Consider the following 57,191-nt stretch of genomic DNA (forward strand, 5'->3'; position numbering starts at 1 on the left):
ATGAAATGGAATAAAATGAAATGATGGAAACAAAATAGAATTTGAAGAATTTACAAAAAAGTAAAAAATATAGTAGAAAAAAATTGAAGAAAAATATTTTTAATAAAAATTGAAAATAAAGATAAATTTTTCCCCTTTCTGTATTCAAGAAAAAGGAAAGAAAAAAAAAAGAAAATTGAATAGATGGACCAGCAAACAGACTTGAAATACGATTGAAATTACATTGTTTTCTTCTAGAAGTCAAACTATGAAGCACTTTATAGTCCATAAACTAAGCCGGAGGAGAGATTTGCGGTGTTCCTGAAGAGCCGGGTTGGACCAGTCGGTTGGGCTTAGTGTACTGGTTCCATTCTCCACTAGATGGCGCTGCTTAGCTTACTAGGGTGGATTGTTGTAGCGCTTGTAGGTGTGTGTGCGTGCGTGCGCGGGAGCGGTGAAAAATGGCGTCATCCAGCTCCCAGTCTCTAGTATTGGAACTCCGTTCTCTGCGATCAGCAATTGTGCACCCGTCCTCCGTCTCTGGCTTCCATCCACTTCCCGCTTTTACGCTGTCGGTGACCAAGCCGTCAGGTTGCCAGGCAGCACCTCCCTCCTGAGTTTTATCTCAGACGCGGCTGTTTTCCCGACCCGTGCTTCTGAGGGACTGCGGCTATGACCCGTTCTGCCCCTCTACGGGAGGGTCTCATCGAGCAATGGGCAGGTGCCAGCCACACCCAGGAACGTTTGAGACTGCGCTGCTGCCAATACCCAGAAACTGCGGCGGGCTGCCAGCCCGCCCCAGAAAAAGTTCACACGATCGTCTGGCAGCAGTCTTTCAGGGATTATGGAAAATCACAACACACATCTGGCACCAGGATTCTCTCATAAAAACCTTGTTCCACCACCAACGGCTGTGGTTGTTCTCCAGGATCTGCTGGGACCTTTGCCTGTGGGGAGTACTCCCAGAAGAGGAACCGCTTCTCCCCATGTGGCCCAAAGACCCTGGACTTCACTCTGCTCCTGGGGATTCGCCCTTCTCACCAGAGCACCACCAGGTATTGAGCTGCAGAGTTTCAGACTCTGTGCTCCCCTGTTTATTTCCCATATTCTCCCCCACCCCCTGCCCCCCTCTTCTCTCTGGATGCAAAAACAGCTCCTTGCCCTCAGAGGCTTCTGTCTCCCCCAGTTCACCTCTCTGCGCCACATACCTGCTGAGTTCTGTGGTTCAGGTTGTGCAGATTGTGGTGTTAATCCTCAAACCAGTTTTCTAGGTGTGCAGGGTGGTTTAGTGTTGATCTGGCTGTATTTCATGGATGCGAGACACAAAACTTCCATGCTGTCCCGCCATCTGGCTCCTCCCCTGATCTTTTTCTTTATAGGACCCTGACCACGCCATCTGCCACTTCATGAGTCCATGTATATTATCATCTTGGGCCACTTCTTCTTCCACACAAAGCTCAAAACACTCTCCATTAGGAGGATTACCCTTTGAGACTGATATTCAAGACCACCCCTGTCAGATCTATATGGCAGTCTGAAGGCTTTCTCTGCCCAATTCTGATTCTTTTTTCTTTCATCTTGTAGGGGATTACCACCTCCCCTTCTCAGCAAACCTCTTCCACTCCTAATTCTGTCTCAATTTCTGCTTTACAGAAAACCCAGCTGATATATTCTCCCTTTGGATGAGCAGTGTTCAGGGTAATGGAGAGGGAAAAGCTGTGTGCATGTGCAGGATGTGAGGCTATACATTGACTGTGAACAGTAAGTGCTTAATGTCAGGGGCAGGTAATGAGAACAAGATAGAAGGAAGAGTTCAGAATGAGAAGGGGTGAAAGAATGTAAGTCTTCTCTACCCTTCAGAAGTTTTGGAAACATTGGTGAGGTGGTTAGATTTCTCAGGTACACAGGAACAGAGTCGTTTTATTTGGATGCTAAAAGAAAAGGTAACCTTAGAAGGCTGGAGAATTCCTGCTACAGTAGATGTTAAAGGTAGCAGGAGATTTGAATGACATCCAGAGGAAGACTGTGAGGAATAAGAGAAAATGTAACATTGATTGCAAGTGCAAAATCTGGGTTTGAATCCCATCTCTGCTGTTCTAACTAGTCGCGTAAATTTGTCCAATTTACTTCACCCTTCTGAGCCTCGGTGCCCTTATCTGGGAATAACAGAAGGAACTGCCTCAGAGGGTTAGTGTGAAGTTGGAATAAAACAGTGCTTGCTAAGTACCTAGCACGGTGCTGGGCCCAGGCTACCTATTCTGTAAGTGGTTTGTTTTTGTATTAAATCCAAGGAAGCTCAAAATCACATGTGTCACTCCTCAAGGAATTAATGATAGTGTGCATCTTTCTCCAGAAGAATTGCAAAAATGAGGTTAAAACTGTGCTGCCCAAAGTGTACCAACTTTGCCTTTGCAAACAAATCTGCCGTGCATAAAATAATTTCAATCCCCCATTTGTTCCCCAGGAAAGACAAAGGATGCAAAGGATGTTAAAGAAGCAAGACCAGGGTTTTTCATTATTCTCTCATACAAAGATATATTAGTGCTGTAGCTCAAGCACAACCCGTAGTTAGAGGGACTTTCAAAAAGAGGGACACACTTACTCAGTGCATTAGAAGGTATGTACTCCTTCAACCTTACAGGTGCCACATGGCAAATTAAACACCTCATATACCCTTGTATGGCATTATGCTGAACATGTATCATAGCGTTTCATCAGTGCTTTAAAAATTTTTTTTTAATGTTTATTCATTTTTGAGAGACAGAGAGAGACAGAGCACGAGTGGGGAGTAGCAGAGAGAGAGGGAGACACAGAATCTGAAGCAGGCTCCAGGCTCTGAGCTGTCAGCACAGAGCCTCATGGGGGCTTGAACTCACTGACTGTGAGATCACGACCTGAGCCGAAGTCAGTCATCCAACCGACTGAGCCACCCAGGTGCCCCCATCAGTGCTTATTTAAATATGTAGGCAAGCTACCATGAGAAAGTGGGAGATCTCCAAATTGTTTAACACACCCCACCCCCAGCCTCGTCAGGGGAATACATTTATGTATGGGCATACATTTATTTCCTGGTTTTTATAGTTTTGATTTGCAGCTATTAACTGCAAAAGCAATTTACATTGCATCTGGGGACTAATGGGAAACGGAAAAGGAAAGCCCCAAAGTGGAGGAAGCCCCAGGAGAAACCTGTGTTCCATCCCAGGACCTGAAATTTTGCTCTGTTGCTTCTAATTTCCCACACCAAAGTCTTCATGACTTGTTCCCCTTTGCACAGACCTTGGCTTCCATTCCCTGACCATGTGCCTCACATTAGGCATGTATACTGTCTCGTCAGTCCTCCAGGGTTCTTCTCCTGAACTGTCATGCTGATAAGGATCTTCAAATTAGTAGTTTGTACAGGAAGTGGCCCAAAGACCACCAAGCAGGGGAACTTTTATATTACATGCATTAAAAGTTTGTTTTGCCTGGTGATTTCTCACCCTAGTACATGTAATAATAACTTTTGGGGCTTTTATTAAAGTATTTGCATAAATATTTAATGTAATATTTACATTAACCCTATGTAGTATTACTTACATACCCATTTTGCTGATAAAGAAATAGGGGCTAAGTTAAGAACTGGCTGAAGGTCATCTTATGAAGAAACAAATGCTCTGCTGCTAAACTGCCTCCTGGTGATAACTCCCTGGGAGAGACTAAACTTGCAGGAAGCCTCACAGTCATTACTCAGCTCCTTCTATTATTGAAACAGGCCCTAGGAGGGGCACCTAGGTGGCTCAGTTGGTTAAGTGTCCGACTTCGGCTCAGGTCATGATCTCACGGTTTGTGGGTTCGAGTCCCACATCTGGCTCTGTTTAGGCACGCTCGGTGTCTGGAGCCTGCTTCTGATTCTGTGTCTTTCTCTCTCTCTGCCCTCCCCTGCTTACGCTCTGTCTCTCTCGAAAATAAAATAAAATAAAACATTAAAAAAAAAAAAAAAAAAGAAACAGGCCCTAGGAATGTGGCTGGACATTAGTGCCTTCGTACCTGCCCATATTTCCACTTCTGAAACAGGTGTACATTCTTTTTTAAAATCAGGAAAACATAAAGATCTATAAAAAGGAAAATGTATTAATCAATAAGAAAGATCCTCTGACCTTCTGCAGGAACACACCATTCTTATTTTTTAAAATGTTTAACCCTTGAAATCCTCATTCCCTACTGCAGCTCATTACAAATTTTAATACACATAGGACATCACCCAGGGATCTAATTAAATTGCATGGCCTGACTCAGAGATCTGGGCTGGAGCCCTGGCTTTCTGGAACAGACTGCCAAGGGATGCTGAAACTGTGGTCTGTGGACCCAGCTTTTAGTTGCACTTCCACATTTTTATGCTGCTGCAAACACCTAGCCTTTTGCCTACACCAGGAACCTAACTCCCCAGCCCCACTCAGTGCTCTAGGGTCTTTCTGTATCCCACACATGCCCTCACTGGGTTATTCCATTCAGGTTCCTTGTTCTTGCCTTATGGTCATTAAGGACTCTGAGGTCAAGGGCTTTTCTCACTCCATGCTCTCTACTCTCAAATGATTCTCCAAAATGTTATTCCAAACCTCCTCTGTCCTCAGTCTCCAACAGTTCCTCTCACTCAAATCCCCCTGACCAGGGGACTTCATCTCTCACTTCAGAGAGACATCAGAGGGCATTCAGCCTAAGCCTTGTCTCCTTTCTTCCTCCCACCTCTAAAGGACTCTGTTGCTACATGTGCCTTTATTTCCTTTTCTGCATCAGTGGTGTCCCTCCTGCTTTCCATGGAAACCCTCTCTGGGCCAGTGATCGAATCCTTCTTCACCCCCTCCCAAACCCACCTTCCTCATTTTCCTCCTCTCTTCTTCTTTCCAGCATATTCCTGCCCTCAATCTATGCCTTACAAATATACAGCCCTTCACTAGGACAGCACTTGACTCCAGCCACTCCTATGAACTCCACCTCCACTTGGATGGCTCAAAACAAGTCCCGTATAAGCACAATGAAACCCCTGATCCCTACCACCATACCACACCCCATATCTGCACCTCCTCCAGTCTTCCCATATCAGGAAATGTTTTCACTGTTTATGTAGTCACTCAGGCCAAAAACCTAAGAGTCACCCGTCATTTTTCTTTTCCCCTATCCTCAGCATCATTTAGCGTACCCTATTGGAGATTCTACCACCAAAACATATCCCAAATCTGACCCCTTCTCCCCATTTTCTGGGCTACCTGTCTGGTCTAAGCCATGCTTACCCCTTTGCTGAATTATTCAGCAGCTTCTCATTAATGTGTCCAAGCTTGAACCCATGCTTTCTTCTACAATCCATTCTTCACAGAGCAGCCAAAGAGAATTTGATAGTTGTAAATCTGATCATGTCACTCCCCTATTTAAAATCCACCAATGGTGTCTGTTCTCGTAAACATGGAATAACATTCAAAGTCCTTCCCTGTGTCTCTCTGATGTCTCCTATCACTCTCCCCCTAGTGTATCAAGCACTAGACACACGGTCCTTTGGGTTCCTTGAACATATGGTGCTCATTCCTGCCTCAAGATCTACACACCTTCTCTTTCCATAAACAGCTATGTGCTTATTTCATGCCTCATTTTATTTTCATCAATACCCCTTTCAATATCTGAAGTTGTCTTCATTGTTTACAGACTATCCCTCCACACTAGAATGCAAGTTCCGTAATACTAGGGATCAGGCCCACCTTATTCACCTAGCAGTGAACAAGCACATAGTAGGCTCTGATAAATATGGCCCTAGTAAACAAATAAATGAATGAGTTACCTATTATTCCTGGAAGCTACAAACCAGTTCTCTACTCTATAATTCACTGTAACAAACTTCTAGAATGAATAGTCTGCAACCACTCCTTCCCCTTTTCACTAGCCCCACCCCATTTTCTCTTTGTGACTTTTCCCTTGGCCTCCTTCTGAAACTGCCCCTTGAAGGTCACCATGGTGCATTAATCACCAAGCCCAACTGCCTTTTTGAAGCCTCAGCCTCCTTAGGCTCTATGCATTTGATACTTTTGACCACTTCCTTTTTCTTATAGAATCACCCTTCTCCCTAGGCTTCTAACAGTCTTCTTCTATAAACCACACCTTTAACAATCCCTTTACTGGCTCGCCTTCCTGCTCCCTATCTCCACCATGGTTCTTCCCAGTTGTTTGACATAAAGCTGTGTCAATTTCCTTTTTTTTTTTTATTTACATCCAACTTAGTTAGCATATATTGCAATAGTGATTTCAGAGGTAGATTCCAGTGAATTATCCCCTGTGTATAACACCCAGTTCTCATCCCAACAAGTGTCTTCCTTAATGTCCCTTACCCATTTAGCTCACCCCCCCACCACAGCCCCTCCGGCAACCCTCAGTTTGTTCTCTGTAATTAAGAGTCTCTTATGTTTTGTCCCCTCCCTGTTTTTATATTATCTTTGCTTCCCTTCCCTTATGTTCATCTGTTTTGTATCTTAAATTCCACATGAGTGAAGTCATGATATTTGTCTTTCTCTGGCTGACTTATTTCGCTTAGCATAATACCCTATAGCTCCCTCCACATTGTTGTAAATGGCAATATTTCATTTGTTTTGATTGCCGAGTAATACTCCATTGTATATACATACCACATCTTCTTTTTTTTTAATTTACATAAAAATTAGTTAGCATATAGTGCAACAATGATTTCAGGAGTAGATTCCTTAGTGCCCCTTACCCATTTAGCCCATTCCCCTCCCACAACCCCTCCAGTAATCCGCAGTTTATTCTCCATATTTATGAGGCTCTTCTGTTTTGTCCCCCTCCCTGTTTTTTATTATTTTTGTTTCCCTTCCCTTATGTTCATCTGTTTTGTCTCTTAAAGTCCTCATATAAGTGAAGTCATGATTTTTGTCTTTCTCTGACTAATTTCACTTAGCATAATACCTTCCAGTTCCATCCATGTAGTTGCAAATGGCAAGATTTCATTCTTTTTGATTGCCAAGTAATACTCCATGGTATATACATACAATTTTTCTTTATCCATTCATCCATTGATGGACATTTGGGCTCTTTCCATACTTTGGCTATTGTTGATAGTGCTGCTACAAACATGGTGTGCGTGTGTCCCTTCGAAACAGCACACCTGTATCCCGTGGATAAATGCCTAGTAGTGCAGTTGCTGGGTCGTAGGGTAGTTCTATTTTTAGTTTTTTGAGGAACCTCCATACTGTTTTCCAGAGTGGCTGCACCAGCTTGCATTCCCACAAACAATGCAAAAGAGATCCTCTTTCTCCGTATCCTCGCCAACATCTGTTGTTGCTTGAGTTGTTAATGTTAGCCATTCTGACAGGTGTCAGGTGGTATCTCATTGTGGTTTTGATTTGTATTTCCCTGATGATGAGGGATGTTGAGCATTTTTTCATGTGTCGGTTGGTCATCTGGATGTCTTCTTTGGAGAAGTGTCTATTCATGTCTTTTGCCCATTTCTTCACTGGATTATTTGTTTTTTGGGTGTTGAGTTTGATAAGTTCTTTATAGATTTTGGATACTAACCCTTTATCTGATATGTCATTTGCAAATATCTTCTCCCATTTTGTCGGTTGCCTTTTAGTTTTGCTGATTGCTTTTCATTTTGATGAGGTCCAAGTAGTTCATTTTTGCTTTTGTTTCCCTTGCCTCTGGAGACATGTCAAGTAAAAAGTTGCTGCAGCCAAGATCAAAAAGGTTTTTGCCTGCTGTCTCCTTGAGGATTTTGATGGCTTCCTGTCTTACATTGAGGTCTTTCATCCATTTTGAGTTTATTTTTGTGTATGGTGTAAGAAAGTGGTCCAGATTCATTCTTCTGCATGTCGCTGCCCAGTTTTCCTAGCACCACTTGCTGAAGAGACTGTCTTTATTCCATTGGATATTCTTTCCTGCTTTGTCAAAGGTTAGTTAGCCATACGTTTGTGGGTCCATTTCTGGGTTCTCTGTTCTGTTCCATTGATCTGAGTGTCTGTTCTTGATGATGACACACTGTCTTGATGATGACAGCTTTGTAGTATAGCTTGAAGTCTGGGATTGTGATGCCTCCTGCTCTGGTTTTCTTTTTCAAGATCGCTTTGGCTATTCAGGGTCTTTTCTGGTTCCATACAAATTTTAGGAGTATTTGTTCTAGCTCAGTAAAGAATGCTGGTGTTACTTTGATAGGGATTGCATTGAATATGTAGATTGCTTTGGGTAGTATCGATATTTTAACAAGATTTGTTCTTCCTATCCAGGAGCATGGAATCTTTTTCTTTTCTTTTTTTTTTTTTTTTTTTTTTTTTTTTGCATCTTCTTCAATTTCTTTCACAAGCTTTCTATAATTTTCAGTGTATAGATTTTTCACCTCTTTGGTTAGATTTATTCCTAGGTATTTTATGGTTTTTTGTGCAACTGTAAATGGGAGCGATTCCTTGATTTCTCTTTCTGTTGCTTAATTGTTGGTGTTTACGAATGCAACCGATTTCTATGCATTGATTTTATATCCTGCAACTTTGCTGAATTCATGAATCAATTCTAGCAGTTTTTTGGTGGCATCTTTTGGGTTTTCCATGTAGAGTCTCATGTCATCTGCAAAGAGTGAAAGTTTGACCTCCTCCTGGCCAATTTGGATGCCTTTTATTTCTTTGTGTTGCCTGATTGCAGAGGCTAAGACTTCCAATACTATGTTGAATAACAGTGGCGAGAGTGGACATCCCTGTCTTGTTCCTGACCTTAGGGGGAAAGCTGTCAGTTTTTCCCCATTGAGGAAGATATTAGTGTTGGGTCGTTCATACATGGCTTTTATGATCTCGAGATATGATCCTTCTATACTTACTTTCTTGAGGGTTTTTATCAAGAAAGGATGCTGTATTTTGTCAAATGCTTTCTCTGCATCTATTGAGAGGATCATATGGTTCTTGTCCTTTCTTTTATTGATGTGATGAATCACGTTAGTTGTTTTGCAGATACTGAACCAGCCCTGCATCCCAGGTATAAATCCCACTTAGTCGTGGTGAATAATTATTTTAATGTATTGTTGGATCCAGTTGGCTAATATCTTGTTGAGGATTTTTGCATCCATGTTCATCAGGGAAATTGGTCTGTAGTTCTCCTTTTTAGTGGGGTCATGGTCTGATTTTGGAATCAAAGTAATGCTGGCTTCATAGAAAGAGTTTGGAAGGGGCGCCTGGGTGGCGCAGTCGGTTGAGCCTCCGACTTCAGCCAGGTCACGATCTCGCGGTCCGTGAGTTCAAGCCCCGCGTCGGGCTCTGGGCTGATGGCTCAGAGCCTGGAGCCTGTTTCCGATTCTGTGTCTCCCTCTCTCTCTGCCCCTCCCCCGTTCATGCTTTGTCTCTCTCTGTCCCAAAAATAAATAAACGTTGAAAAAAAAATTAAAAAAAAAAAAAAAAAGAAAGAGTTTGGAAGTTTTCCTTCCATTTCTATTTTTTGGAACATCTTCAAGAGAATAGGTGTTAACTCTTCCTTAAATGTTTGGTAGAATTCCCCTGGAAAGCCATCTGGCCCTGGACTCTTGTTTTTTGCCAGATTTTTGATTACTAATTGGATTTCCTTACTGGTTATGGGTCTGTTCAAATATTCTATTTCTTCCTGTTTCAGTTTTGGTAGTGTATATGTTTCTAGGAATTTGTCCATTTCTTTCAGATTACTCATTTTATTGGCATATAATTGCTCATAATATTCTCTTATTATTGTTTTTATTTCTGCTGTGTTGGTTGTGATCTCTCCTCTTTCATTCTTGATTTTATTTATTTGGGTCCTTTCCTTTTTCTTTTTGATCCAACTTGCTAGTGGTTTATCAATTTTGTTAATTCTTTCAAAGAACCAGCTTCTGGTTTCATTGATCTGTTCTACTGGGTTTTTTGGTTTCAATAGCATTAATTTCTGCTCTAATCTTTATTATTTCCTGTCTTCTGCTGGTTTTGGGTTTTATTTGTTGTTCTTTTTCCAGCTCCTTAAGGCGTAAGGTTAGGTTGTGTATCTGAGATCTTTCTTCCTTCTTTAGGAAGGCCCGGATTGCTATATACTTTCCTCTTATGACCGACCGCCTTTGCTGCGTCCCAGAGGTTTTGGGTTGTGGTGTTATCATTTACATTGACTTCCATATACTTTTTAATTTCTTCTTTAACTGCTTGGTTAACCCATTCATTCTTTAGTAGGCTGTTCTTCAGTCTCCAAGTATTTGTTACCTTTCCAAATTTTTTCTTGTGGTTGATTTCAAGTTGCATAGCGTTGTGGTCTGAAAATATGCATGGTATGATCTCGGTCTTTTTGTACTTACTTAGGGCTGATTTGTGTCCCAGTATATGGTCTATTCTGGGGAACGTTCCATGTGCACTGGAGAAGAATGTATATTCCACTGCCTTAGGATGAAATGTTCTGAATATATCTGTTAAGTCCATCTGGTCCAGTGTGTCATTCAAAGCCATTGTTTCTTTGTTGATTTTTTGATTAGATGATCTGTCCATTGCTGTGAGTGGGGTGTTGAAGTCTACTACTATTATGGTATTACTATCAATGAGTTTCTTTATGTTTGTAATTAATTGATTTATATATTTGGGTACTTCCACATTTGGCGCATAAATGTTTACAATTGTTAGGTCTTCTTGGTGGATAGACCCCCTGATTATGATATCATGTCCTTTTGTATCTCTTGATACAGTCTTTATTTTAAAGTCTAGATTGTCTGATATAAGTATGGCTACTCCAGCTTTCTTTTGTCGACCATTAGCATGATAGATGGTTCTCCATCCCCTTACTTTCAATCTGAAGGTGTCTTTAGGTCTAAAGTGGGTCTCTTGTAAACAGCATAGAGATGGATCTTGTTTTCTTATACATTCTATTACCCTGTGTCTTTTGATTGGAGCATTGAGTCCATTGACGTTTAGAGTGATTACTGAAAGATATGAATTTATTGCCATTATGATGCTTGTAGTGTTGGAGTTTCTGGTGGTGTTCTCTGGTCCTTTCTAATCTTTGTTGCTTTTGGTATTTATTTATATATATATATATGTATATATATATGTGTGTGTGTGTGTGTGTGTGTTTGTGTGTGTGTGTATATATATATATATATATATATATATACATATATATATATATATTTTTTTTTCATCTTTTCTCCCCTCAGAGAGTACCCCTTAAAATTTCTTGCAGGGCTGGTTTAGTGTTTACAAACTCCTTTAATTTTTGTTTGTCTGGGAAACTTTTACTCGCTCCTTCTATTTTGAATGACAGCCTTGCTGGATAAAGAATTCTTGGCTGCATATTTTTCTGATTCAGCACACTGAATATATCCTGCCACTCTTTTCTGGCCTGCCAAGTTTCTGTGGATAGGTCTGCTGCAAAGCTGATCTGTCTTCCTTTGTAGGTTAAGGACTTTTTTTCCCTTACTGCTTTCATGATTCTCTCCTTGCCTGAGTATTTTGTGAATTTGACTATGATATGCCTTGTTGATGGTCGGTTTTTGTTGAATCTAATGGGAGTCCTCTGTGCTTCCTGGATTTTGATGTCTGTGTCTTTCCCCAGGTTAGAAAAGTTTTCCACCATGATTTCCTCACATAACCCTTCTACCCCCATTTCTCTCTCTTCCTCTTCTGGGACCCCTATGATTCTGATGTTGTTCCTTTTTAATGAGTCACTGATTTCTCTAATTCTTAAATCATGTTCTTTTGCCTTAGTCTCCCTCTTTTTTTCTGCTTCATTATTCTCTATAAGTTTGTCCTCTATATCGCTGATTCTCTGTTCTGCCTCATCCATCCTTACTGCCGCTGCATCCATCCGTGATTGCAGCTCAGTTATAACATTTTTAATTTCATTCTGGCTATTTTTTATTTCTTTTATCTCTGCAGAAAGGGATTCTAATCTATTTTCAACTCCAGCTAGTATTCTTATTATCATGATTCTAAATTCTGGTTCTGACATCTTGCTTGTATCTGTGTTGGTTAAGTCCCTGGCTGTCGTTTGTTCCTGTTCTTTCTTTTGGGGTGAATTCCTTCATTTCATCATTTTGAAGGGAGAAAAGGAATTAATGAGGTAGAAAAATTAAAATTAAAATAAATTAAAATAAAAAAATTAAAATTAATAGATCAAATACACACACACAAAAGTGAATAAATGATGCCAGATCCTAGGTGTGTTTTGTTCTGGGTGTTGAAAGAGGCTTGATAGATTAGAGAAAAAAAGGAAAAGAAGGGAAAAAAAAGGAAATCGTTGGAAAATTTGAAAAAATGTATATACTGAAGTAGACTAAAATGAAATGATGGAAGTAAATTAGAATTTTTAAAATTTATGCAAAAGTAAAAAATACAGTAGAAAAAATTAAAGAAAAATATTTTTAATAAAAATTGAAAATAAAAATGAATTTTTTCTCCTGTATTCAAGAAAAAGAAAAAAAGTGTAAAAGAGAAAAAGAAAAAAAGAAAGAAAGAAAATTGAATAGATGAACCTGCTAACAGATTGAAGTAGGACTGAAATTACTTTGTTTTCCTCTAGAAGTCAGTCTGTTTAGTGCTTTATAGTCCACAAACTAAGCCGGTGGTGAGACTTGTGTTCTTACAGAACGAAGTTGGCCCAATTGGGCAGGGCTCAATGCAACAGCTCCACTCTCCAGTAGATGGCGCTGCTAGCCTACTGGGGTGGATTGTTGCAGTGCTCATAGGTGCACTACGTATGCGCATGCGCAGGAGCGGTGAAAATGGCACCACCCAGCTACCCAGTCTGTTCTCCCAGGTCAGCAATTGTGTCTTCAGCTTTCGTCCACTCCCCGCTTTTTCACTCTCCGTGACCAAGCCCCAGGCAGTACCTCTCTCCCGAGTTTTGTGTCAGAGGCGGCTGTTTTCCCCGGCCCCTTACTTCTGAAGGACTGCGGCTTTGACCCGTTCCACCCCTCTGTGGGAGGGTCTCACGAGCAATGGCCAAATGTCGGCTGCACCCAGGAACACTTGCTGGACCCTGCTGCTCCCGGTGCCCCGAGACTGCGGTCAGGTGCCAGCCCACCCCAGAAAAAGTTCTTGAGATAGTGTAGTAGCAGTGCTTCAGGGATTATGGCAAATCACAACACACATCTGGCAACAGGCTTCACCCTTAACAACCTTGTTCCAGCACCAGCAAATGTGGCTATTTTCTGGGCTCTGCTGGGACCAGGTGGCTTTAACAGCCTCTACCAAATGTCCTTCCAGCAGTGGAACCGCTTTTCCCTGTGTGGCCCGAGAACCTCCCGGACCCCACTCTGTTCCTGAGGATTCGCCCTTCCCACCAGAGCACTGCCAGGTATCAAGCTGCAGAGTTGCAGACTCTGTGCTTCCCTTATTTACAGGCTTAATGGAATTTAAACCCTCTCCTTTCTCCTTTCTCCCTTTTTAGTTTAGTCCCTGCGGCTGTTTCCAATTTTCCACTTTCTCTCCAGCTGCTTTTGGGGAAGGGTGCTTTTCCCGTATTCTCCCCCCTTCCCCAGTCTCCATCCTCTCTCCACCCACAAAAGCGGTTCCCTACCCTCCGTGGCTTCTCACTCCCCAAAATTCACCCCTCTGTGGCACGTACCTGCTGAATTCTCTGGTTCAGGTTGTGCAGATTGTTGTGTTAATCCTCCAATCAGTTTTCTAGGTGTGTAGAATGGTTTAGTGTTGGTCTGGCTGTATTTCACGGAAGCGAGACACACAAAAAACTTCCATGCTGTTCTGCCATCTTGGCTCCTCCTATATATACCACATCTTCTTTATCCATTCATCCATCAATGGACATTGGGCTCTTTCCGTACTTTGGCTATTATTGATAGCACTGCTATAAAACCTGGGCTGTATGTGCCCCTTCAAAACAACAAAACTGTGTCGATTTCTCAATTCTACATATTCTCCTTGGAGAAGGTCTAGGAATATCTCCTTAGCTCTTACTTCTTTGCTCATGAGTCTAAGCAGATCTTTGCCTCTCCCCTCTCTCCTTATCTTCAAACTCATATCCCAAACCCACCTCACTCTATGACTTTCTTTTTTCTGTTAAGGAACTACTCTCCTCAGAGGATCAAGACACTAAAGTCCTTCCTAAGTACCTCTTAATGCTCACCATCTTATTCAGTTGGTACGATCTGTGGATTCTTCCTTTGAAATAGTTGTGTTCATCCTTAACTCTACTACCTACATACTATTACCTCCCATAAAGGCAAACTACAATAGTCCCCAACTGATTCCCCTGTCCTTTGAGTCACTGTCCTACAAGATCCCTCTGTGCAGGCCCCCTTTAATAAATGGATCCCATTGCCTACAAGGAAAAAGAGAGAGCTCAAATTCTTCAGTTGTTCATTTGACACAAACAGAGCCTTAATTCAATTTTCTAGACTTTCCTCAATGTTTCCACTTTCTTATTTTTTAAGAGATTTTCTACAAATGGAAGTACAATCTCATCACAGTGATCATCTATGCAGTCCACAGGCATTAATCTTTATAAACAGTAAGTCCCAGAGGGCATGATCAGGTCTTGACTTTTCTGTGCCTGCATAACACCTCAGGAGATGGTCAATTAAAATTTGTTTAATCAATTTCTTTTGAAACATAAGTCTTCTAGATTCATTATTTGCAGTGCAGAACAATCAGATAATGAGAGAAGTGAACGGTTACATTAATATGATTAAACCTCTGCAAACTTTAATAATATTAATAGATATGTGTAGAATAAACTTTTAGCTCATTAACAAAAAGCTTTTTTCCAAATGTAGGTAAAATTCAACTACATTTTCAATTCCAGAAAGTCTTTCTCATCCTTTAAAAGTGTTCTCTTGGTTTCCTATCCTATCTAGTTATCAGCTATTGATCACTTTCCCTGAACAATAAAAAGTTTCTTGAAAGAAGAGTCTACACTCCTGCATTTTTTTAAAGTACATATCTATCCAAGTTGATCTCCCATTTCTTCACTTACCACATAGTGGACTCTCAGTAAATACTGAATGTATGAGTTAATGAATACATAGACTCTTGTTCTCCCTGGGCATTTTCACCCATTATTAGAATTTCAAATACCCATAGACAAGCTCTTGACTCTGAAATATAAAAGTTTTGACCTTTCTTCTTTGCTCCAGTCCTATAGATCTCTAACCACTAATGGGCAGTCATTCCTAGATTCCTAACTAGAACTCTAAACTCATTATTTTTTTTTAATCTAAATGCGTCCCTTTTTCCCATTACTAGGCTGTTCTTCTTTTATTCCTTACACTCATCAATGAAGTGACCATCTTCCATGTGCTAAGTCATAAATGGGAAATCGTCTGAGATTCTTTCTTCTTCTTGATTCTTCCCCCTAAGTATCTTTCAAATCTTTCTCCTACCCTTTTGCCCTGGCAAATCCTATTCATCCTTCAAGACTTCATTCAGTTATCACCATTTCTAGGAAGGCTTCACAAAATAGCCCATTTCCCTTTCTTTATCTGCACATCATAGCATTCAGCACTCACTGGATGTTGAAATCATCATCTTAAGAGCTCTTTGAGGGCAGAGAGTAAAGCTTAGCTACCTCTTATCCAGGCACAGTTTCTGATATATGATGCACCTTCTGTAAATATTTGTTCGACTGATGATTGAAATGAACTCTTACCAGCTTCACTCTCACTGGTGTGATTCTGTCATCTCTTCCCTGGATTATGACAGCAGGTTTGACTGCCACTGTTCTCCTAGCGATGTCCAATTCTATATGCCTTTCACACCGTCATCAGAATATGCTTGTAAAACCCTAATGTGAATACTTTATAGAGAGGCCCAGGGAGCAAGAGAAACAGGAAGGGAGGCTTAACTGAAAGAGTGGGCTGTTTATCCAAGGATCACTGTGACAGGAAGGAAATGACCAAACTGGGGCATGAGTCTTCTGGTCTTATGTTGACCTCATTTACAAAGGCAAGACAATCAGAAAGCTATCTTCCTTGTGTGTCAAGACACGAAAAAAAAAAAAAAAAAATCCAGGGCACCTGAGTGGCTCAGGCGATTAAGTGTCTGACTCTTGATTTTGGCTCAGGTCATGATCTCACGGTTCATGAATTTGAGCTCCCCATCGGGCTCTGTGCTGACAGTGTGGATCCTCCTTAAAATCCCCTCTCCCCCACTTTCTCTGTCCCTACCCCACTCTTGCATACTCTTTCTCTCTCAGAATAAATATTTTTTTTTAAAAAATACTCTAAAAAAAAAAAAGAAAGAAAAGAAAAAAAATCTACACAGTGATATCGGATTTGCCTTTCTCCTTCTGAATTACTCCTAGACCAGAGTCCATCTAAAAGGATAAGGAAATTTTAAAAGATTCTGATATTTCTGGTTGTTGGTTGTGGAGATGAGGAGTCTGAAGAAGGAAAATAGACATTCGTGGAGGTTTCAGAGAATAGAATATTCAGGAGGTTCACTTCTGCTGCCTTTCCTTTTCCATGTAGACCCAATCAGAATAGTGAGGACATTAATACTACAAACAATCCCAAACCCCAGTGGCTTAAAACAGCAAACATTTATTTCTTGCTCATATTATAGATCCATTATGAATTGACTGTAGGATCTGCTCCGTGTTTTTGACATCTTCACTTTAGGAAGCATCCAGACTGATAGAAGGACTACTATCTGGAACCACATTATCCATAAATACATAATGCAAGCCACACATGTGTGCCATGTGTACAATTTTAAATTTTCTAATAGCCATATTTTAAACAGTAAAAAGAAACACCATGATTGCTTGATCATGGGTCAGTGAGAACTTGAAGCTCCTGTGCCAGAGACTAGGGAGCTGAGTGAAGCCATTTCCACCTCTCCCCGCCCACATGCGCCACACTGATCCATGCCAGTAGCTAAGCAGTGCCACCTAGTGGTCAGTGGAACTGCACCAAGCCCCACCCAGCTGCACCCTCCAAGCACATCCCCTAAAAAATCAGCACAAGTCTTTTCCCCTGCTGAGTGGATGGACTATAGAAGACTTCATAGTTTGAGTTCTAGGGGAAACTAGATGTAACTCCATTCAGGTTTCATTCTGTTTGCTCGTTCATTCATTATTTCAGTTTTTTTGCTTCTGTTTTTGTTTCAATTGTTTTTGTTGTTTTTTTTTCTTTCTTTTTCTTGGATACAGAAAGAGAAAAATGAATTTTTATTTTCATTTAATTAAAAATTTTAAGGGGCGCCTGGGTGGCTTGGTTGGTTAAGCATCCGCCTTCGGCTCAGGTCATGGTCTCGCGGTCTGTGAGTTCAAGCCCCGTGTCGGGCTGTGTGCTGACAGCTCAGAGCCTGGAGCCTGTTTCAGATTCTATGTCTCCCTCCCTCTCTGCCCCTCCCCTGTTCATGCTCTGTCTCTCTCTGTCTCAAAAATAAATAAACAGTAAAAAAAAAATTAAAAAAATTATTTTTACTTTATTTTTTAATTTTTTTAAATTTTCGATTCTATTTTATTACATAAATTTTTCTAATTTTTAAATTTTTTCTTACCTTTTTCCTTTCTTTTCTTTCCCTTTTTTCTCTATTCTATCAAGCTTCTTTCAACAAGCAGATGAAAACACATCTAGGATCTAGCTTCCTTTATTTGATTTTTGTCTTGTTTTTAATTATTTAATTTTAATTTTTTATTTTATTAATTTTTTCTTCCTCCAAAATGACAAAATGAAGGAATTCACTCCAAAAGAAAGAACAGGAAGAAATGACAGTCAGGATCTTAATCAACACAGATATAAGCAAGATCTCTGAAGTAGAATTGAGAACCATGATAATAAGAATAGTAGCTGGGTTGAAAAAAAGCATAGAATCACTTTTTGTGGAGACAAAAGAAGTAAAATCTAGTCAGGATGAAATTAAAAATGCTATCACTGAGATTCAATCTTGAATGGATGGCACAATGGCAAGGATGGACAAAGCAGAGCAGTGAATCAGTTTCCAGGCATAATCTACCACCAGCCTCCGGGCTACACAGATTCCATCAGATACAAGTCAAGGTCAGAATCTTCTTGAAGCCCTTTACAGTCTGATTGGGATAAAGGGTACTTCCCACATCACCCCCATGGAGCAGAAAGGAAAATTCCATTGCACTGCAACTGCTTTCCCCAAAGAAACAATCTCCCTGATATCCAACAGATCTCTTCAACTCTTTTAGATCTTCCAGATGGGAGAAGAGTAAACAGCAAAAGAACTGGCTGTTGGCCACACGCCTTTGCAACTTTTTTTCTATGCGTGCACCCAATGCTGTCAGTAGAGTTAGGTTTTAAAAGTTTTAAGTACATATACAAGTACACAAGTGTATAAAAATCACATACACCCATGGGGTGCCTGGGTGGCTCAGTTGGTTACACACCCAACTTTGGCTCAGGTCATGATCTCAGGGTTCATGAGTTTGGGCCCTGCATCAGGCTCTCTACTGTCAACATAGAGCCTGCTTCAGATCTTCTGTCCCCCTGTCTCTCTGCCCCTTCCCCTACTACCTCTCTCTCTCTCTTTCAAAAATAAATATTTAAAAAAGTCATATATGCACAGGCATATATATACATATACGTGTTAGAGAATAAAATCTTTATGAACCTCAAAACCAATATATCAGCAGGGCAGAGATATTTCCATTGTTGTATCTGACCATGGAGGTTTTCCTTTATACAAAGAAAAGCCTAGAGCCCAGTTTTGTGGTTGGCTGTGGCATGACAGGAAATGTTACTGCAGCTGACAGAGCATGGGTGGTGGGTGCAGTAAGCAGGGTGTTCCTGTGAAAATTAGATAGATAACCAAAAAGTGGTAAGAAACAAATATATCCTCAGTAACAGCAGAATGCTTAAGCAGACAGATTCAAATTCAGACCTGGATTTGAATCTTATTAGGCTACTAGCCCAGGGGTCTTGGGTAACTTAATCAAACTTTTTTCCTTTATTTGCAAAATGGGGATGAAACTGCCTTCCATCACTGCTGTATAAACGGTGTACAAAAGTGTACAAACACATTTTTTTATTTTTATTTTTTTTTAATTTTTTTTTTCAACGTTTATTTATTTTTGGGACAGAGAGAGACAGAGCATGAACGGGGGAGGAGCAGAGAGAGAGGGAGACACAGAATCGGAAACAGGCTCCAGGCTCTGAGCCATCAGCCCAGAGCCTGATGCGGGGCTCGAACTCACAGACCGCGAGATCGTGACCTGGCTGAAGTCGGACGCTTAACCGACTGCGCCACCCAGGTGCCCCACAAACACATTTTTTTAAAGAGGAAAAAAAATGTGTGGTATGTAGCAAAGTTCCTGACACTCATAGTCAGCACTAATTAAATTCCATCTCTTATTACGAAGAGGAAGTTTTAAGTGGGGGTTGAGCTTAAAACTCTGGGGCCAGCCAAACTGGGCTAGAACCCCCGCTCTGACAATTCTTAGCTATGTGACCTTGGACAAGTTACTTTACCTGTCTGTGCCACAATTTCTTCTTCCATTAAATGGGAATAATATAGGGGCACCTGGGTGGCTCAGTTGGTTAAGTGGCAACTCTTGATTTCAGCTCAGGTCATGATCTCATACTTCATGAGATCAAGCTCCACGTCGGGCCCTGCACTGACAGCTCAGAGCCTGTTTGGGATTTTCTCTCCCCCTCTTTCTCTGCCCCTCCCCCACTCATAGTCTCTATCTCTTTCTCAAAATAAATAAATAAGCTTTAAAGGAGAATAATATGATATAAATTTCCTAGGGTTGTTATGAACATTAACCAACTTCCTATTTGCAAAGTACTTAGAATGGTGGATGATAGCAGACAAGAAGTATTTGCTGTCATAGCTGCAGTGATCTTCCTAAGCTCAAGTCAGTGTATAAAGAGGCTCCTGACTGTGACTAACAATTATTACATTCACTAGCCAGCTGTTTATAGAGTACCTTTAAATACAGGCACTGAACTAGGTGTTAGGAGGACCTGAAAAAATTGTAAAACACAAACACTTTTCTGACCCCAAAGACCACAAACCCTAAAACAGGAAGGATGGTTAATGACTTCAACCAACATGGTCCATGACCATTGCTAAATGCCTGGTACAAATAGATGGGAGAGAAATTCAGAGGCATAAGTTCTACTAGGAAGTGGAAGGAAGTACGAAGAGAGAGGGAATAGCTAAAACATTATGTTGGATCTTTAAGGAAGAATAAGAATTATAGAACCAAAGAGATAGGGAACAGAACACACTAGGTCTTGGAAGTGTGTGAACAAGAGGAGGTTAGCCATGCAATGGTCTTCCCAAGGACCAGTGACAGGGAAGTATGTCTGGAATGAAAGGCAGACAAAGGAAAACTCTGTTAGGGAATAGGTGAGGGCGAATTTGTGAAGGACCTTCATGCTAAGTTAGTGCTTCAATGTCTAAATAGGCAGTGGGGGATTCAGATAGTTTATTGGTAGTTTTTAAATTTAATGTTGACAAAAATTACCCATATATTTTATTAAAAAAAAAAAGTAGAAGTTCAAACATATAGCCCCCTCTGCACATGAATCAGAATATGCTCTGCATATGAAATCAGAATCCCTGAAGCTGAGGCTCAGGCACATGTTCAGCAAGAGAATTCCATAGGCCATTGTGACAGAGACCAAAATTTGAAACCCACTACTAAAGAGCCCTTAAAACCTGGATGACGAGGACGCCTGGATGGTTCAGTCGGTTAAGTTCCGACTCTTGATTTTGACTCAGGTCATGATCTCACAGTTCATGGTTCAAGACCCGTGTCAGGCTCCATACTGACAGTGCAGAGCCTGCTTGGGATTCTCTCTATCTCCCTCTCTCTCTCTGCCCCTCTCTCACTCATGCTCCCTTTCTCTCTCTCTCTCTCTCTCTCAAAATTTTATTTTTTATTTATTTATTATTTTATTTATTTATTATTACTTAATTTTATTAAGTAAATAAAACCTGGATCACCATGAATAGCTTCAAGGGCAGAGGGCTCAGAAGAAAGGAAATTAGGATTTGTTGAGTGCTCACACATGCCAGGTGTCTTACAGCTATTTTTCATTTAGTCCCAAGAACAATCCTGAAAGAAGGACATCATTATTCTCATCTTCAGTCTTAAAAGGCCAATATTTATGTTGCAAATGCAGTAAGACATAGACTGGACATTCAAACACAAGCCCCAGGCTCCAGGACCACTGTGTTTCCCACAGTATCACATAAACCTCCCAATAAACACTCGTGCATTTTCCCCTTGATACTTAACACAGCTCAAATTAAGTCAAGTCAAGTAGCAAATGTGGTATCATAAACACTGCTCCCATCCTCATTGCTCTCCTCCAGTGGTGTCTAAATTTTATCTTCCCTGTGTCCTGAAACTGAGCCCAAACCACTGGGGCTATCATTTCAAGCAGAGTTTATTTTTTACAAAACAAGCTTCTCCTAACTTTCTTTCTCTTTCTCCCACCCTTTTCTCTCCAATGTCCCCTAATCCACGCTACAGAGTTTTGAAACTCTTCATTCAGAGTAGAACACAAAAATGGAACCTGAAATCTTAAATAATTCCATTTGTGGTTTTCTTTTACCCTAACGCTGATGTAAAATGGCAACAGGGGGGTATTGTGCACAGTAAACTTCACACAAAATCCAAAGGAAATGAGGTCTGTATTCTGTTTAGCTTTTTCTTTTGCTTTTCTTTTCTTTTCTTTTTTTTTTTCTGTTTAGCTTTTTCTAATGTCTACCACCAACACTGGGAAACTATTCATTATTTTAATCTAAACAAGTTCCTCATTCTGCTTTTGAAAGCTAGCCTCTGCTGGTAGAATTTTAGTCACTGTACATGTTTATGTGTCCATATGCATCTACAAAAGACACTTAACATCTTAAATTGGTACTGTATTGTCTACCTTCATGTAAAACTCTCACCTTACAATGCTTCTATTTTTTTCCCAAAAGGGCGTTTGATTTTTCAGATTGAATGCTTTATTTTACTGACCTGCTGTCAGTCACATGATGCAAGAAGATATTTCCTCTCTTTATATGCTTTCTTAATTCTAACACAATTGATTATTTTACAGTTTATTTTTCTCCCACTCTAAATTGGAATCCTGGGTAAATGCTGAGGAGCCTTTCTTTCCAACTTTAAATGTTCTCTAAATGGAATTGACAGTTGGTACATTCCTTCATCTACATCACTAAAGGAAATGTCTGTCAGTCTGGGGCTCAGACGCATGCAGATATTCCTATTACTATGCCTACAAGGACCTTAGCATGATTTCTTAACCAAACAGGTTCAGATGTAAATCTATGTCTATCCTCTAAATATCACTTTGGCAAGTGGCTCTTTCATTTCACCAGGAAGAATCACGCATGTTAGGAAGCCATAATGACACTTTGAATTCTCTACATACCACTGGATACAAATCTGCAGATTGTGTAATGGAAATCCAAGGAGTGACAGTCACCTAAACTGCAATGTGAATAGTGTCTTCTGGAGTTGAGTAGTGCACATCCCACTCAGCCATACAGAGCAGCCCTTCAATGGGAAACGTCTTTTCCCCTAATGAAAATAGACGTCCTTAATAGTTAATGGCCACTTAGAGACTCTTTTGCTTGCCTGACTATTATAATCAGGTCTTATAAATTAAAAATTAGTGATACTTACTCTTCATTTTCCCCATATTTGAATTATTTCCTGGAATAGACTTACTTTGGTTTTTTTTTTTTTAATTTTTTTACATTTTATTTATTTTTGAGAGACAGAGCACGAATGGGGGAGGGGCAGAGAGAGAAGGGTACACAGAATCTGAAGCAGGTTCCAGGCCCTGAGCAAGCTGTCAGCACAGAGAAAAAGGCAGCGCTCAAACCCACAGATGGTGAGATAAAGACCTGAGCTGAAGTCGGACGTTCGACTGAGCCACCCAGGTGCCCCAGATTTAATTTGTTTTTCAAAAAATGTTCTGGGTGCACCTGGGTGGCCCAGTCAGTTGAGCGTTTGACTTCGGCTCAGGTCATGATCTCACAGTTCGTGGGCTGGAGCCCCGCATCAAGCTCTGCACTGACAGCTCAGAGCTTAGAGCCTGCTTCAGGTTTTGTGTCTCCCTCTCTCACTGCCCCTCCTCACCTGTGCTCTCTCTCTCTCTCTCAAAAATAAATAACTAGGGGCGCCTGAGTGGCTCAGTCGGTTAAGCATCTGACTTCGGCTCAGGTCATGATCTCGCGGTCCGTGAGTTCAAGCCCTGCGTCAGGCTCTGTGCTGACAGCTCAGAGCCTGGAGCCTGCTTCAGATTCTGTGTGTCCCTCTCTCTCTGGCCCTCCCCCATTCATGCTCTGTCTCTGTCTTAAAAATAAATAAACGTTAAAAAAAATTTTTAAAAATAAATAAATAAATAAAATAAGATAAGATAAAATAAAATATGTTCTAAAGTCATTGAGATAACTTGAGAGATGAGAGATGGTATTATCCTCAGGAAGTGAAAGTGTGTTGTGTAAAAGAAGAGTCATCATGGGAAGCAAAACATCAGAACCATCACACCAAAGAGATGTTAAACATGGTCATGTTTGTTTCAAAACATAAAGTTGACTCCATATCAATAAATACTTTTAATACTGAATATAGAAAAACTGTGCATGTTCTAAAAAGACAGCTTACTAAAGAATTGGAGAAAAGATAGCCTTTTACCTCTAGGCCGTTGATAAAACCATTCAGGAGTAGAAATAACCTCAAGAATATTATGTGGAATTGGGGGAGGGAAAGAGAGGAGTTGATAAAATCAAAAAGAATTTTCTGCTCTTCTTTTCTCACTATAGCCTTAAAGTTAGAAATCTGAAGTTGGAAAATGCACCTTCACATATACACCTGTTTGGGGGTTTTTTGTTTTTGTTTTTGTTTCTGTTTTTGTTTTTCTCACTTTAGGGTTAGAATCCCTAATTGGTGGACAGGGTCAAAAGTTGAAACAGGTACTCAATTTGAATCTAGATCAGATCACTCGGGTTGGTAATGGGTTCATAAGGCCCCATGGAGGCCAAGCAGGAGCAGCTACAGCTTGTGTCTAAAGCTCAGGTATTACCACAATATCATTAACTGGAGAATTAAAGGTGCTCCACAATGTTGATGGCCACCTCAGTGAGCTGTGTCTAGAGTTAAGTCCTTTCAATGTTATCTTTGTATAAGCCCATCATCCAATCTTCCAGCCTTTGGTCCAGTCCCTGCAGCCTCTAGAACTGGAGGCTATACATTAGCTAGCCAGCCTCCAGACCCCTCACCCATGGAGAGAACCCATGGAGGGAACCCATCTGGCTACTATTTTCTGCAAATATTCAAACGAAAGAGAATCTCAAAGATTTGGAGCCCCCCCCCCCCACCCCCAACCTCAGTTACAGCCAATGGTAGAGAAATGCTCTGGGAAGGGACAAAAATACACCCATCTCAGGTCAGCATCGGGTGGGAGTAGAATATACCTGCTCTGGGTGGCTTCTGGGCATGGAAAAGACCCTCAGCTACTCCTGGCTTCCTTGGGTCATTTTCTCAGAAGGTATAACTCTCCAGGCTATGTGATAAGTAAGTGATAGAAGGCTTCAACCTAAAAGACAGCACTGTGGCACTGGTTTTCAGGAAGTTTCTGGTTAGAGTGAGGAAGGAAGAAGAAAGTCCTCCTTCATTCTGATACACAATCTAATGGCCAAGAGCAAGAGAAGGTGGTGAACAAGAACAAAGGAGGTTTATGCCTAGTCTTTTAAGTATAGATTGGGAACAGTTTTAAAGAGCAGAATATCTCAGGTTCTGAAGGCCAGGGCTGAGCCTAGCAGGGACACTAGCCGGACAACTAGACACACTTCACTTCCATGGGTATTAGAATCACAGGGCTTTTGGTTTTTAAGCTCAGGCCTGGAGAGATTAAGCAGGGAAGCCATGCCACACAGCTTATTATATCTGCGTGGTGGGACACAGAGAGGTTTCAGAAAGCAATGCGATTGGTGCAAGTGAACAGGACGTGGCATGTGGTTAGTTCTATTCAGAACCACTGCAGACAAAAATTTCCCAGCCCTGAGTCCTTTATCATCAGTCTGTTGCCAGAAGTGGACACGTCCTAGGCCAAGCTTATCCACGGGGTTCCCTTGGGAGAGTGATGATGGGCTGCAGAAACATCCTCACTTCCCAGTCCGAGAGGCCACCTGGATGGCTTTGATCCACTCGGTGCGCTCCTTGGCAGTGGCCGCTTGCAAGAAATAATGAACTTCATCAGCTGTGATGATCTCAAAGAGGTTTTCTTCTTCGCTTTTCCTGCCTGGTGAAAAAGAAAGTGAGCGACAAAGCACATGCAGAGACGCTGCCCAGTCACCCTCCTTTTGCAAGGAATGAAATTTTTATTTTTTTAGTATTCTAAGAAAATTAAATCTGTGGCTTTCAAACTTATCATCATTGTATGATCATATATCTTTATTGTATAATCATACATACATAGAGTATGTATATATACTATACTACAGTATACTAATACTATATATAGATAGCTAGATAGATATGGTATGTATATAGATAGGTACATAGTATGACTGTGTGTGGTATGAGTGTGTGTTTACGAAATAAGTAAAATACTCGACAGTTTACAGTTTCTTTTACAGTTTATGAGCAAACTAAATTTCCTACTTTTGCATACCAATGAATGAGTACCTCTACGAGAGCCCAATGAGTACTTTTCCTGTGCTCATAATATAAGCCGAGGACTGACCCTAATATATTAAAATTAAAAATAAAAACAAAAATCCAGACCCACTTCCGGTAAAAAATACAAGCTTGAACTTGTTTTTATCAGGGGCTAAGTTAGAGTCTGTTGAAAGATCGAAAGGCAGTTAACTGGCCAATAGCGCGACAAGACTTAAAACATCCACCTCAAATCAAAAATCGTAATTCCATAAGAAGAAGACAATGAGCAGATACAGGAGTAGTCAAAAGTCTAAGCTTTTGCAGCTGTAGTGTTTTCCCATCAGCCTTTATAACATCATAAACCCAAAATGACATGGCAAAACCAGGGTTGGGATGTCTAAACCACATCTCCCCAGTGATACCCCTCATTTCTGCATCTGTGAAGTCGGTCAACACCAGCATGGCTATTCCATTCACCACATCATAGACTTGTGATCTAGGACCCAGAGGTCACTGGTGCAACCCCTCACTCCAGAGGAGGAGCTAAGGCCCAGATTCATTAGGTGGTTCACCCTAGACCATGCCACTAACCGACTAGCACAGACATAACTGCAAGTCAAGTGAACTTTCCACTCACTGCACTGTCTCACTGCACAAATGTTCCTTTTGCTGTGGGAGATTTCCTGGTCTGGATATGTAAAAGGTCCCCCTTTAAGGAGTGCCACAGCTCAATTACAAGCATCAGGAGGTAACAAGTCTCTCCATCCAAGCCAGTTCCAAGGGGAAGATTTTTCTCAGCATTGCTCAAGGATTTGCTCAAGTCATCCACAAAGCCACTCCTCCTCTCCAAGGCCCAGAGAGACAGGGCAGCATCTGGGAGAAAATAACTCTTGTTTTCTCCCAGGTTTCCAGACAGAAATCCATTCATGCTTAGCCTGATTGATTAAGTCAGTTATTGATTGTTGTTGGCTCAGGATGCCCAGGTGTGGAAAGGAAGCCTGAATAACCTCTCTCAAACAAAAATTCATTCTTACCATCTGGGTTGCTCTCCACTGAAGTCACTACACAGCCTCTCAAGTGAATTGCTCCCAGGGGATCTTCCCCCTAGAGAAGAGAGGAGCCCTCATGTTATGTTTCCAATGTACAATGCATGAACATACCTTATCCTGTTGGTACAAAAGCCGTACAGACTCACTCTGGTGTAGATTAGGGCACCCCAAATGGGTAAGAGTAGAAGGAGACTAAAGAAAACCCCTTCCTGCACTGTAAGCAGGGTCGGTAAGCCCTGCACTGTAAGCAGGGTCTGAGGATCCAACCCAGATGGGTTTGTCTTTACGGTTTAGAGTTGACTCCTTTTATTAAGGAAAAGGCCCTCTTCTGAATAAACAACAGCCCAAATGGCTGGACTGAAACAGTGCTCTCATCCAAATTGGCCCAGAGGAGGAATTATCACTGTTTTTCATATTAAACCAAGAGCAATGAATTGGACCGGTTGAGTCCCTCTGAAAGTATCAGATCAGGGCAAACAAAAACAAATGAATAACAATATAGCGATATTTTCTTTCATCCCTGAGCTTGTGCTGGCCTCAAAGCCTAAGACTGCAGATCTTTGCAGTTAAGAGGGGAGAGGAAAAGGTAGAGGAGAGCAGGAGAAAAAGAAGTGGGAGGGTAAAGAGGAAATGGGGATATAAACAGAGCAGAAAGGAGAATGGAAAGCCCAGATAGCAGATGCAGTGGAGGTCTGAGTGCAATAGATGTGTTGACCACAGGATCTCACCCCAGCAGGGTCATAGTAGTGCAGGTAGGCAGGGTCTTCTCTCAGAATGAACTTCCTCACTTTCCAGTTTTTCCTCCTGTGCCCCTTTATCCAAGATCAACATAAAAAGAGGCATGGTGAGTTCTTAGCATCACTCTGTACATATAGTATCTACATAGTAAGCTTTGTTGAACTGAAAAAAGAAAAAGATGAAATACCAACTTCAGGAAAACGAGGTCCCAACCCAGGTCTTTGTCAGGGAGATAGCACTACGGCCAGTGAATAGTTTGGATGTTATGAAATTATGGATTAATTATTTCTAAGACTGCCTTCCAGGTTTAGTATTACATAAGACAATATTTTATACAATGTACCTACATGGTTGTTAGGTAACATGGAGGATATAAAGAGGTTAAGACATAGCTCTACTCTTTAGAGCTAGAGTTTACAGTCTATGTGGAAATATAAAACAGCAAATGTCCAAATCAAGTAATTGGTATAGATAACAGATTTCAAGGGAATTAAATGTGGGATATGTTACTGTAGGTTTGGGATGTCAAAGAGAGCCTCTGCACTTAACCACAGAGGGCACACAGGAGACAGATGGATGGGAAAGAGGTGGGTGGAAAGACTTGACAACAAAAAAGCAGCAATGGGAATACACAAGGCATATGCAGACATTAATGAATAAGACCAGTCTGGCTAGAATGCAGGGTTCATGAGACATGTTTGGGAAAGTGGAAAGAGACTTAAAAGGTGGGGGTTGTTGCTGATGGCTTCTGAGTCAGAGGTGAAAAGATTACAATCACATTTTAGGAAGATTAATATGGCGACCACATGTAGGATGGACCAGCTGGCTAGGTTAAAGATAAGCCAGGGAGAAGATACTAAGGTAAAAAGAAGCTCATTAGGAAATTATTGCAACAATCTAAGCACAGAATTATTAGGAACTAACATCAGGTAGCAGCAATGGAAGCGGGAAGGAATAGTCACTGTGACAGACATGATCAAAACACATAGGAACTGGGCTTTCCCAAAGAATGACACCATCCAGACTGTGGGTTTGTAGGGCAGGATTTATGTTTTGTTGACCTTTGTTCCTCCAAAGCCCAGCCCTATGCCTGATACATAAAATCTCACCCTGGAAGCTGCCATATATCTGCTTGTAATTTCCTTGAATTATACAGTTTCTTCAATCAGCTTATAATAATTTTTTTTAATGTCGTGGTAAACCTAATTTCATTATTTCCTCCAGAAAATTCAAATGACTTAAATATCTCCAGAAGAAAAAAAAAGTGTATATTAGACGATATACAGTTTCTGTCGTGCCAATGTGAAGCATATCATTTAATTCTAAAGCACCATATATTGACAAGCACATATATAAATTTTCCAATACTTTTTACTGTGCTCCTATAGAAAAAAATGAAACATTTATGATTTTAGCAAACAGTGTCTCCTTCATGATGCCAAGTCTAAGGAGTTTAAAGGGAGCTTTCAAGAATGAGTCTAAGTTATATTGGCCAAGGAGCTCATCTCCAAAGAGGCTTTTACTTGCTTGAAGGATGGAGCCAGGAATCCTATAGAGTCATATGGGAGAACAGACAATATTTCTATCTGTTATGTCATATCTAGAATGGCTTCTGTATCAATTTCTAAAATTCTTTTTACGAATTCTTGTTCTTTGCCTTAGGTAATAAGATGCTAAAGCTTTTGCCTTACACCATTTCTTTCTGACCTGTGAACACACATTTCATGATCTCTCATGCAATTACTGGGTGAATAACAAGTTCTTGTGAATCAGTGGAAGGGGAAGATAATAGGAAGAGGTGAAATCAGCCAACCCTGGTCAACTACCTATTGCCTTTAAGCTCTCATTGACATCACAATGTGACTCACTGAAAAGCTTAATGTTAGTAAGTGGGTCTCTGGCCATCCTTCATGTAATGAGTATTTCCTGGGGGATTTTAAGGAATGTGTGCATGCCCGGGGTTTCTAAGAATTGTTGCTGATCTGCCAGCCACTTATATTCAATTTAATTCTCTCTACAAATGTTTATTATCTATTATAGACCAAGAAGAATGCTGAGCTCTGCAGAAGATATGAGAAAAACATATGATATATTGTCCCTCCTTATCAAAAAATCTATACATAGTTTTGAAACCAGATATTTTGTTCATTGTCATAACAGAAGGAACTATTTAAAAAGGGATTATATTAAATATAATTCACTATCATTTATCCTCAAATTTACTACATCCCCCAAGTAGAATTATTTTCTCTGGGATGGGAGAAGTGGGAAGAATTGGGTGGGGGGGGAAGGACTGGCCTCCAGTTGAACACAGCTACTTCCCGCCTGTGAGGTGTGGGACCCAGGTGCCCTTTTTCATGATAAGCCTTCTACACACATTAACCCTGCTAACTCCCAGCAGCAGACACAGAGTGGTTTAGCTTTGTGACACTTGGAGAAATTTTTTTAATTCCTTCAGGTGATTGTGATATGAACCAGGGTTATAAACCACTGAGCTGAGAGATTGGAAACATTAAAGGGGGCCATCAATCAAAATAGAAGAGGTTTCTTTTCCCTCTCACTCCTGCCAAAAATTAGAGGAAAGAATATTGTAAAAAAAACAAAATCTCTAAATGCACATAGATTGTTGTTTTCTTCATAGTAAAAGGAGGCTAAGAGGGGTTACTATATTATAGTGGTATTTTGGTAGTAGGATAAGTTAGCTTTGAAGAAAAAGGCTGGCTCTGTGGTTCTCAGCCTTGGCCACACACCAAAATCACTTGCAGAGCTTTAAAATCCGGAGACCCGGGTTTAATTGGCCTGGGGTGCAATTTTAACAGATCCCTGGAGGACTAAAATGTACACCAGTTGGGCCAGCTAAAACTAAATTGCACTTATCAAAAGCCAATTAAAGGAAGGTGAGGAAAAATACAGAAGTAAGCCTACTTCAAGTCCCCATTATCTTCAACACACATTCAGATAACCATTACCCTCAGCCAAATTTTTGACCAGGAATATGAGGATGTTTGGCAGAACTAGAGGAAGCTTGCAATAGGCAAATTCTCGCCACAGACAACTGCCAGAGCCTTCTCTATAGAAGGCTGGCCCTGCTCCTATACTTCCCCTTTGATCTAGTCAGTGGTCACCCTGTCATAAAGTTATTAGAATAGTCTGTGAATTCTTTTTAAATCCTTGCAGAATTATCTTTTGGGACCCTGTTCTCTCAAAACCTAATGTTAAAGTAAGTGTTTCACACTAATGCTCCCCTTCCCTAGTACTAGGTATATATCTATACCTAATCTCAACTAGTTCAAATTTCTTCTTTTTAAATGTGAGTATATGGTCAACTTTGGTTCTTCCCTCTTCACCTCGGAAGTTCAAGGTCCTCTCATGACGTAAATCAAATCTCAGTCCCACAGTTATATACTAAGCAGTGCCTTTAAGACAGATCACAGCACAGCAAGGAAGTTAAAACCTCGGCCTTATGAAGCAGCTTTGGTTTCTATGATACCATATGCTAGTATCAATTTTTTTCACCCCCAATATTCTCATGTCTTCCTGTTGCTTTTTCCTCTACCAGGTGTTGTCCCAGGCTTCCTCACTTAGCCCCAGCCCTTATATTCCCTTACCTCTTGGCATTCTGTGCCTTAGCACCTGGTAACTAACTAGAGCTCTCCGGTTCACCCCTGCCATTGCTTCCCAGACTGACAGTAGCCTGTGACTGTGGAGACCTGGTGACTGCATATGACCCCCCCCCCCCCCCCCCCGCCCAGGACTGAGTGCATGCCATCTGACTGGATCTGACATTTGTCTGCTGCAGCTCCTGCAGAGTTGGCTTCAGGCATGTCCTGGATTTGGTCTCCCCATGACCTACCCACGGTCTAGAATAGGACTTCCTTGCTTTCAATGGTATGTAATGTTCCTCTTCTGAGTGTGGCCTATTCCTGTTTCCTGGTCACTTTGCAAGAAGGAGGGATAGGCGAGTGGAAGTACTTTTACTGTGAAACATCTCTGTCTTTTGGATGGCACCTTTTAGACAATTGATTTCTTCCAACTAATGAAAAGGTCATTATTATTTTTTTTTGAAACATCTCTTTTCCCCATGATATTCATAAAAGAAGAGTTTCCCCAGGTGCCTGGCTCAGTCGGTTAAGTGTCTGACTCTTGATTTCGGCTCTGGTCATGATCTCACAGTTCGTGGGCTCTGCACTGACAGTGAGGAGCCTACTTGGGATTCTCTCTCTCTGTCTCTCTCTCTCTCTCTCTCTCCCTCCCTCCCCTATTTACACCCTCTCTCTCTCTTAAAATACACAAATAAACTTAAAAAAAAAAAAAAGAAGAGTTTCCCCATTTCAAGGTGCATCTTCTACTCTACCTGCCTCAGTCCTCCTGTCCTAAAGTCACTTTGATCATCTACTTAGCTTTTTGTCTTTCACTCTGCAGGGCTCATTTTCTAGTTGAGTATTGGCCAAACAAACCAAATACTATTTGGTTAATTTAGAAATTAAAAGAAACTGGTAAAGGGGAAAAGACTGAAGAGAATAGTGGTGACCACTCACCTGTTTCAGTAAACATCCTTGCTTGATAACGACCCCTCTGAATTCTTCTTTCAGAATCACATCGTCATCACTGGAATTCTCTTCACAGAAGAACCCGCTGTCTGGCTGTTGGGAAACCAAGCAGTAAGTTTGTTTTACCAGTCTTAGGCATATGGCTACTTGTACCTTCTCCCCTCCCTTTCCCCTCCAGCCACTGGGGTGGTTTCCTTTTCTCCTTCCTACTGTGGCTCATATCCTGACCTAAACTTTAAAAGTTGTCCTTGGTTATCTCATTTCCCCTCTTCCTGTTTCTTGTCTCTAGATGCTTGTTTCTTGTTTCTAGATGCTCCACTCAAGAGTGATTTTGTCAATATCCTTTCATCCTCTTGGGTTCTGCAAACTGTATTCTAAGTCTAGCTCAGCACATTTCTTCCTTCAAAGCCTTCCTTCTCTTGGCACCTCATGGCCATATCCTTGAAAGTAGAGTTAGCTAATTTATAAGACACTGCATAACACAATCTCCATTATGACCTTTACCACTCAGCCCCTTCCACTTTGAGAAGACTGAGAACATGATGTGTCCAGCTTCATGTTCTAAGGTCAAGAGCAAACTGGGCCTTGCTCAGCTATAAGCAAGTAATGAACCATACAAAGGAAGAAGAGCCACTCTGGTGGGTATTTTTAGAATCTCACATTTAAATGGCTATAAACAACCAGATCAAAGGTCTAGAAAGAAGAAAATACTGACAGTGGAACTTCCCCCAAAGTGAAATGAAACTCTCTTGGGGATATTCACTTCATTTTTGTAAGAAGATAGTTCCCTTAAATAGCTTCCTACCTTTTATGCCCTGACCCCAAATTGAAACAAAACTGCCAAAATCCCCCTAGAAATCCACTGTCGCTGGTTTTCTTATTTGGCCCAAGTTTAGGTCCATATTGTGCAATATAGTATTTCCCAATCTGTGGTAAGCATACATGGAGGTAAACAAGATGGTTGGGGGAGGGGACGTGGATGAACACATTTTGTGTTAAGAGTAGCATATTGTAGGGGTGCCTGGGTGACTCAGTCAGTTAAGCATCCGACTTCGGCTCAGGTCATGATCTCATGGTTGAGCTCCACGTCGGGCTCTGTGCTGATAGCTCAAAGCCTGGAGCCTGCTTCGGATTCTGTGTCTCCCTCTCTTTCTGCCCTCCCCCTGCTTGCACTCTGTTTCTCTCTCTCTCAAAAACAAATAAACATTTAAAAAAATAAAAAATATATATATTTAGAAAAATACAACCAGCACATTGTGATTTTACAGATCTCCCTCTAAAAAGGAAGCTCCCTGAGGGCCGCAGTTTTTGCCCATTATTTTTTTTTTTTCACCACTGTATCTCTTCTGTCTAGGAGAGTGCCTGGAATGTACTAGGACCTAATAGATTTTTATAAATTAATTATTGCTTAGAATAAGAATAAAGTTTTGGGTGCCTGGGTGTCTCAGTCAGTTGAGCATCCAACTCTTGATTTCAGCTCAGGTCATGATTTCACAGTTCGTGAGACTGAGCCCCATGTCGGACTCTGTGCTGAGCATGGAGCCTGCTTAAGATTCTCTCTGTCTTTCTGTCTCTCTCTGTCTCTCTCTCCCTCTGCCCCTCTCCCCTTCAGTGTTCTCTCTCTTTCTCTCTCTTTCTCTCAAATTAAAAAAAAAGAATAAAGTTTTAAAAGTCACTTTAAAGGAAACTATTCAAGTAAACAATATTTTTCTTTAAAGTGGATATAGCAGGCATTGCAGAGGTGAACAAGTCTCTACAGGGCTGGGCCCTTTCTTTTGCACACGTGGGTATGAACTAAAACCAACCTAGAATCTGCGCAGGGCAGCCCTCATCACAGGAAGAGTAAAGGGGTAGCATTTCTCACTTACAAAGTAGTAGAAGGCATCAGGGTTGTCCAGGAAAGGATTTTCAGCAGTTCCATCCACTGCATTCTTGGACAGTTCTCCAGCAGGCTGCAGGTACCCTTCATTGAGCAGTGAGGAGGCAATCATGAGGCCTTCCTGGCGATTCCGAACAGACTTATTGGAAACCAGCCAGTCGATGACACAGTTGCCTGGATGGGACCATCAGAGGGAAGGTTAACACTCCCTACCAAGTTACCAAAGAACAAGCCACTGATAGTCACCCCTGAAGAGCTCCAGAGCACCCAAGTGTCTCACTTGTCTCATCTTCCCTGTTATTCCAAGAAGGAAAAATGAAATCAGCAGGATAAATACTTCTACATGCTCCTTAAGGAGCAATCCATACATCAGAGAAATAGGTTTTACAAACTCACTCATTTACTCCACTAATGAATTGACACTTATTGAGCGTCTACTAGGTGCTAAGTGCCTTGATGGGTATTAGGGATTCCCCCTCAGGGAATCTAAAAGGGAGAGATGGGATGTACTTAAGGATTGTAACAAGCATTCTGCTATGGATCAATGCAGTTCAGTGGAGCTACTAGGTCAAATCTGCAAGAAGGTGTGGAAGTGGGTGGGTAGGGCAGGGGGCTGGTCTACGCTGTTGGGAAAAGATTCATAAGGGAAGTGGCATGGGGCTCAGGCTTAAAACATGAGTAAAATGTTTGCCAAGCACATAAAACAGGGCTAAGAGGAACCTGCACAGGCTGATAAAGCAGCAGCATGGGAACAGAGGCCCACAGGCACGAAGCAGCCCCTTTTGGGGGCAGAGGGCAAAGTTGGTGGAAAGAAGGTGAAAGAACACAAGAGAGAGTGAGGAAGACACAGGGTGAGTGGGAAAGCTTAGATGGCATACTAAGAAGTCTGGCAATGAAGGGGCACCTGGGTGGCTCAGTCAATTGAGCATCTGACTTTGGCTCAGGTCATGCTCTCACAGTTGGTGAGCTCAAGTCCAGCATCAGGCTCTGTGCTGACAGCTCAGAGCCTGGAATCTGTTTCATATTCGGTGTCTGCCTCTCCCCCACTTGCACTATGTCCTTCTCTCTCTCTCAAAAAAAAATAAACATTAAAAAAATTGTTTTAAAGAAGATAAAAGGGAATTGACCCATCATCTGGATTATTAGCAGGCTACAACTTTGAAGCTTTACATGAAAAATGACATATTCTGTATAAATGTAGACAACCAGGGAGCCAACGTAACAGGCAATAGGTTCCCGGTCATCAAAGCAAGAGCAATAGGATATACTACCTTTGAAACATTGGTTAGTGAGCCTTCCATGAATATCATATATGAGACACTTTTGCCCACTTTTATTTTGTAGAAGGATAAACTAATTAATACTGCATTTCTGCTTTTAAACCTCATAGTGACCCTATGAAAGTGCTAGGGGAGTAATTACAGACCTCATTTAACAATAAGAACATTGAGACTTGGAGAATTTAAGTGACCTTAGGCCCGAGTTACACCAGCAATGACCCTTCACTCAAGTGTTCTAACCCTGGAGTCCATATGTACTTAGCCGGGCATGCTGAAGCTTGAAAGACAAGTTCAGTCTTCCTTTTGTCCAACATTCAAGGTCCTCCATCACTTTTCAGCAGTGCCTGAGTCCCAGTCTCTGCCATAGTCTTGTTTCTCCACTGAGACCACCTGACTCCCACAGAAAAACTTGATCTACCTGAATTTCTAGAACTAATACTGACCTTCAGTGGGGAGGACTTACGAAGTTCTAGCCCTGTACTCTGGGACTCAGTAACACATACACAGGAAACAGGTATGGCCTGGACCTTGCCCCCAGACCTATTTCAGAACCTCTTCCTTGTCTCCTTTGCTAGAGGCTCTGTCTTAGTGGCATCAATCCTGCTAGAGTTAAGGCCCTGCTTTCCTCTTGTCAGCTTCCCTTACTACCGCCCATGGCCTGGTATCTTGATTCCAAATTTCAGCCCTGACTTTTCTAATGTTAACAGGCTACAACCTTAACTCTCTGAGGCTGATTCCTACGGGACACTACCTTGCTACTGCAGATCACACTTCCTGACTTTGTCCTGAATGGTTTTTGTGAAGTATCTATTGATTGGATATCCCCTCAGATTCTACATCGGTTGTATCTTCTCAGAGATTTTCTCTCTTGATCTTTTCTGTCACCATAAATAAAGCATGCTCAGCTTCTGACAACCTATTCCCAACTGCGTGTCCCATTTAGCCCCTTAATGAACCATCAGCCCTGCTAGGCTGGTCATTTTCTTCTTCTGGATGCATATTCCGTATATCTCTGCCTCATAACTTTGTCCTCGCCATACTTAATGAAATGCCACCCAACTCTTTGAGTAAAATTTAAGCCTCACTTCTATGAGTCTCAACAGCCCCCTGAGTTCTTTCTCTTTTCTGGACTCAGAATTGTCTGTTCAGACATGTGACTTCTTAATTATAAAAACCACCCTGAGAGCTCACACCACATAATATTTACTGTATACCAGGCACTCTTCTAAACATATTACAGAGAGCCTATAAAGTATGTGCACTGTGATTATCGCCATTTTATAGACAAGGAATGTGAAGCACAGAGAGGCTAAGTTATTGGCCTAAGGTTTTATAGCAAGTAAGTGGCCGAGCTAGGATGTTAACTAAGGCAGTCTGGCTCCAAAGAATATGTTTTTAACCTCTATGTCATCCACCTAAATTTGTGACACTTAATGCTGGATCCTGTGCAGCCTCACACATCTCTAGTATTGTCACTTAAATCTTACATTGTATACCTTGATTCCTGTTTATCAACTTATTCAACTCTGTGTCTGTTTCAACATAATGCCATTTATTTTGGGTTAGGGGTGGAGAGACCCTTTGACTGATTAGCTGGAACTTCCAAAACTTTAACTTGAACAGCATAGTTCTTTTCTGCCTTTCCTTCTGCTTCCACCCTGGGGACATTCAATTCTCATGTTCGCCAGCCTGAGTTCTATGACCCCATTCACCCACCATGCTTCATACACCCTCCCACACATAAGGCTGAGCGAGAACTACATGTTGCCTTCCCCAGCTGCCCTATTTCAGACCTGCCATGCCTTTTACCTGTGAAGCAGTGATTAAAAATCTTCTTGTCCTTCTCTAGATTCAGCTCTTTTATTCCTTTTTCAGTGTCTTTCATGGACAGATACAAGGCACTGTGCAGACATGAAAACAGATGGATGAGTGGAGAGTCTTTCAGAATGGCAAGTCCTCTCTGGAAGTCACCACCTTGGAAAGGCCTGCCATGATCACAAGTTTCCCCCCTCCTCAGGTGGCCCCTGAGCCTGGTCTCTCCACTGGATCAAAAGTAGTTAAAGGGCTGGGTTCATATTTGTTTAACTCTGTGGCCTATACAGCATTCAGCAAAATGTGCTGGGAAGGTATTTAATGTCTCTTACATTAAGAGACATTAAGCTCTTTGAGCTCTTTGGTGATATAACTCTTAGCGCCTGAAATAGAGTTGCCCCAGTTAGGTGCCAAGAGGAGAGGTTCTTGGGGCCAATTGTTCATACACATTCTAGATCTTTAATTGCCCTCAATCCTCATGTCTTACTTCTTTAAGTGTCCTTCAAGAGACCATCTGTTGTAGATATTTGCCTCCAAGAAAGAAAATTTGTGCTAAGCTTATCTCTTATTCTAAAAATTATGAGAGATGGCAAATTCTCATTTTTGGCCTTGAAGTAATAAACCAAAGATGGCCTTATCAGAGAAATTGCAGACAACAAACAGAAGACCGTTTTTGTGTATCCTGTGGTTCCATGGAGCACAAACATCATCCCCACATAGCACTGACAGCTGTGGCTGGAAACATGGTCACTTGACAACCCCTCCCAGCAACTACAGCTGGACTAGGCACTGCCTCTTGGGTCTTTACCAAAAGCTTTATTGGTGAGAGAAGGTGCTCATTCTCACCAAGCTCAAAGCGCAAATTTTATTAGATCCCTGTGATATGCCAAGTCCTGTGGTGGGTTTGCATAAGGGGTTTCTTCAGTCCCCTCCCAGAAACCCTCGCCATCTTGTAAACAGAATCCTTGTTGGACATGTTAAGCAACCAACATGGAATTCTTCCTGGCAGGGCTCCCATTTCAGCGTATGTCCAACACAAAAGCAAAACTAGCAAGAAGTGAAGAGACTCCTAGGGAAAGAGGCTCTTGTGGTAGGAGATGTGAAACATTCAGGAAGGAAGAAACCCTGTTCCCAACCCCTGTCAGAGGCAGAGTTTACCTGTGAGCCTCTAAAAACCTTTAGGTAACAACTCTCGCCTGCAAGTCCAAACCAGCCAACAGATAAGTCCATTTAAACCAAGTCAGGGCACCAATGACTTCTGCCCAGGATGGTTGTTCACCCTGGCTGGCTCTTGCTGGCTTTGTAAATGCATGAACTTGAACTTGAAATCTTACTTGCCTTTTCCTGCCTATCTAGAGATCCTGAACCTTTGTTTCAAGACTAACTTATTATAGCTACTTCAAAAATGCAATTATGCATTCTCTCTCTGTCTCTATCTCTCTATCTCTCTGTCTCTCTTTCTACCAAGGTTGCACAAAATGAGGGAATTTATACTGCATTAGGCTCCTCTCCTCAGCTGCTAGGCCTTGGAGAATCTATGATCACTCCTTCAGACTCATGTAAACATCTCAGTACACCAAGTGCCAGCATCAACTTGGAGGAGTGGATACAGCCTCCAAAGCAAGCCTTGGAGCAGGATCTGTTGTGAGATTTCCATAGCAAGGGGGCACGAGGGTAGAGTGAAGCAAAGAAAATCACCCTAAGTCAACGGTTTCTGGCAGTCGAATGGACCTCCTGGTAGATTTCCTTGCAAACTTCTGACCTCCTTCAATGCATTTAATGGCCTTCTTGATGTCTCGAACCCAAGCATCTCTCTCCTCCAGGAAGGCTGCCTGGAAGAAGTGGTCCTGCTGTTTGGTCGTAGTGATCTTAAACACAAACTAAAAATCAAAACACATCCCATTAGGAGTGATTCCTTTCAAAGGTCTGAGTTCCCTTAGAAGCACAGTAGTTGAGTCAACCCCATTCTGGAAGTGCTTGGCCAACAGAAACCCAAATGCCTAGGGCTGAGTATGGGGGTTGGTAAGAAGAACAGACCCAGGGAGCACCATTCACATTGTAGGCTACACACAGGCTCAAATGTCAGAGCAAGGTGTTACAAGGTGTTCATCGTGGCTAGGAATGTTGACTCACCATCCTTTTGCCAAAGTCTTGACAAGGACTAGTCAGTGTGCTTCCTTTCAGGGGGATCATTCCTTTGGGGCTGTTGTCACTTTTCTTCTTATAGAATTCAATTCCATCTTCTAACAATACAACCCACATGGGTTTCCAGGTGTTGAACACACTTCCCTGTAATGAAACAAAAAGAGCTGTGCCACAATGTCTTCTAAAATGATTCTATAGATGGTGCACAGCTTGGTAAATAGCCTAGTTTTGGCCAGTGTGGATTCAGGTGATGCACGTTGGTCACACGACCAGGCTGGTAGCAAAGCAGCCTTCAGGGGAGAAGGGGACTGCCATTCCGCTGAAAACTTTAAAAAAAATTTTTTGAAGATAAAATGTATATACCTCCATAGGCAGGCCTTAAGCTTCACATGGCCCATTACCAAGAGAATATGGTATGGCTCTCTAACCCCCTTCTTGTGCATTTCAGCCACAGAAAGCCTTATTTTCTGCTCCCAACTCTGCCCACTGTGTTCATTCCACTTAGGGACTGCAAATAGATTCTATCTCAAGTATCAATTCAGACTGAATAGTAACTGATGCCTGAGGCCAGACTCACTGGAAAGGTACCATAATCCAATAGCTGTTTTGACTATGGGCATGGAGGCCATAAATGGTATTGGCTAGCTGCGGTTACTGCCATCCTTTGGTCTAATCAGATTTTATCTGAATATGAACATCAAGAAGAAACTCAGAGAGCAGCCTTGTGTATGAGCATAGATAAGTTGTATGAAAATCACTTGCAAAATCATCTATAATACAGTGAGACTACCCACGTCAATTTGGCCTTAGGAAAATCCTTATTTAAAATATTAGGGTTAATGCCAACCACCCTTGTAGCAATAAATTAACCATTCTGACTACATCAAGAAAGTCTCTGTTTCTTGTCCATATTTTGGGAGGACTTTGGAAAAGGAAGAGGTTCTTTGCCTCTCATCTTTGAACCCATGGTGTCACCTTGTCATGACCACCACAAAATAGAATTATCATCCAGTTCCCAGCAGATCCTGCTGCTTATCTTAAAATACTAACAGCTTCTATATAAAGGTCCAGTTGCCCAAAAGGAAGACTATTTATACAATGAAGATAAATACTTGTGGGACTATCATTTTGCTTGTTCATGTGTTTCCTTTGTTTTAGTTACTGAAAAAAAAAATTTTTTTTATTAGAACACACTATCTCTCTTCTGCACAGGCAGAATAACTGTCCATACTGACACTAGATTATTTCTCTTTTTAAAAAATGGGCAATGCCAGACACTGTGCCGATACATGAAATAATGTCAATCAAATGCCTGTCCGTTTTACATCTATTTAAGAGAAACTCATATTCACATTATAAAAAGCCCCTCCTATAAATCAGTAAAAAAATACAAATGACCTGTTTTTTTTTTTTTAATTGGCAAAGGACTAAAAGAGGCATTTTATTAAAGAGGATATCCAAAAAGCCTCTGAAAAGGTGCTCAAAATCATTTTTTACTAGGGAAATGCAGGTGAAAAGCAAATGAGATACCTCTGCACACCCATGAGTGTATCTAAAATTAAAAAGATTGAGAAGGGCAAGATTTGGAAAGGATGGTAACTGGAACTCCCATACATGACTGGCAGGAGTGCAAAATGGTGCATCTAATAATGGAAAACTATGGAGAATGTCCTAATTCTTAGAAGATAAATGTTGAAGTATTTAGGTGTGAAGTAGCATGATGTCTGCAACTTATTCACAAGTATCTCAGTATAAAAATATGTGTCTGTATTTATACAGAGATACAGAAGCAGGGAAGAGAGAGCAAAAGCACCCTTGTGTTAACAGTTGATAAATCTAGGTAAAGAACATGGGTAATCCTACTATTTTTCCTATTTCTCTGTGGGTTCAAAATTTTGCAAAAATTGAGAAAACTTAATAAATAAATGAACAACCCATGACACTAATATATATTAAAATTTGGGGGGCGCCTGGGTGGCTTAGCCGGTTAAGTGTCCAACTTGGGCTCAGGTCATGATCTCACAGTTCTTGAGTTCGAGCCCGTGTGTCAGGCTCTGTGCTGACAGCTCAGAGCCTGGAGCCCCCTTCAGATTCTGTCTCCCTGTCTCTCTGCCCCTCCCCTGCTCATGCTCTGTATCTCTCAAAAAAAAAAAAATAAAATAAAATAAAATGTTTTTAATTTGGGATATACTTTTAGAGAAATATGGGAAGTCTATTTAATAAAAAAGTAAAATAACTAAAAGTAATCAAAGATATATTCACAGAGCTAGGAGTAAGAAGCTGGGCTAGATTAAGGAGAAAATGCCTTTCAAGTACAAAACTTTATATCCTACCTCAGGTCTCTCAAAGACTAATAATGGCCAGTCTTTCAGGGCTTTTGGCCTTGGAATTGGGATGAACTGGGAGAGGTCAGCCAGCATTGCATTCCTTCTGTAGAGAATTAAAATAAAGGTACTCCAGAGCCAACTGTTCAAAATGAATTTGGGCTTTCCTAATTCAAATGTAGCCTTAGGGACTCTGTCAACTTCCTCAGAAGAGAATGTGTCATCTGGGATTCGGGCTCGTTATGCACAGTGAGGAGGCCAATATTCTGTGACACAAAAGAAATCTGAACATTGTAAAAGTGGAAACTCTCTTCCAGGCTTGGCAGCAATTAATTAGGTGAGGGTGATGAAATTGTGTGTGATCTGTCTCCTCTCAGCTATTACTGCAGCTTCTCACTGGACTACACTGACAGCATCTCTCTTCAGCCACGCCTGCATTTACTCCTTCTGTCCCCAGGCACCTTGGTGCTCATTCAATAGCACACCTGGAAGTGTGATCATAGGAACATCCAGGCCAGAGAGGCAGTCAGAGTCATCTACCAACGCGCTCATCATACAGGTAAGAATGTTGAGGCCCAGTTAAATGACTGGGCCTACTACACCTGACCAGTTAATGCAGAATTGGGACTAAATCCAGGTCTCCTAATTCTCAATTTTATGCTCTTTCCATTTTCCCTCAGATGCCATCTTCCTTTGGGTTCTTGCATAACTGTAGTTCTAGACTCTAAATCAAAATGCTTAGGCTACTTAGCTAGCCATATATATAAGCTCAAATATATATATATATAAATATATATCATAAATATATAATATAATGTATATTACACAATCATAGTTATATATGAATAATCATAAAACATCTAAACCATATTACATCATGATTTTATAGATGTATAATAGATACATTTTATGATTTCATACATATATATGGCATATGTCTGTTTTCTCCCATTATAGGCCAAAACCTAAACTTTCATATCACAATGGGCTGGTTTCAGATGCTGAGTCAGATTTAAAATTTCCCAGTGAACAACTGCTCATTATCATGGGACTGGTATAGTTTAGCGCACAAGAGTCTGACAATGCATGACACCAAAAGAAGAAATCTTAAAAGACAAGACATTTGGCCATATAAAAAATTAAACTTCTGTACATTAAAAAAAAAAAAAAAACCCTGCAACAACTGAAAAGCAAACATAAATGCATGGCTATTTATAATATATTATAATATAATTAAAGGTTAATATTTTTAATATATTTTTAAGCCCTTTATAAGAAATATACAAACCCTCCCAATTTTTTTAAATGGGCAAACAATATAAACAGGCAATTCTCAAAAGAAGAAAAGCCTGGGGTGAATAAACATAAAAACGTACTGCTTCAACAGAATTCAGAGAAACACAAATTAAAATTGAAAAAGATATAATCTTTTTATTAGTAACTTTTTTTAAAGATGTATAAAATGTATTGGGGAAGATTTTGGGGAAACAGGCATGTGGAAAAAAAAAAAAGGAGCTCTGTGAGTCAGCAGTTTGATGTAGGCTGCCAAAAAAACTCAAGTCATTGCAGGCTGTATAAATAGAAGCACAAGATCTAAAGTGATGAAAGTAATACTCTAACTTTAAATGGAGCATAACCAGTAGGTGACAATGGATCTGGAGCTGAATAGCCCAGGCTCAAATCCTGGCTCTGCCACATTCTAGTAATGTAACCTGGAACAAGTTTTTAAACCTCATTTTCTACATCTGGCTAATGGCGATAATGCTACTATCTATTTCTTAGTGTTATTGTGTTTTTATAAAATACTCCATATAAATTGCTTAGGGCAAGATCTAGAACACAGTAAACACCCGGTAAATACTACCTATTGCCTGTAATTCTGTGCTTATAGGTGCACCTGGAGAATGACCTTGAGTTCGGGAAACCTTAAAGCTGTAGATGATCGGGGCCTGTTGGCATCTCTCTCTTGGGGAATTGTTGGAGGAAATGCTAGGTTTTAGCCCAAAAGGGGACAGGCAGAGCAGATGAGGACTGTCCTGAAAGGTGTGAAACATTATCGTAGACTGTTTGGAGGCCCAGTAGGTGGAGGTTTCAGAAAAAAATGGTTTGCTGCATACCTTCAGGGAGAAATTTTAATTAGTGAGTTTCCCGTCACAAGCAGTACTACAGCATGCTTGTTAGTGGTTTAGTAAAAGGAATGCAAGCCACAGACGGGAAAGTTCAACGAAATACTTTTTTAAGTATTCCTTTCAACCCTCAGATTCTACACATCTATTCCAAAACAAAAACAAAAACAAAAACAAAAAACCCTGGTGTCCCTTCTGTCCTTTATGTCTTCTGTTTACAGATGCCCTACCAAACCTTGGGTCTTACCTACAAGCCAAAAATAAATACATCTTAAAAACATTTAACATGACCATCTAAAAAGGAATACTCCATTGAAATTTTTTTCTAATACTTCAAAAGTTACTATGATACGGAGCCCTGATTTCTCAGTTTCCACATGTCTTTTTCCAGGAAATTTCTTTCTTTTTGAGACATGTTCATTCAACAAATCATGATAAAACAGCTCCTGTGTTTCAGACACTGTCCTGAGTGTTGGGGTATAAAACTGACCAGGAGGCAGTCTCTGCTGTCAAACTGTTCCCAGTCTACCCAGGCAAGAGAGTGACCTTGAACGACAGCTCCAGTTCAGTATGACCAGTGCGCAAACTGGGGCATACTTTGTTTTGTGTAGCTTCACTGAAGATTGCCACAACTCATCGCTGAGGGTTGGGGCAATCTGAATTTGGTGTTTAGAACCCTTCCTAAACACCTCCCACAGAGTGCAAACATCTCGTTTAACTTCTCCTTTCTCTCAGACTTCTCTTTTCATACGTTGACTTGTGGCTGGAATTCAAAGGAAATTACGTTTTGAGCAAAACTGAGTATCTAACTAAAGCAGAACTGTGAGTGAGTAGGTGTCGTCTATTCTCCCACACTCATGGGACATGTTATTTTAAGTTGCTGTTGTATTAAATTAAGTCCTCATTTCTGGTACATCATAAATTGTATCATCTAGTTTTCCAAACTAATCCATGAAATCACTTGTATAACATCCCAGATAAACCTTCATTTTGTACCTATGTAAATTCTTTGAAGGCAAGGAAACTATTCAGTAGTATATTTTTTATATAAGTAAACCCTTCCACGTTGGACAATTTCTCAATAAAAACATATCGGGTGAGCAAAATAGAAATGGCACCAAGTGCTCAACAAAGTGATTTCTTGAGTCCTAAGGATTTGGGTTCAAATCTCAACCTCACCTCTCCCAGAATGTGTGGCTTTAGCCAACTTACTTAGACATTAGCCTCCTCATCTGTAAAACGGACATGTTGCAAAGATTAAATGAGACAATATACTTAAAGGGCTTAGCACAGCGGCTAGCTTGTAGTAGGTGCTCAAAAAATGGTAACCACATAGACAGATTTCACAGTTTGTAGACAATACTGTGAAATCGTTCTGGTATAAAGTTATCCTGGGCGCCACCCATCCCAGCAACAGTGCTTTGGAGAAGAACATCACTGCAAAATGAGCACAGGCGGGCTACAAGAAACATAGTTAGGCATGGCTCTTCATGACACTGAGGCCACACTGCTGACTTCAGAACAGCTCTGCCACATAATAGCTGCGTGACCTTGGGCAAGGCCCTCTGCCTCTCTTGTACCTCAGTTTCCTCATCTGAAAGGAAAGGATAATCGCTGTGCCCACTTTGTAGTGTTGTTATAAAGATTACATGCATTAGTACATCTGGTGCTTACATCTGTCTTTGCTGCACAGTGAGCACAAGTGTTAGCTGTTATGATGGAGATGAGCCAACAAATGAAAATTGTTGGGAGTTATTTCACAGTAGCGTGTCCAGAAGACAAGGTAGCTGTACAAAAGGATGCCTGGGCTGGGACTCCTGACCCTTCTGCTCTCTCTTGCACCGAGTCTTTCACCTTTCCACCACAGCTTTCTGCAGCCTTTTTCTTTCCTGCCCAAACACCCTCGTCCTTCTCTTTCCCACCGCTCTGATTCCTGCACTTTCGTCCAGCCTCACAGGCCACCCCATCCTGAAGCCATTCTTGGGATCCGCCATGCTGCATGAAGTGTCTGCTAGTTGATTGTCGATCTGTCGACAGCGTGGTTTGCTCCATTAACCTCTAGGAATGAGGTTGATTTGGGACATGACTTAGTGGAGTCTAGGTTATTCATTGCATGGAAATCTCTCCTCTCTCTTTTTTTAAAGCTATGATTGATTATAAACATATCCAAATCAGTAGTATGTTTTCAAGGACATCCAATGACATTTAGGTTTATTGGCTGGAATTAACCCCTAATCAGAGAGAAAGGAAGGTTGAGGTTACTAAACCCAATCTTGCCCACAGTACAGTTTGTCCAGGCCCCACTGTAGCTCTGGCAAATTCGTCTAACCTCCCTTTTGCTGGCTTGGGTAAGCCTGCCTTCAGACTGTTACATGGGATCAATGAGATGTTGGGTTTTGCAGTTACACAAGCCTGGATTTGAATCCCAGGTATTCCTCTTACCAGCTGTTTGACTGTGGGCAAGTCACTTATTCTCTCTGAGCCTTGGTTTTTTCATCTGTAAAATGGGGATAATGATACTATCTCAGAGGGTGGTTGGGATTGAATGAGATCATGTTCGTAGGGTGGCTGGCTGCTATATGGTCAGCTCCACGTGCTCTTTTTTTTTTTTTTTCCTTAAAATCAAAAGTGGCAAGACTCTGAGACAAGCAAATCTAGGTCTTATTTAGAATGAAAAGATTGCCAAGTGCCAGAACCATGTATTTTCCTTCCTTCACATAACTATCATTTCTATGATAAAGAACTGAGGCAGGAGTTAAAGGAGGAAACCTGAATTGTAAAATGTGAGCAGTTATCTTGCACAAAAGAACAGCAGGGGTGCGCCTGGGTGTTTCAGTTGGTTAAATGTCCAACTTTTGATCTCAGCTCAGGTTTTGATCTCAGGGTCGTGAGTTCAAGCCCTGCACTGGGCTCCACTCAGGAACATTTCATAGTCATTGCCATTGACTGTTGACCCCAAGATTTCAGACTTAACAAAATTCTTGAACCACCATTTCTGATGTTGTATTTTGCCACCCCGAATTTCTTATCTCCAATAAAGTTATTTCACAAAACAAGACATAGGGAAAAAGATATTCTTTGTTACTACCCACATATCTTAAACTGGAGTAAATGGAGAGACTTCATATGTTATTGCTTGTCGTGCCTTGGTATCAATAACCATAGTCAAGACATCTAACAGCCTTGTCAGAGAAAGATTTCCATTGTCCTTTCTTCACTATTAACTTGGCAACCAACCCAGGCACCAGTACATATCCCCATTAGCATCTAGAAAAGGACCTTTATTTACTGAAGTGTGTATATCAATACTGATATTAATGATCATGGTCACATACACATAGCACCTACTATGTGCTAAGTTCCTGACATATAGTTTTTAATCCAAATGTGTGAGGTAACTGGAAGAAATTTAACGTCTAAAAACATTTATAGGAAATTCTGGCTTCAGGTGTAGTTCTGCAGCCAACAAAGGGAACATTTCTGAACCAAGCATGTCTTTAAAATGACAAATAAATGAATCTTACCACAAATACTGTTCAAAAGGTCCCAGAGAAAAATGCAAAAATTATGGAAGATATAAATTGTAGACATGAAAATTTTGGAAGATGGAAATTGTGAAAATATCTATATGAATTTTGACTATGCTTTTTTCTAGGGACATTTTCTAGATTGGCTTTTATAGGCAATAATCTGAGAGCATTACTCTCACTGACTAAAAACTATTTATTACTATAAATCTGTAAGCTTGACAAACCTCCTTCATCCCCATTTTCTAGTGGAGTAGCCTCGCTTATTAGAAATTTAGTCTTCTGTATTTTTTGTAATTTGTGGAGTTTAAAATGTGAACATACAAACTTAATAACAGCAATTTTCATTGCAAAATGTTTCCATTCACTTGCTCTTGTCTGAATACTAGCCCCAGCAACCAGGATAGAAATGTCCACGTTATTACTGGTTCTCAAAGAGAATGTTGGCACCTATTGCAAAGAATCCACATACGCCTCTGTGTGTCAATGTGTGTCTTTTCTGAGGATGTTTCAAAGTAGCTAGAGATGTTCTGCTAGCTAAAGAGCCTATCAGCTGTGGACTCCTTTATTCTCCAGAAGCCACTTATAACTCTCACTGTCACAAATGCATTACAAACCGTATTTCAAGTTACACTTACTCTAGGAAAATCTTGGTGTACTGGACAGAGTTCAGCACAATGAGTCAGAAACCCAAGTCAGAGAGTGGGTTTCTGGTGTCAACCTCTGTCTTAGCCATGTGACCTTGGGTAGTCACCCGGCTTCCAGGTCTCAGTCTCCTCTTCTGGAAATGGGGTATTGAAGCCAGGTGACCTGAAGTCCCTTCTAGCTTTAAATCAAAACAGAATCAGGCAGCAATGCATGCTGCTTAACCCCCTCCGAGGTAGAACATTTTAGGCTAAAATGTTAAACCAATGAAGGACCTAAAACAGAGTCACTTTAGGTGCTCATTCGATTAACGAGCTGGGCTTCTGAAAGAATGTACTTAATTCAGTTCACTTCTGACACACTGAGCTTGCTTGGGTCATTGTGAGAGCATTTGTTCACGTAGGTGTTGCCCACAGGATACCAGCCCACCCTGTGTGTGAATTCACACAATGACACGACATACACCCAACATTAGGAGAAAAACAGTGCTAACAAAATTCAACTTCTCGATGCCATACCAAAGAGACTAAGTATTTTTTATTAAACTTGTCCCTATTTCCTAATCTTTAAAATCACTTCCTGCTACCTTAGCAGTACATTCAGAATGATGAATGAAGAGATTTGAGCCCAATTTCAGAAAAAAGATAAGGTTTTTTATGCACCAATTCTAAGACGATGGCCCAAGAAATAAGCAACAATTACTGTGTCATTATATCATTTCTCTTTAATCCTTTTCTTTTGTCCTCTCCTCCAAAAACAAGTAAATAAATAAATAGGAGGAGGAGGAGGAGGAGGAGGAGGAGGAGGAGGAGGAGGAGGAGGAGGATTTAAGTTACAAAGGAATAGTCTGTGAGTAACCTGCATAGGAGAAGAGGGTGAGTCTTCTAGCATAATATACACATGTGGCTCATGAAAAAAAAAATGCTCTAAGTCATTATTTAGGTTTTGCTTAGGCCCCCACCTCCCATATCCTGCAAACTGGAACAAACAAGATCAAACTGCTGATGCCTGAGCTAGATTAGTTCACCTTTAAGAAACAGAACGCCGCGGAACATGTGCTGGCTTCCCTTGCAACGGTCTACAGGCTGTGATGCTCTCCTATGTCAGCCCAATAGGTTCAGCATAAACCGTTCCTAAAGTGACTGGGGATGGAGAGTCCAAAGCTGGACACCGATCATCCCCAATGCTATTTTCAGGGATACCCTTGTACATGGAACTTCTGCTTACCCTCTTCACAAGGTAGCCCTCCCTGATCCGCTTTGGCTCCATGTCGGATGGACAAACAGCCGAATCCACTCTCAGACAAGTGTCGTTAGAAGCTCAGCCTCTTCTGAGAGCTAAGGCAGTTGTGGGCTGCTTTTCTAGAGCGAGGTCCCTTTCACAATTTCCCATCTGCTGGCGATCGCATGATCACATCCTCTTCCTCTCACTGGGGTGGAAGACCAGAATGAGGAACTGCAGAGAGAAATAACCCATTCTTTGCTAACATCGAAGACTTACTAAAAGTGCAGTTGGGTTGAATATTTACCCCAGGTAAATTTTTGTTACCATAAACAAAACCATTCTTCTAAAGAGAAAAAAAATTGGTGAAAGGAAGAGGTAGATGAACAAGAAAACCTCATTTTGTTTAGTTCTTATAAGAAACCGCTGGGGGAAATGATATTATTGTCCTTTTCTTACATATAAGGAAACTCAGGCTCAGAGAAGAAAGTGGTTGTCTCAAGGTCACACAGCAGGTTAAGAGGTGGAACCAGAAAAGTAGGGAGGGATCTCACTAAGTCTGCTGCCTCCCATCTGGTCTGAGAACTGGGTGTCACGCAGAACACTAATCCACAGTAGGCATGTCAAAGGAAGTCCACAAGCAAACGTATGAGAAATCGTCCATGATAGTCCCAGCTTTATGACTCCCCTTCAGATGAATAAATTAAAGACCCTCCCAAAGTACTACAGCAGAGAGTCCTACTGTAATGATATTCAATCCTGTGTTTCCCAAGCTTATTTGGCCACAGAATCCCTTTTTGAACAATTTGTATTACCATTCATGTTATGGGTTGAATTGAATGCCCCAAAAGATGTCCTAACCCATAGTGCCTTAGAATGTGACCTTATTTGGACATAGATGTAATGAGGTGAGATGAAGCAATCTGGAGTAGGTGGACCCTTGATCCAATATGACTAATGTTCTTATAAGAAGAGTGAGACACGCAGAGAGAAGACAGCCATGTGACAGCAGAGGCAGTGATTCATCTACAAGGCAGGGAATGCCAAGGATTGCTGGAAAACACCAGAAGCTGGAAGAGGCAAGCAAGGACTCTCTCCTGGAGTAGTCATAGAGAGCATGGTCCTACCAACACCTTGATTTCAGACTTCTAGTCTTCCGAACTGTGAGACAATAAATTTCGGTTGTTTTAAGCCCCCTTTTTGGTACTTTGTTAAAGCAGCCCCAGGAAATTAATATAATTCAGAAAAACTGGTATTCCATAGAACAAACTTTAAGAATGTTAATTTGACCATGTGAAAACAGGCAGGCTATTCAATCACTCTATGCCTCAGTGCTCTCATCTATAAAATGGGGATAGTAACATCTATTCAATTGAGTCATTCTGAAGATTAAGTAAGATAATATGTGGGGCACCAGACTGGCTTAGTTAGTAGAGATGCAAGTCCTGATCTCAGGGTTGTGAGTTTGAGCCCTACATTGGGTGTAGAGACTACCCAAAAGTTTTTTTATTTAATTAAAAATAAAAAGATAATATGTGTGTTTTTAAAAGTATCCGAAACATAGTAAGTGTCCATAAACGTTATATTCCTCATTTCCAGGGAGTATCCATTACCTTAGGGCTGATCTTTTTCAATGATAAGTTTAATGGAGGTTATGGAAGTAATCATTTTTTTACTAGCTCCTTTTCTTCATTCCACCAGTCACCATTCTTTGGCTGCAGTCAACAGAAACCAACTCCAGCTAATTTACTGGAAGAATATGGGGTGGCTCACAGACTTGAAGAAAAAAATGAAGACTAGGTCTTTGGAAAAACACAAGCCAGGACAGCTATGGGGTTCCACAAAGCAAGAACTAATGAACCACCTCTTTGAGACACGAAACTAAAAGAATTCCAGTGGTTTTCAGGCTCTACAAGTTCCCAGAGATGGGGCCTTTGATTGGTGTAGCTTGGCTTACTGCTTACCTCTCTGCTACCTGAAGGGGGAGCCTGTGAACTGACAGCCCATCAGGACAGTGCCCAATGGGGCAGAGGCTCATCCCCCAAAGTAAAATTGAGGCACTATTAACAGAAGAAGAGTGAAAGGTCCCTAGGCAGGCAAAACCCACCGATATCCACAGAAGGCATCTGAGGAACCAGGAAAGTTAGGAACAGGAAGAAGAAGATCTGTACTTGGGGTTTTCTCAAAGCCTCCTGATGCACTCTCCTCCTTCCTTCCAGCTCTGTATCTAACCTACAGTCATTGCTCCTCTATTTTTCAATTTTATGCTGATGCAGATTATGTAGAATTATAGATGGTTTGCCATCAGTTTCTCATTGCACCAAAATCAGTAAGAAAATATTCAAAAATTGGAGGAAGTAGGAGTGGAAGAATCAATGGCACCTGAGTAAAACAGAGACAAATAAAGGCATGGTTTGCCATGTCTGCACTTAAACAAGTATTTTGCTAAGTCTCTATTTGTACAGGCAATGGTCACAGTTCACCGATTTACCAAGTCTGATTCCATGGATAAATTGGTCTCCTTTTGTTTAATTCATCAAGTGACTTCTAATTTATAATGTTTCTCCCTTTGTCTCAATATGACAAGAGGTCTTGAAGAACCCTTACACAGAAATGTCATATTATTGGGGCGCCTGGGTGGCGCAGTCGGTTAGGCATCCGACTTCAGCCAGGTCACGATCTCGCGGTCTGTGAGTTCGAGCCCCGCGTCGGGCTCTGGGCTGATGGCTCAGAGCCTGGAGCCTGTTTCCGATTCTGTGTCTCCCTCTCTCTCTCTGCCCCTCCCCTGTTCATGCTCTGTCTCTCTCTGTCCCAAAAATAAATAAACGTTGAAAAAAAAAAGAAATGTCATATTATTTGGATGCCCACGATGTAAAAGCACCCTCTGCATTCTGAATAATTCTTTTCAAGAAATATGTGTTGAATGCTTGCCATGTACCAGGTGCTGGACTAAGTAAAGATGTCTTGCCACCAAGAGCACCCCAAATTTGTTGGATCTGCTGAATGTACCCTGAATGGATGAGATGCTGCCTTTCCTGCTTCTCCTCCGCCCACCATAGGTCATGATGCCTGCTTAGCAACACCTAGTGGTCAGCAGAGGGAACTGTCTGAATCAATGACGTGTTTAGGTCTTCCTTCTCTTACCAGTTAAAGCAAATGCTCTTCTGCCCTGTCAGGTCCCATTTCCAGACCAAATAATTACAACCTCTTTTCATATCTTTTTCATGTATGTGTGTCTAGATTACTTTTAAAAATCTCATTTTGTCCCCCTGTTAATTCTCATATTTGACCAACACCTTGGAAACATTCTTATAGTACCTTTCATCCCAGGAAAATTTGACTTTGGAGTGAGCAAAAAAGACAGCTGCATATCTCCAATGGTCTCTCAAAACAAAATAATATTAAATCTAAATTTTCCCTACTTCCTTTATTTGGGTTCAAATAATATGAACAGGAACAGAATTTAATCCAACTTTAACTTTGAAATATATAGATCCCTCTTTTTAAGGACAACAAGTAAACAGAAAATTCAGCAGATGTGGAGAGAGTTGATGCTGCAAAGGGAACGCATTCATGAAGAAGCTGGACCCAGTCAGGTGCAATCACAAAGCCCCTACTTTTTCTCAGTGCTCCTCACTCTGACAATCCATTCTTTCTGAGCCCATTGGATGAAATCTTGGTCAGTTTCCACATATTTCCCAAGAACTCTTAGCTTAAAAAAAAATCTAAATCAGTCTAATGATCATATAAGTCTAGTCCAGTGTAATATAAAATACTCCACTCTTTTTTTAGTTGACAGTCTTCCCTCACTGCCAGTTTGAAAACTGGAATGAAAGAGGAAGATTAATTATCAGCTTCTCACCCTGTCCTATCTCCTTCTCTAACCCTATTTGCTAAGTTGGACTTTCCGATCTCTCCAGGGTCTAAGGGACAGATGTACATGGTGAAAGATACATCATCAGAGCTGTCCCTCAGTAGAACATCTGGGACAGCTGCCTTAACGCTTCTGCTTGGGGGGAGGGGAGAGTCTATTTGCATCGTGTCTTAATTCCTCATTTTGTTACACCGTTAAAATTTAATTTGAAAAATTCTTTTCATGATAACCTAAGGAACCATGAATGATGCCCTAATATGCAGACTCCTTTCAAGTAGACTCGTCCTAAGTAGCCTTACTCATTCAGTTGCCCCAGGTCCATAGCCCATTTGGGTCAGCCCTGAACTAGGTCTTGCCTTGCTGGCCAGCCTGGTGCCCCGGCATGGCAGATGCACCATGGCTGGCACTGGACCCAGCTGCCTGAGCTCTAATCCTAGCTCCACTATTTCCTGGCCACGTGATTGGGCAAGTTACTTGGCTTCTTTGTAACTCAGTTTCCTTGTTTATAGTACTAGGGTAATAATAGTCCCCACTTCATAAACTTGTTATGAGAAGTAAATGAAGTAAACTATGTACAGCTCTTAGATGAGTGTCTGGTACATACTAAGTGCTTACTAAATACTAGCTATTATTAGTTTTTTTTAAGGTTAAAGTATAAATGACAACCTGAAAAAAATATTTGGAATAAGTATAAAATACAAAAAGTTACTATTCATAACATAGGACAAACTCTTATAAATATAATAGAAGAAGGAAATCGAGGGGCGCCTGGGTGACTCAGTTGGTTGAGCATCTGACTTTGGCTCAGGTCATGATCTCATGGTTCGTGAGTTCGGGCCCTGCATCAGGCTCACTGCTGTCAGCTCAGGGTCTGCTTCATGTCCTCTGTCCCCCTCTCTCTCTGCCTCTCTCAACCTCTCTCTCTCTTTCAAAAATAAATAAACGTTTAAAAAGAAGAAGAAAATCCAAGAGAAAAAATGATCAAAAGATATGGGAAAGCATTTTACAAAATAACTGAAAATTACTAATGAAGAAAAAAGTGCCCACCTCAGTTGTAATAAAAGAAATGCAACTTAAAACAATTACAATGTGCCATATGTTGCCCTCAGACTTAAAAACATTTTCATATTGGTGAGAACATGAGCGCACTCCCATATACTGTTAGTGAAAATAGAAATTAGCAAAAGTCTCTGTGGAGAGCAATGAGCTAGTACCTCCCAAATTTTAAATACATGCTACGAGACAGACTAACTACATATCCCAAGGATCATACACTTCCTATATTTGCTTATCCCAGAGAGGACCATTGACCCTTCTTAAAAAATGCCCACTCAGTCTCCAAGATTTCATTTGTGATCTGCACCTCAAATTCTCTAATTCCTCTCTAAAACTTATCAGGAGATCATGCATCTTTAAATTAATAAACAGATTTTCCTGCTTAGTAGCGAAATTAAATCTATCTTTCATTTGAAAATCTAAATCCGGGCATGGTCCACTTTTTCTGTAAAAGGCCAGACGGTAAATGTTTCCAGTTCTGAGAGTCATACAATCTCTGTCACAATTACTCAACTTTGCTGTTGTAGCACAAAAGCCACTACTGACAATATGTAAATGAACGAGTGTAGTTGTGTTCCAATAAAACTTTATTTGTGCACGTTTAAATTGAGCTTTGTGGGGCGCCTGGGTGGCTCACTAGGTTGGGCTTCCGACTTCGGCTCAGGTCGTGATCTCGCGGTCCGTGGTTTCGAGCCCCGCGTTGGTCTCTGTGCTGACAGCTCAGAGCCTGGAGCCTGTTTCAGATTCTGTGTCTCCCTCTTTCTCTGACCCTCCCCTGTTCATGCTCTCTGTCTCAAAAATAAATAAATGTTAAAAAAAATTTTTTTTAATTGAGCTTTGTATTATTTTCATGTGTCACAAAGTATCATTCTTCTGATCTTTTTCAACTATTAAAAAGTGTAAAAAAGGGGGCGCCTGGGTGGCTCAGTCGGTTGGGCGGCCGACTTCGGCTCAGGTCGTGATCTCATGGTCCGTGGGTTAGAGCCCCGCGTGGGGCCTGTGCTGACGGCTCAGAGCCTGGAGCCTGCTTCGGATTCTGTGTCTCCCTCTCTCTCTGCCCCTCCCCTGTTCATGCTCTGTCTCTCTCTGTCTCAAAAATAAATAAACGTTAAAAAAAATTTTTAAAAAAAGTGTAAAAAAGACATTGTAAGCCTGCAAGTCATACAAAAACAGGAGGCAAGCTCAATTTAGCCCATGGGCCATTTTTTGTTCTTTGTTTTTTGACCCCTAATCTGAAAGATAGAACTCCATTTAATCTGGTAAATGAGCTACCATATGAGCCTTTGTTCCCAACTCTAGACCGCAACAGAAGAATTCTCAATAAATTTCTAACAGTTTTCTCAACACCTCATGGTATGCATATATTACATATAAATTACAGTAAATACCACAAATGGCTCGTGGTTTGAGGAAATAGGTGGCATTCCTTACAGGTTATTCCAGTTCTAATGTACTTATGAATATACTTGTGGATTTTTTGGATCATCAAAATATATGAACTTGTGAACATTTCAAAAGGTACAGAAAAGACTGAAATAAATAGGGAAATGAAAGACGGTGAATTAATGTTTTCCATTAAAACCAGTGATTTTGTATTTCAGTAGGGTTGTTTTCATTACATCAGAGCGGATAGATATCAAAGTCTCATCTCAGAACTGTGTCCTTCCACTGGCCCCTGCACAGAAGAGTGTCTGGAAGCATGCACCAAATATTTTATGAAGTGGAGAAGAGGAGTAATGAAGAGAGCTTTCACTTTATATTTTAATCACTTGTACATCATTTGAACATGTTGCCATATGTATGTATTACTACAATAATTTTGTTTAAATTCAATAAGCATCTATTTTTTAATGATTTACCCAGAGTTGTCAAGAATATGGTAGGAGAATAAATCAGTCCCCCCGTTTGAGAGGGCAACTAGATAGTGTGTATCAAAAGCCTTAAAAAATACAACCCCTTTGACTCAACAATTAGAATTTTCCCTCCTAAGAAAATAATTATAGTTGGCGCGGGGGGGGGGGAGGGGGGAGCGGGGAGTTGTGGAATAGCCATGAGGATTTTCTTAACAGTATGATTCATAATAATGAGAAGTTGAGGGGGTATCTAAATATGCAAGAATAAAAGCTTGGTTGACTTATGAAGCATGTGTAGAATAAAATAAATGGCTTTCAATAGGAATAAGTGGAAAAAAGCAGGACAAACTAGTTGGAGATTGTATGTGCTAGTTTTTATATAGTGAACATGGAACTTTTTTATTGGGCTGAAAATGGGTTGAGTCCTGTGATGATCTAGGTGCTGAGGGATAAACTGTCAGATTTTTCACATGTACTTGTTTCAAAATGGCCCATAAATATTTCAACAGTTATAGGTACAGAGTACGGTATGGCTTGGGTGTCCAGTTAACAGATGAATGGCATTAACGAATGCCAAGGTGCCCACAGTTTTGGTGTAGCACGCCCAAGGCTCCAGAAGATTCAGCACAGCTTTTCCGGGGTTCTGGTCCATCAGCACTTCTCCTGGCAGCAACACCCTCAGCTGGACTCAGCAACAGAAGATGTGCTCCCAGAGCAGACAGCAGAATCCTTGATGTCAGGCATTCGCAGCCTGGATGCAACAGACAGCACCAGACATGCCCACCCCCCCCACCCCCCCACCCTCAGTGCAATGGCCTCCGGGGTTGTCGGAGAGAATCTAAGGAAGGCCAACAGGGAAAACCTACAGTAACTGACAAGGCCATATCTGTGAGTCCACGTGAGTCATCTCCTGCAGAATCTTCAAAATACGCAGGGGACCAGGGAAGGGGGCCAGAACTCCCATCACAGGAGGTACATGCACAGCTGAAAAATACCATGTGCAACTAACGATGAGATCTGTGGGGCCCTGGACACACAGTTTCTATATCTGCATCATGGTCACTGGATACCAAGGGTATCTTCAATCTTCATCTTGTTCAAACAAGTTCTTTCCTAAAATGGGCCTCTGAAGATACAGCTGCTTGGAGTTCCAGTTGTCACCCATCCTTCTTACATTTCCTAACCACTTCCAGATGAGCTAAGTGGCATTAAGTGTAGCTGAGGTCACCGAAGAGATTTTTAATAAGCTATTTTAAAAGTTACTGACATCAACAGCTCCGAGCTGTTATTTCTAGGTCAGCACAACGTCTTCTCCGTAGCAGCGACAGTCGTGGCTGAGGACCGCCTGACTGTGCGGGAGGTAGTCGGTCCCGAGCTGGGTGGAGCCCCGGCAGCGTAGTGACGTTATAGGCCCTCTATCGGCCGACCTTCTGTAAAAGGTGGAGGAAAGTCCTCCCAGTGGAATTTAAACCAAATGAAATATCTGATCATCACTTGGTTCTGAAAATTTTTTTGACACTTTAAAATTTAGAAATAAGATGCATATATTTCATCCTATTCAGACTTTCCATTTCTT

The 57,191-nt window shown here is 41.1% G+C and overlaps 1 protein-coding gene and 1 long non-coding RNA gene across 2 annotated transcripts; one reads left to right on the plus strand and one right to left on the minus strand.

The window, feature by feature from the left end:
* Positions 1 to 23,428: 23,428 nt before the first annotated feature.
* On the minus strand, positions 23,429 to 49,007 carry PLEK (pleckstrin). Its single transcript, XM_040458215.1, has 9 exons — positions 48,839 to 49,007; positions 38,978 to 39,133; positions 38,543 to 38,724; positions 36,842 to 36,933; positions 33,742 to 33,926; positions 31,862 to 31,966; positions 27,314 to 27,397; positions 26,571 to 26,640; positions 23,429 to 25,177 (listed from the first exon to the last, which is right to left on the minus strand). Exons 1-9 carry the CDS (start codon positions 48,878 to 48,880, stop codon positions 25,041 to 25,043), a joined length of 1,053 nt encoding a protein of 350 aa, XP_040314149.1. The 5' UTR covers positions 48,881 to 49,007; the 3' UTR covers positions 23,429 to 25,040.
* Positions 31,911 to 51,460, plus strand: LOC121019074 (uncharacterized). Its single transcript, XR_005785430.1, has 3 exons — positions 31,911 to 31,984; positions 41,691 to 41,872; positions 50,534 to 51,460. It is a non-coding gene; the product is annotated as an uncharacterized LOC121019074 (long non-coding RNA).
* Positions 51,461 to 57,191: the final 5,731 nt, after the last annotated feature.

This window comes from Herpailurus yagouaroundi, unplaced genomic scaffold (assembly GCF_014898765.1).
Source record: "Herpailurus yagouaroundi ecotype Mexico unplaced genomic scaffold, PumYag 221, whole genome shotgun sequence".
NCBI lineage: Eukaryota > Metazoa > Chordata > Mammalia > Carnivora > Felidae > Herpailurus > Herpailurus yagouaroundi.

What these genes read in the sequence shown, in the direction of transcription:
- PLEK (XM_040458215.1), bottom strand. Translation starts at nt 48,880, where the DNA reads ATGGAGCCAAAGCGGATCAGGGAGGGCTACCTTGTGAAGAGG. An exon ending in CCAGAAACCGTTGACTTAGG is followed by an intron (nt 36,934 to 38,542) that starts GTGATTTTCTTT and finishes ATGTCTGCACAG; the next exon opens with TGCCTTGTATCTGTCCATGA. An exon ending in CTGATGCCTTCTACTACTTT is followed by an intron (nt 31,967 to 33,741) that starts GTAAGTGAGAAA and finishes GTTTCCCAACAG; the next exon opens with CCAGACAGCGGGTTCTTCTG.